Source organism: Gigantopelta aegis, chromosome 3, assembly GCF_016097555.1.
Source record: "Gigantopelta aegis isolate Gae_Host chromosome 3, Gae_host_genome, whole genome shotgun sequence".
In the NCBI taxonomy this organism is placed as follows: domain Eukaryota; kingdom Metazoa; phylum Mollusca; class Gastropoda; order Neomphalida; family Peltospiridae; genus Gigantopelta; species Gigantopelta aegis.
Window position 1 is genome coordinate 30,825,230 of NC_054701.1, and position 60,948 is coordinate 30,886,177.

At 36.9% G+C, this 60,948-nt stretch overlaps 3 protein-coding genes across 4 annotated transcripts in view; 2 read left to right on the forward strand and 1 right to left on the reverse strand.

The window, feature by feature from the left end:
• Nucleotides 1-292, forward strand: part of LOC121367875 (mevalonate kinase-like) — a 13,633-nt gene extending 13,341 nt beyond the window's left edge. For both annotated transcript variants that reach the window (XM_041492315.1, XM_041492314.1), the window contains exon 9: nt 1-292. This exon is cut by the window's left edge and continues 2,657 nt beyond it. The gene's annotated coding sequence lies outside the window, so the exon portion shown is untranslated.
• Nucleotides 293-457: 165 nt separating this feature from the next.
• On the reverse strand, nt 458-8,771 carry LOC121367876 (ribosome maturation protein SBDS-like). The gene is made up of 6 exons (XM_041492316.1): nt 8,506-8,771; nt 5,729-5,858; nt 3,687-3,887; nt 2,854-2,938; nt 2,564-2,649; nt 458-2,155 (listed from the first exon to the last, which is right to left on the reverse strand). The coding sequence occupies exons 1-6, from the start codon at nt 8,634-8,636 to the stop codon at nt 2,027-2,029; spliced, it is 762 nt and encodes a 253-aa protein (XP_041348250.1). The 5' UTR covers nt 8,637-8,771; the 3' UTR covers nt 458-2,026.
• Nucleotides 8,772-11,229: 2,458 nt separating this feature from the next.
• Nucleotides 11,230-43,071, forward strand: LOC121367877 (clathrin heavy chain-like). Its single transcript, XM_041492317.1, has 9 exons — nt 11,230-11,386; nt 33,664-33,789; nt 34,736-34,841; nt 35,921-36,073; nt 36,623-36,741; nt 38,368-38,532; nt 39,461-39,577; nt 40,102-40,275; nt 41,541-43,071. Exons 1-9 carry the CDS (start codon nt 11,336-11,338, stop codon nt 41,646-41,648), a joined length of 1,119 nt encoding a protein of 372 aa, XP_041348251.1. The 5' UTR covers nt 11,230-11,335; the 3' UTR covers nt 41,649-43,071.
• The last annotated feature ends 17,877 nt before the right edge of the window (nt 43,072-60,948 follow it).

Consider the following 60,948-nt stretch of genomic DNA (forward strand, 5'->3'; position numbering starts at 1 on the left):
TATAAATAAATATACCTGGGCTTTAAATCGTTCAAGAATAATTTCAGATTATAAAAGATTACGGACTCCTGAAGGTAGCAGAATGCTGGTTTCTAACTAGTCAATGTGTCGAACAAATTATAGTGTTCGACCCAATGTGATTCTACTGCATTTTAAAATCAGTATGCAAAGATTCAAGCTATATGCATTCCATTACTGGGCACATGCTGTTGTTAAGCATACATGATTTTTAGTTTGAAAAATAATGTTCAGTGGACATGTATGTGGTTAATAATAAAATGTGTTAAAATAACTTTTCAGTATTGTTATTTTTCATCCTTCTACTCACTGATTTCAGTAGCCTATTAGTGGATTGCTTTCTCTCTCAACTCTGAGCAAAGAGCCACAGTTACCTGTTTTTGAAAACTTTTTTTTTTTACTTGGAAAGCACTAGTGAACAAACAACACAGAAAACCAGTTTGCTGAACAAGCAGGCAAGATTTATTTATTTACACAAAATACAGCTTTATTTTAATACATTATGCTATTATGTATACAACATTTTATTAATGGGTATTGAAAAATAGATGTGTATACTTCTCTAGTGGATTGAGAGTATTCTGTACATGGCCCTAAATAATGATCAAATAATGGTGAGCAATTATTGTGGAACTAAGTATTTTTATCCAACTGTAAAGAACATGTACTGATACTAAAAAGAGCCTACTGTTTCACAGGATTGTTTATTCTTTCTTACATATCAATAATAGAAAAGATCTTTAAAAAAAAAAAAAAAAAAAAATTCTTGATCCAACATATAATGTAAGTCTAACTTGTATCTTCTAAATTTTAATTGTTTAATGCTCACTGTTGTTTATATAGCAAATGTAGAAAATTAGGGATTTTTCATGCAGCTTATCTAACAAATACATAAGAAAAAGTCTACCTTACACCTCAGTTTTAAATATTTAATATATATATATTTAAATAAAAATTAAATGATATAATACAGATACACCACAGGACAATCTATATGCAATAAAAGTTAATTTTGGGAGTAAATTTTGTTTTTGATTTTAAATTCTTAAATAATACCTTTTTCCTATTGACATTTGTCAAAATCATAACATACATCTGTTTTGGCGACAAAAGAAAATGTGCACATCACAGTACCAAAACAACCATGTAGGAAAGTAATTATCAGTAGAGTTATATACAGTCCAGTAGATATTATTTACACTAATTATGCAAATTTGTAAATATATTATACACTGAATCATATTGTCATTTTTGTCGGTCACGACTTAAATAAAGTAAATTATAAAATATTGGTGTTCTTAAAATTTAGTCAAATCCAGTTAAGTGACATAAAAGTTGCGATTGTTGTCATCAAACACACAAAAAAGAGCTCAAGTTGTAGGATCGGCTGGATTAATACTTTTGATAAATTTTGACGTTCTGCAGCTTATAGACAAATTTATAAGAAAATTTCAGCAATGTGCATGCTAACTAATTATTATTGTTTGCTATCATGTTCATTTTATCATTATAGCATGTAACCATTGCTGTGTGTTCAGTTAATCACCACCAAAACAATCTTTAAATTTAGCGACATGAAGTATCTGTCTTGTACGACTGTGCTAAATTTTTATGCTCTTTAGCACTTCCTGATTTACAGTAAACAAATTGTGAGAGAAGTAAGGGGTTTTAGGCACATTCACAAGGCCACCACCAAATAGATATCAAACAAGAAATACTTTTCACACCTTCCCCTCTCCCCTACGTTTTGGAACACACGCCCACATATCTAGATAATAGAATAGCCAAATGGTCATCACATGCCAGCAAGCAATCTTTACAACAGACACGAATGTGTGCGATGGTCATAAACCTTATGGATCTTGTAGCCAAGGTCTCAGAAACTGTTTATAATGTATTGGGATCCCATTGTGAAAATCTCAGAGTGACGGTGACGGAAGGAGATGACCAGATCAGTTAATGCTCGGTTCACTGCGTCCATGACTTGATACATCCAGCTGCATCAGTGTCATTCCAGTTTCTCATCTCCCTCCTCAACCTCCTTCAGACTGATGACCTCCAGCTGACCTTGACCTCGAGTCTCTGTCTGGATGAGCTCGTCGACCTCCCGATAACATCCGGGGTCAATCAGCAACACCTGGTAGAACAGAAAGAGATATGTGTATTTCTGGGAACCTGTCCAAGATGTGGAAATGGTTTGATTACCATGAGCATTACACTCATCAAAAAGCATCATCCGCGAAGTAGTCAAATTAGCCAGTGACTAATTTCTTATGCAGACTAGTTAAAAATGTAATCTGGTAAGTAAAACCTGAGAGACTCCTTTTTCAAATATTTGTTTTTCAAAAACAAACTGCACCAAAAACATTGCTAAAACAAAAGCCTTTCCAGGATGAATACTGCCAGACCATGGACACATTTCGCAACACTTTTAATCAACTCATTCAATATTACTAAATTTAAGAAAAATATTAAGATTTATAATTACAACATAAATTCAAGGAAAGTATGTTAAAAACAATGACAAAAATATAGCTAGTCATACCATTTCTAGAGTTTCACCAAACTCATCTTTTTCCACATTTTTAGCCAGTTTCCTGAATTTGGTTCTCATCTTTTTGCCTTCTTTGGCTGAAAGAAATATTTTTATACATTTTATTACAAACATTTATAACCAGTATGGTTTTCTTATTTACAACTACATGTATTCAGATAGCATGTAAAACTGAAAAGAGATTAATAAATATACACAGTTCAATGAAATAAAACACAATGCATACTTAACACTATTAAATAAAAATAATGTAGATTATTTGAACATTTCACTTATGTCACCTGGAATAGTAACTCGTATTCGCATGTACGCTCGCTGGATGTTGATGGTATCGGACTCCTTCATTGCTCGAATCACATCCAGTGCCTACAATCCACAAAAACATCAGGTTCGGTAATAATAATGTTGTGTCACTTTAAGCAAGATGGACATCTTCATGGCTAGCCCATGAGAACACTGGTGAAAGTTTGATAGGTAGATAATATATCAATAGTCATGAATGAGAATACTGTTATGCCATACATGTATAATATTTTATATTTAAATAATATTAATTCTCATGAACGCGAATACATGTACTCTAAAATGTTACATTTAAAGTTATGTTATACAACATGAAAATCAAAATATGAGTGTTCAACAAACTTTGAAAAAGACACTAGCCCTCACAGAAGTTAGTAATACAGTTAATTATTTCCACTAACCAAGACCAAAAATTCACTAGCTGGGACCAATGGCTAGTAGATTTGTCAAATCCTAAAAATACTATAATCTAGAAAAACATGGAATTACTTGAGCCAATCTTAATAATAATAATTGGCGATATCTGCAGCAGCATGGTTTAAAGTTAACAATCAACGTTGCATAAACATTTTGAAAAGTGATTGTTACGCAAATAAACCTTTTTACATTCAACAGTCAACTTCATATAATTGTACATTAGGTAGACATTTTAAACAATGATCAGTCAGCAAACAAACATTTGTTTGACAGTCAATAGTCAAATATGTGTTTGTGATATGTGTGTCATGTGTGATTGAACGAGTGTATGGGTTTTGTAAAATATTTATTTACATTTTACTCAAATTAATTTTTTCTACCACATTCCATGTACCTGCTGTTTGGTACTCTTGGTTGGTTTGACTGACACGTGTAGATCACGCATTGCCTTCTCGATGAGCGTCACAGTGTACGGACGATTAGTCTCCGGGTTCACACACTTGTCAGCAATAATAGTCGCAATATCACGGAACATAGACTCCAGCTGGGCATGTCTTTCCTTCTCAGAAACCTGCACCTCACCTTTACTTAATATCTGTCAAATAGAAACATGATGTAAAAAGAATGTTGGCTGTTTCTTAACTGTTATAACATAAATGATTACAAAGCATTAATTATGGTAATCTAAACAAATAAAGAGTAACTTCAAGTGAATACCAAATGTACAATGTATATATAACCACAATGTTTTGATGACTTCACCATCTGAAAATGTTTTGGTCCAAGTATACATCTATACATGTCCAGCATGCATATATATCTATCTATCTATCTATCTATCTATCTATCTATCTATCTATCTATATATAGACACACACATGTACATGTATGTAATTAAATGTATACATTGTACATATGTACCTGTAGGTTATAAGATAAATAAAATATAAGCCACACAATTACAGGTATTTCAATGCTAATAGTCATACTCAATTAGGGTTCAAACATGCTTTCTTAGACACACCTCAGTTGTGTGGGTTATCTCTAGATACAGTGAACTGTAGGTTAAATTGTCAGGGGCTGTGGAGCACAGAGCCATGCCTCCCCGTACTTGTTCTCTGTTAGTGTTACTGGACTAAGAAGGTAGGAAGTTCTGTAACTGATCAACTGAAATTCAAACTTATCTCTGGGACACATACCACTGAACAGAACCCCTAAAGTCAGAACCAAATTGTTAACAACTACAATAAATTACTCCAACCTTAAATTACAGTTACATTTCCCCTAAATTTTGTCTTGACACAAATCATAAAAAAAACATTACAGTGATACAGCTTCCACATGCAAGACTTTAACGATGTCACTGATATTGACTTCCATGAGATTGCACAGGGCAAAATACATGATTCTTTCTGTTATCTGCCATTTTGCTTGTTTATGGAATACTCTTCAAGAGGGGTGGATAGATATGACGGAATCTAACAATGACAACATCATGACATGTGCTAAGGTATAATGCACTCATGACGTCAGATTAATTATACATCACATACTTAGGAGGTTTCCACAAAAAAGCAAAATGGCAGACAACAGAAAACTGCATATATTTTGTCCTATGCAATCTCAGTGAAGTCAATATCGGTGATATCGTTAAAAGTCTTGCATGTGGAATCCGTGTCACTGTAATGGGTTTTTTTCATGACATGTCTGGACAAAATCTGGGGGATGGAAATCTAACGGTAATTAAAGGTAGGAGAGTAATTTACCTTAGTTAATAATTTGGTTCGGACTTTAGTTTTAGTCCCTTCAAGTCTTCGAATTTCCATCCCTCAGGCAATTGCACTGACAATGCCAATCCAATACTTAAGTCCATTTAAAATGACGCTCATGGGCTTAAAAACAGGAAATTTTACTAAAATTACTTCATCATCTCCAAGGCGATATTTTCCATATTTAAGCACAGGGCTTAATTCAAGCGAATCCTGGTAATTTGTGCTTAGTAAGAGAGACAAGTCAGCATTAAAAGCCTATTGAAGCCTGTTTTTCATTAGCACGGTTTATTGTGCCTGGAAATGTACTTTTCCATATCGGCATTTTCACAAGCGTATTACTCTACAAAATTTGACATCGTCTAATATACTTTGATGCCAATATAGTAAATACTTCATGTTATGACATCACTGCTCTGAAAAACTTGTGTGCGGAACAATACACTCATCAATAGATGTTTTTCCAGCATGTCAAATGCCTGTGTGTGGAATTGTGTATATAGAAAAGGTCCTATATAAATGAACTGTATTGATAAACTCGCATTTGAAGCAGGCCTTACACTTTCCAAGTTACAGGTAGCTGTACACATCTCTGGTTTGACATTAATACTGGGAATGAAACAAGCATCTACCAACCTCAAAGCTGATGAAACAAAATGCTATTTACCTGAAGACAGATTTCCGAGTGGTTGTCTGTTCCAAATATATTCTTGAGGTCCTCGGTTTTGGCCACCTCTCCTTTTGAGACATTTGTGAAGACAGTGTGAGTCTGTAATACTTCATCAATATCAGTTTCCCTGTAATGTATATATACATGTACATTTACAACCATTATTGTAACTAGTCCAATACATTTACAGATGACGGCAGATGTATCAGACTATGTTGTATTAGCATAACTATGTGCAATGGCAAGGGTGCACACATAAAATTAAAACTCTTTGTTGTCAATGCAATTTCATTACTTTTTAATGGCATTTCTCATGAACCTTTTTGTCAGGGGTTCAAGAATTTAAAAAAAATTCAAGCTTGAAATTGGAACCTTTTTTTATGTAGGTGCATTATTGTTAAATTTGAGTTATTTTAATATACAATGTACTTAAAAAAAGAATATCATACAAGTCTTGTAAATTAAAAAAGAATTGTCACTGTAATACCTTTCTAAATGCCAATATAAATTACTGTCATTAACCAATGATATTTATAAGTCAGTCTGGGAGGGAAAATAAAATACATGATCAAACTGGAACAAACAATCATTAATTATTAATATATTATTGGTAACCCAGTGTTATTATCACCCCAGTATTAAGGGGACCAGACAACTCGGACTGGGGGACAACTCGGCCCAGACATCTCGGCCATGGGGTCGAGTTATTAGACTGATAGATGGGGCATGCTGTGACACATTATATGTGTGTTAAGTATGATAGTTGGCCATGTCGTAGTGTCGAAGTATTGTACTATAGTAATAATAATGCATTATACTGATAGATACCGCTAACTATATGGTCACCATTAAGAATGACAATTGTGTATGTCGTAGGCACATATCGTAGTGTCAGATGGGTTTCTAGAAGTATTGTACTATAGAAATAATGCAAAAGACATCATATGCCAAATTCCCACATTTATTACATTAAATACATACGCACATATGTACGCAAAAACCCCAACAGAACACATATACATAAATAGTTATAATAAAGAAATAAAACACCAATCACCAAAAGAACATAGAAATAAAACGTCCAACAAAAGATAAAAGTCAGTGTTGTTACAACGATAAATAACTTTTGCATGTTTTTTCTGGGATCATCTCCAATGTTTAGGTCACCGACTGTATAACAAAAACAAATTATTCGAACAGCGGAAACTATCTTCAAAGATAAATGGATCAGCAATTTATCAATTTAACAAAAAACTAATTCTTTTATTTCTGTGAGAATACTTTAATTTAAAAAAAAAAAACACTTGTTCAACAATATTGTTCAACAACGGGCCAAGTTGTCTCGCGGTGGGCCGGGTTGTCTCAGAACTCTGGGCCGAGCTGTCTCGACGTAGGCCGAGTTGTCTGGGCCGAGTTGTCCTCCGGGCCGAGTTGTCTGGCATTCAGTATTAAGACCAATTTGAATAAGACCCACAAATGGTGGTAATTATACAACTGTGTCCGGTGTATCGGCGCGTCCGGTGATTCGGCGCACTTGGTATTTTGCTTGAGTATACTTAGGAAGTTGTCATGTTGTCGGAGTTTTTAACGAATTAAAGTTCAATTCCTTTTTCAATGGTTAATCAAGTATCAACATATTTATTGTTAAGGGTGCAATTAATTTTTTTTTATAGAATTATCAATAATTATATAATAATTTCAAAATAAATAATTCACCTGTTTTCGTGTTTATAAATGCGAAGTAGGTCATCCTTATTGATATTAAGAATGTTAAAACCAGTCTAAAAACACCTTTCCCGCATATTAAAAATTATAGTAAACAGTATAAATGTAATTATTTTTGTTCGGTTATTTTTTTATTTAAACCGAAAAAAAACACACAGGCAAATGCAAACAAAACGAAAATTTTACACCTTAATTGACAGTCATTCCAGTTCATAACTGTCACATTGTTATAAAAAATAAAAGCGAAATAAGATCCATGTGTGTGCACAATCTACCCGCGAAAAATAAAATCCATGTAGGCATCTTAGCCATGCATGACAATGAACATGTATGCATCTGCAGTACTGTGCCACTCAAGAAAACGATTCCGAAACTGATCATGAGATGGGTCATATGTGATCGTTCATTTTCATAGTAATATTTTTAACAAGACAAAACAAAAAAGTACTAAAATAATTCTGGGACAATAGTGTAGCATTTATGTGCTAAAGGTGAGGTCATGGGCGGTTTATAAATAGCGGGGTCAACGATCTACATCTACTGCGCCGAATCACCGGACATGCAAATCGTTTTGGATACAAGGGGGTGCCAATATTTATGCACCATTTTAAAATGTTTATTTACTACAGACATAAAACAGTTTGTAGTGTATTTCAGATTATGCACTTCTTCATTGGCGAGAGACTCATTTTATTAAATATTTTACAATGTTCACATAGAAAATGGTCCTTGAAAGCTTAGGTGCGCCGATACACCGGACATCACTGTAATGGTGTATCAAGGTAATATTAAATAAAACGACACACCGAAGTTCAAGTACTGGATGTCCATTTTTAATGAATCGTAACAATTATGGACAGTAAAAATACTAAAATGGGATTGGGGGCGAGTTGACCAACCTTTGCCTTTGGGGCAAGTTTGTTTTGGGGCGAGTTGACTAGCATTCACCTTAATCATTCATTAAAGAACTATGGATTATTTGCAATATCAAGTTTTAAATGAGTTGTTAAGACTGCCATATTTTCAAACGTTTTTGACCATATACTTACACTTTATTTCTCCAAGATGTAACTTTATTTGGATAGCAAGCAATCTCAAATCGTTTGCCACCTTTTTTCAGCCTGACGTTTGCGACATTTGTAAGTCGCTTCTGATTTGTCGGCTGCTTTACTCGTGACATCTCTAAAGAATGTGAATGAGGGTTTTATAAACTAGAAAATAAATAAAATCTTTAAATACGAAAACAAGAATGAAATGGTGTAACTTTTGCCAAGCGAAAAATATTACACAACTTTGAAGAAACCGGAAGTGTACATTAAAAATATCTTTAAATAACAAGAGTTCGAAATCATATATTCCCTACGTAAAGTTATAGCTTTTCTAGATAACCTCCGTTGACGTATTTTAATAACAACATTCTATGACAATATGCCTATTAAATGACCTATTATCTGAATCCGCCTGATAGGGTATTTTAATGTAATTTTATACCGCGTGAGCATTCGTTGCACTGGAAAAACGAAACGGACGTAGAAAGTGTGTGCCATCGGACATACGGCTGGTAGGTACTGCGGGTTCGCAGCTCGGTACCGGCTCCAACACAGTGCGAGTTTTAAAGACTCACTGGGTAGGTGTAAGGCCACTACATCCTCCTTTCTCTCACTAACCACTAACAACTAACCCACTGTCCTGGACAGACAGCCTCGATACCTGAAATGTGTGCCCAGGACAGCGTGCTTGAACCTTATTTGAATATAAGTACAAAAATAAGCTGAAATGAATGAATGTTGTGTTTAACTACACCACTCGAGTACATTGATTAATTAATCATCGGCTAATGGATGTAAAACATTTGGTAATTCTGACACATAGTCATCAAAAGAAACCCACTACATTTTTCCTAATGCAGCAAGGGATCTTTTATACGCACACTTTTCCACAGACAAGAAAACACACACCACCGCCTTTGATCAGTTGTGGTGCACTGGCTGGAACGAGAAAAATCCAATCAAGTGAATGGATCCACCGAGGTGGTTCGATCCTGCGACGCAACCACCTCAAGCGAGCACTCGACCGACTGAGCTAAATCCCGCTCTACCCCCCCCCCCCCCCCCCTCCCCGCACTATCTAGAAAACCCACAGATGGGTTAATTCACCAAAGGGGTGGATCTTTCGACTCATCAAGCCAAAGACCAATTGTTTTCACGTGCTCATTCAGAACAAGTTGAAGCTGTTATAACACACACCAATTTTGGGGAGGAAAAAGGAGGGAGTCGCACACACTGGCGAGTGCAATTGAGCACAGGCAAACCGAACGAGGGTCGAGAGATTTCAGAGGTTATTTGGTGGTGGTGCGGAATTTGCAATATTCACTGAGGGATTAAGCCAAAGGTAAAATTCCTGTGTATATGTGTGTGTGTGTGTGTGTGTGTGTGTGTGTGTGTGTGTCTGTGTGTGTCTGCCTGTGTGTGTGTTTGTCTGTGTTTGTAGGCCTATGTGTATGTCTGTTTGTATGTGTATGTGTCTGTCTGTGTGTGTCTGTGTGTGTGTTTGTCTCTGTGTGTCTCTCTCTGTGTGTGTATGTGTGTGTATGTCTCTCTCTCTGTGTGTCTGTGTGTATGTGTCTGTTTCTCTGTGTGTCTGTCTGTTTGTCTCTCTGTGCGTGTCTATGTGTGTCTCTGTGTGTGTCTGTCTCTGTGTGTGTGTGTGTGTGTGTGTGTGCGTGTATGTGTATGTGTATGTGTATGTGTATGTGTATGTGTATGTGTATGTGTATGTGTATGTGTATGTGTGTGTGTGTGTGTGTGATTGCGTGCGCGCGCGCGTGTGGTAAGTGAACTGTTTTTCTTTTGTCTTGTTCATGTATGGGGGATGTAAACAATTGTGTATCTAGAGTGGGTCGGTTTTCTTTTGTCCAACCCACTCATGTGTGTGTGTGTGTGTGCGTGTGTTTGTGTGTGTGTATGTGTGTGTGTGTGTGTATATAAAATTATGTGCGTATGTGTGTGTATAAAATTATGTGTGTATTTTTGCGTGCGTTTTCTTTTGTCCGACCCACTTATAGGAGTTAGTTTAAAGTACATTGTATATTCTATGTAGGGAGGAAAACATTAATTCGTCGTTGTATCTTAATCATACTTTATACATTATTTTATGGGCCATTATTGAGTTCCAGATGCATTGTTATCATTAGTCAATGTATGTGATATGTGTTGTAATTTAGTTGCTTACTATATTTGTATTTACACTGTGCTCTATTGTCTAAAGTCCCTAATAATTTAATCGTAATTCAACACAGACAAACAAAAAAGAAAAAGCGTCGCATTTCAATTATATTTACCTATCGATCTAGCTTATGTTTAAAGGACATAGATTTTTATTTCTTTTTGGTCGCTCCTCAAGAGTGCTATAGGTATAGCCATATTGTCTGGTGACGATAGCCGCAGCCCCTCCAAAAAAGCAACAAAACCCCCCAACAAAAACCCCCTAAAAAAAAAAGAATACAAAAAATAAAAAATAAATACATGCATACTCTTTGCCAAAATACTTTTGTATACATTGCATTTAACTAATTTTACTATCTATATTGATATTATTACAAGTAGAAGCAAGTTAATTTTAACACTCTTGTTATTTTTATTTTTAAAAATGCGTCCATAATCAAATAGGTAGATGCGTTTAGTAAGTATTACAAGATGCCTATCAAATTATTTCGTTTTTTTTCTTCGTTTGTACACAAAAGAGTTCCAAAAGGGAAACGGGAATAAGAAGTTTTTTAGTGGGACAGAAAAGTTGATTTTTAACTTTAAAAACTATGTCATTTGACAAAAGATGTATGTTTGTTATTTTCTGTTGTTATAAAGGAGACGTTGGAAAATAATGCAGACAGCAGAAAAACACCCACCAATTAATGTTAATGATGTTTTTCAGGTGAGACGTTTTGTAAAAATAATTTTGGAAGGACTTTCCTTTGGCACTGTCACTAACCCTAACTCTATGATAAGTATTTATAATGTTCTTTATTATAGCCTACGCTACGTGACAGTACCAAAGGAAAGTCCTACCATAATTTTTACCGGTGGCGGTAGGCACTTTTAATCAGAACATATTCATGATATTGAATATAAGGACTTTCCTTTGACACTGTCACTAACCGTAACTGTAACCCTAACTCTGTTTATGATAAGTATTTATAATGTTCTTTATACGTGACAGTGCCAAAGGAAAGTCCTACCACTGGGCTATTTCTGGCTCTAGCTAGTGCACCACTGCTGGTACACAAAAGCCTGTGGTCTGTGCTGTCTGTGGTATGGTGCATATAAAAGATTCTTTGCTACTAATGAAAAAAAATGTAGTGGGTTTCTTCTCAAAAACTATATGCCGACAGTGTTTCTGCCAGAAAGAAATATTTGGGTATGGTGCTGTGGAATTGAATGCAACCACAGTCAACAGGGAGTATGGGGGGGTGGGGGGGGCCTTCCCCAGAAAGAAAACAGATAAAATTTAGGGTTAAGGTTAAGAAAATCATACACTAATTATATGAGTAATTAATTTTGTCAAAAGGTTAACTTTAAAAAAAAAAAATCTGAAAAAACATTTGAGTTACATGGCACCATACCCATTTTATTCTCTGGCAGAAACCCTGGTCGAGGTTACCAAATGTTTGACATCCAATAGCTGATGATTAATAAATCAATCTCTCTTTCTTATTTATATTGGGATGCAGTCGATTCGTCCACTGGACAATTCGTCCACGGACGATTCGTCCACTGAAAATTTGTCCACTGAGGAACTCGAGACGATTCATCCACTACAAAAAATCAGTTCCAGACGATTCGTCCACTGGGTTTTTATTTCCCAAGTACATTTCGTCCACGGACTAAATGTGTACTACATGTACGTGGGGGCTTAATAAATTATTAGATATATTTTACCCCGTATTTTTTTTGCTGTGTCATAAATTTACAAAGGTGAAAATAAATTATATTGCATTAGATTACGCTTGGTAGATGTTTTTGTAACAATGCTCTGCAGACAATTCTTTGGCGTTTCTATTTATTCGGTTATTGTTTGTTTCTATAATGTACGCCTTTCGTAGAATGTTTTTAGTACAATATGCCCAGTAAAGATAATCTTTAGCCCTTCCCTTTCAACTTGTTTGGTTTCTGTTTGCTTTACCAATTAAGTGTACAGGTGTCCTCTATTGTGATATTGTGAAGTACTAGTAATTGGCAATGCAGTGATTTGTGCAGTTAACAACGACGAAATACCATTCATCGATTATACACTGATTTAACTGACCAAAAACATTCGCTTGTTCATTTCTACTAATGTCAGACATGTTAAATATGTTAACTTTTGAATGACATTTGTTGTTTTGTTGAATTTTTTTTTAATGTATATTTAATTAAATTGGAATTGAAGACAACGAGTATTTATTTTATTTCGAGGTTATTAAGCATATGGGGATAACATGTGACGAGGGAGGGTACAGTGGATATAATTTACGCCATTGAAGGAGAACATGACATGGGGGGGGTGGTAATAAAGTCTTCCGACGCGGAGGCTTCCCTATCCCTATTTACCACATCGTGACATGTGAGATAATGTACGAGCGAGTGGACGAATCGTCAGTGGACGAATCATCCACATAATAATGAATACAAACAGTTAATAAAAACTGGATATTAATGTTGAATTCTCACTCTATTTTACTTTTTTGGTTATAGTATACCACAAAATAATGTTAAGAAACATTTACAATGTCAAAGAAATAACTATTAATATGTTTGAAAAAAATGCAGTCACTGAGTGGACGAATTGTCCGAGGTGAGTGGACGAATTGTCTGGTGGACAAATTGTCCAGTGGACGAACCGTCTGGAAAGCTTTATATTTAAGCATTTAACTTTTAGTTGGGAATCTCAAGGATAGTTAACAGTATCCCAAACATATGTTTATTATTTAACTGTTTACATCAAAACACTCCCAGGGATTCCTGGATGCATAAGGCATGGTGAGGAGCTGGATGTAGCCTAGTGGAAAAGCGCCCACTTTGTGCATCAGTTGGCCCATTGCGCCATATCTCGTTCCAGCTAGTGCAACACAACTAATATATCAGAGGCCGTGATATGTGCCATTCTGTCTGTGGGATGGTGCATATAAAAGATCCCTTGCTACTAGTGGAAAAATACAGTGGGTTTCCTGTCTAAGACTATATGTTGAAATTACAAAATGTCTTGCACAAGTTACATCCAATAGTTGATGATTAATAAATCAATGTAGTTGTTGTGCTAAACAAAATAAACTTTAAGGCATTGTGATTGACTACACTTTAGCCCTAGGTGAACCTGCATGTACATGTACATACAGTCAACAACAGTCACTTTTCTCACCCTTGTTTTGACTTTGTGCACAATAAATATATGGTAATATTGTGATATAATATATTTGACGAATGTTACTTTTTATTTCTTTCATCATTTAAAAAAATAAACATAACAGTTTGTCTAAAATTCTGAAAAATAAAATATATCGACATGTAAACAGTATATGTATGTAATACTCCAAATTATTTTGACATGGGTCAAGGTAAGTAGACCAGTTTTTATTTTAATGTGTTGAAGCACTGTAATGATATCTAGCTAATTTGAATAACATTGACCAATCTTCAATGACGTTACACATGTATACTTTGCATTGCCTCACAATAACAATAAACTGGGTACATGAAATTTTTGTTTTACAGAATACTAGAAAATAAAACATTGCTGTTGAAATTTTTTTGTTTTAAAATTGCTAACACACCTGACTGTGTTTGAAGAAAACCTTGTAATTTTTTTTTTTTTACTATTTACAAAATAAGGATTTAAAAAATAAAATTACAATTACGGTAAGCACTAAGAAACATGTTTGTTATATTTATTGTGTACGAAGCCATACATTTACATAGTTATGGTATTACCTGAACAAGACCAAGTGTTGAAGTCAACATTACGTTGTCATATCAAGGGTGTACAGGTACAGTGTAGTTCATTAAGGGTGGACCCTAAGTACTTTGACATCAAGATGTAAGCACCTAATTCATTTAGTTGCTGCTATTTTTTTTTTTTCAATGGACTCATGCAGAGCACTCAGTTAGGCAAATGACTGACTGATGTCACAACTTGTGAAACTTGACATGTTAGAAGAATCATTATCACGTCTTTGTAGAGACCATGTCAAGACAGTGTAGCTTCAGCAAACTGTTTATGATTGGTGTTAAAATTATAACTTTTAGTAATATGAATAAAATGGCAAATGTTCTAGAAATATTTAGTGAAAACTTCACAAAAGAATATAAATAATTTTAAAATTTTGGCAGTATGTTTGACAGGTCAGGTCAGGTCAGAATGTTTAACGTGCACATTCAGAGCAAGCTGTTGTAGCACACGCCTGTCCTGGGCACAGGTTTGACAGCATGCGGTAAGGTTATATAACAAATTGAGAAAGTCAGTAACAGTAATGGGTAAGTACTTCATTCTCAATTAATCAGAATTGCACCTTCAGATACATTAAATTTTGTATTTACATATATACATGTATATGTATGTATGTAACTGATCTGTATATTTTTGCACATTAATACATAATTTGCAGAACTTTGCATGAGTTCAGTCATAGCCAGTTTCACTTATAGGTACACGTATGCCTAAACCATCATAACTTACATGTATACATGCCCAGTATATATGTTAAAACATTTTCCTTTTGTATATTTTGTGTATATTTTCACTTTTAAGCATTTGGATATGCACATGATCATCAACTTTGGGCTGTGGAAGTTTTTATAATTAACTATACCATTCCAGAGTTTCTGACAGAGTAAAATGGGTATGGTGTCATGCATACTCGAAAAGGTTTTGGCAGATTTTATTATTTTTAAGTTGATCTTTTGACAAAATTAATGACTTTTAAAGTTATCATTACTGGATGATTTGTTTAACTCTAACCCCAAACATAACCAATTTTTTTTCTGGGGGAGGGCCCCCATAACCCGGTTACATTCAACATACACATTGTAAATTTGTTTTTAATATTCAATTTCATAATGCCATACCTAAAAATGTTAGCAGGAATAATACCGTTTTTTTTATTAACTCTAAAATTATGTGTTTTTCATTTGTTAAAGTGTCAGTATGTGTTGGTGGTCCGGGTATACATCTTTCCAACACATAAGACTCATGTTTGAGTTTACTTCCCCTTTAAGCCATGAATACCTTTTCAAAAGAACAGTCGGGTACATGTACATGCAGTATTTATTTCACTGGACAGTGGATTTCATGTGATGTGTTGACCATAGCTGGTTGGAGCAGCTGCATGTATTTAGATGACTTTAAATCTATCTCCAACATACAAGGATTAGTGATTGCCCTAGAAATTAGGCAAGGCATGGTAGACCAAACACTTTTGGGGCATTTTCACAATTTTTGGGGCACTTGTTTTTCATTAAAAAAATATTTTTTAAAATTAAAATAAACATTAATGTAATTTATGTGCTTGCTTTAATAAATGAATGGCAAAAGATATAAAAGGCATATTCTATTAATTAATAATACCTTTTTGGGTGTTTTATAAAGGCAATTTTAGAATTAATTACTGAAAAAGGCTTGTTTAATCTCAGGGCAGCATGGCACTGATTGAGGCAAGATGGTGCTAGACTATTGAGGCATGGTGCTGCACCATGCTAAAACAAGCTAGGGAAACATTAAGGATAGTATACAGAACTACATTCCAGTTGTTTTTCCATGTTGTTTATTCCACAAGTTTATAGTGTGCATGAATATTATACAACATAGCGGTCGAGTGGTATAAATCTGGCATGCTATAAACGAGTGCAATAAATAACATGACTCATGACAAAACAACTTGTGTGTGGTTCCATATTTATTACCCGGTATGTATTATGATCAATAAAAGTTTAATTAAATAACTCAACTTACATTTATTTTGTATACTTTATCTTGAATGTTAGTTGAATTTTGTGGAAATGACAGAATGTTTACGCTGAGCATCCTAGCTAGTAGCCCGAGTACTCTGACTGTAAGAGAGCTAGACGGACATTTGGACATAAACACGCTCTCATTACAGTTAGAGACCAACCTATGTCTTTTTTTGGCAATTCCTGACTACCAAACGGTAGGCAACGAGTCCCGCTCTAATACCACAACAATCCTATGTTTGACGTCAAATACCTTTACATCAATCATTTTCGAGTTAAGTGATACAAAAAAATCCACATATTAATCACTAATACACTTACTACAGAAAGAAACCCGACAGCACCCACATTCAGCTACGCTTCGTGACACTCCGTCGCAACAGTTGCAAAGCTCGGCGATCTATTTCGAGACTGGGCGATTCCGCCTTGTGCAGCAGTTACAGGGGTCATCTCATAAGAGGAGGCAGTACGTAGCACATACTTTTGCCGTATCCTGTCGATAACACCCCAAATGTATCCTTCAAATTCAAAATGGAATCAATAATGTGTAATTGTTTTGGTTTAATGACGTAATGAAATCCAAATTCATCCAAAACGGCATTAGCCAACTCTTCCATGTTGTAACTTCGCTTGATATGAGACGGCCCCTGTAACTGCTGCACAAGGCGGAATCGCCCAGTTTCGAAATAGATCGCCGAGCTTTGCAATTGTAGCTCAGACAAGCAAAATGTACATCAATGGTTGTCCAGTGGACAAGTAAAAATTTTCAATGCAGTGTTATTTTGAGGAATCAAAAATATGGTCCTTATATACTTGAATAAAACAAATAATTTCTTTGGACAAGTGAAAAAGTGGTGGACAAGTAGAGTTCTAGATGTACTTATCCGATGGACTATAATGAAAGATTCTGCTTATTTCTATTGCTGGATACATGTATCTGTATTCTTATAACCGGCCTCGGTGGTGTCGTGGCAGGCCATCGGTCTACAGGCTGGTAGGTACTGGGTTCGGATCCCAGTCGAGGCATGGAATTTTTAATCCAGATACCGACTCCAAACCCTGAGTGAGTGCTCCGCAAGGCTCAATGGGTAGGTGTAAACCACTTGCACCGACCAGTGATCCATAACTGGTTCAACAAAGGCCATGGTTTGTGCTATCCTGCCTGTGGGAAGCGCAAATAAAAGATCCCTTGCTGCCTGTCATAAAAGAGTAGCCTATGTGGCGACAGCGGGTTTCCTCTAAAAAAATCTGTGTGGTCCTTAACCATATGTCTGACGCCATATAACCGTAAATAAAATGTGTTGAGTGCGTCGTTAAATAAAACATTTCTTTCTTTCTTTCTGTATTCTTATAGTGTTCATGACATTGTTACAATGTACAATGTGTTGGATTGCACTAATATGTCATTTGCATAATCCTCTTCCCCCCCAAAAAAAATTAAAATTGCAAAACCTATTTTGGTTTGCATAAGGCCAAGTTAATAAGGTGTTGTGGTTTGTGGGGTTTTTTTTTTTTTTTTTTTGCATTTAAAACAATGTAAAAGTACACTGCTAGAACTGAACATTCAGGTTTTTTTTACACAAGCAGTAAATCCTGTTGTGCCAATTGAAATGGCATAACCAGGCCGGTATATGCTTGCTCTATTTGTGAGAATGTGAAAACTATTGTTGTAAATATAATCCTGTCTGCAGTTCCATAGCTTGGAGGCGTGACAATTATGATTTTTATATGGAGTCAGAAACATAATGACGCAGGTACTGTGACCATGGTTTCTCCTGGATAGTGAAAATGGTGATATTTTAATTACGTTACCCCATCCTGCACAATTGCACTTTCTAAATTGTTATTATTGAGCAAATTTAAGAAAACAAATTCCATTCTAATGCTTGACAACTTTCAGTATGGCCTCGGTGGAGTCATGGTTAAGCTGTCATGGACATACGGCTGGTACATACAGGGTTTGAAGCCCGGTACCGAGTGAGTCTTAACTCAATGGGTAAGACCACTATACCCTCTTCTCTCTCACTAACCACTAACAACTAACCCACTGTCCTGGACAGATTGACAACCTAGATAGCTACAGTTTGTGCCCAGGACAGCGTGCTTGAAACTTCATTGGATATAAGCACAAAAACAATTAAAAAGAAAGAAAAAGTACATTTTGTAAAATATATCTTGCATATGTGCATCCAGTTTATGTACCAAACAGAATTGACCTAAATGAACATGTACATGTAGGTGTATTCTTCCATTCTCTTCTTCAGAATATACACGAAGATGACTTCAGTACATAGCATAACAAAACAGATAAACAATTAAGAATAAAGCAGTTTATTTAATCTGCAGCTATTACATGTAGATATTTAGCATATTGCCAAGAAATGAGAAGAAATGTCCTTCAGCCATACATGTACCTACCTATATACTAAGCTGTTGCTGATGAAATGCAAAGATGAATTTTAATATACAGGATTTAAAATGTCGCTTGCCAAATCACTAAATGTGAATTAAAGTTGAATTTGGGGAATATATTTCATTACTAATTAGCCACAGGGCTTCTAGATTATGGTAGCCCCACTCCCATGGCTAGTGATATTCAGTTTTGGGCTAGTAAATAATTACTATAACTAGCCCAACGGCTAGTGGAAAAAACTCTTGTCAGTTATATGCTGCATTTACATATTTTATAAATATATCTTGCCCCCTCTTTCCACCCCCAATCTAAGGATTTTTAAGCTCAATCTACATCTTTAGGTGACATATCAGATTATTACTATTAGTAAAATTGTATTTATTTGAAGTAGGTCTAATACATTTTTAATGATGGCTAGTACATTTTTTAAATCACTGATCCCATGGCTAGTACATTTTTTAAATCACTGATCCCATGGCTAGTGGATGTTTATTACATTCTAGAAGCCCTGAGCCAGAAAGCTACATAATTAAAACATTGTCTGTCGTTTATGAATGTTCTGTAATTTTGCTGATTGGCTAAATGAAACTTCAATCTGGCGATAGATTTTTATAGCAAATTCACCAATGCTATTATTTTGCATTTACCATAGTTTGACACCCAATAGCCGATGTATTTTTCATGCTGGGGTGTCATTAAACATTCATTCATTCATTCCAATGCTATTATTTCATGGGATTTGTCACTATTCATTCATACATTTACTCTACTGCATCCTTTCCCTGTTGCTTTTTGTGTCAACATGTATGTATCTATGTATGTTGGTCTTGAACTGTGTCTCTAATATGTTACATGTAACTCTATGGTTGTAGTTTTCTACGACAGAAAATCTATTATTAATATTAATATTATGGTATCATTATAATATATAGTTTAAATGTAATGTACTAATTTGATAATTAATATTCATTCTCAATTAAAAATTGTGATAGTCTCTATATAAATATATGTATACTGACGTCCAAATAAACTCTACAATTACATACATGAAATTTTTATAATTTGATAAATATTGTTGCTAATTGAAAAGGACCAATTTAGAAACCACCGTACAAATACTTTGCATGTATCACAAAGTGCATAGTGATGTTTAGCTGTTGAACTTCATGATACTTTCATATCCCACCATACCGTTTGTTGGTTTTCTACACTACAATTTTAGGCCTGGTAAAGTGTTTTTTGGACATCAGTATATTTATCGGTATGCAACAGTCTTCGCCAGGAAAGGTGATTGATCATTCCTGCTCCCCTCCAAACTGATCTGGAAAGTTTTTAAAAAGTGGCAAATTGATCACCTTGTAATAAAACGTTTAATCAGTTTGATTTGAAACTTAATATAATTGCTCGCCCAGCACTATTTTAGAATTGTGATCTTCAGCTTGCCTAAATTTTGCTCATGGCAAAAACTACAGTCCTCAAGCTCTAACTAACAAAACAACTTTATATTTTTATGGACATGGGAAGCATTCCCGTCTAATACTGTACACTAAACACTATATGTACAAGTAGGTCAGTTTGGGTGGTAGTAGATTTAGGAAATCAAAAACATAGCCTTATAAAACATTGTATGCTTAACAGAGGTGGCCACTTGAGCAGGTTTGTACATTCAGATTCATGTTCTTAGATCAGATAATTTATATAATTTCTGGAATTATTTTGCCATATTTGTTTTAACTTCAGAAGCACATGCATGTTCAGTGTCATTTGTTGTTTCTAAATGTTCCAGAATGATGTGTTCAAGCAGTCTAACAGCAACATCACCATTTCCATTCTTTATTGCCAGGCTCAGGCACTTGACATCATCATTTGAACAGCCGTTACATGTTGCTCTTTTCAATAGGAGAAAGTCCACAACATCATGACAACCATTCCAGCTAGCTGCCAACATCGGTGTCCACTGGAATTTGCCTTTGCTGTTGATGTCTGCACCATACTCCACCAGCTTTGTCACACATTTCTGTTTCCCTTTTGCACATGCCGAGATTAGAGCATTGTTTCCACTTTCATCAATCAAGTCCATGTCTGCCCCATTTACAATCAGCAGTTCTACCAAGTCAGCATTTCCTGATACACTCGCCGAGATTAAGGGAGTTGCGTCCCACTGACCTCTGCAGTTGATGTCTTGCCCAGTTTCCATCAGTTTGGCAGCAGCTTGCAGGTGTCCCCTGGAACAGGCCAGAATTAAGGCGTTGTTGTTGTCCTTGTCCCGTAGGTCAGTCTGTGCTCCACACTTGATGAGGTTCTCAATCACGTCAGCTGATCCAGTCAGACTAGCTTCAATCAGTGGAGTTTGTTCCCAGTTTCCCCGCGTGTCCACCTCATATCCACTGTCCAACAATTCCTTCATGATCTCTGGACCTCTTTCGGTACCTGCTGCTATTTCAAAACAGTTTAATCCATATTTGTCTGTTAGGTAGATGTTGGCTCCTCTAGCTATTAGGAGATGAACTAATTCAGAGGATCCAGATAAGCATGCTGCCATAAGTGGTGTTCTACTTTTCTTTCCTCTAGCATTGATATCAATTCCATAGTCCAGCAGTTTCAAGACCATCTCTTTGTTACCTGTTTCACAAGCCAAAAACAAGCAGTTTGATTCACTTTCATCTTGGAGGTGAGGATCTACTCCTCTTTTTACTAGATACTCAACTGTGTCTATGGATCCAGAAAGGACAGCTGCCATGATTGGTGTCTGTTTATTCTTGTTGCACGTGTTGATATCCAAACCGGCTTTAACAAGTTTTATTACCACTGTTGTCTGCCCGGAGATGCAGGCATGAATTAAACAGGTATTTCCATCACTGTCTCTATGGGAAATATCTGCATCGTTTTCTATGAGAAAGTCAATGAGAGGGTGACAACCAGACTGACAAGCTGCCATCAGAGGAGTAATGTCCTTGCTGCCAGTTCCATTTATATCTAGACCATACTGTAGGAGTCGCAGGGTGGTGTCCAAGTTTCCCTGGGCACAGGCCAAAATCAGACAGTTATTACCTTCTTCATCTGTCATGAAGATATCTGCTCCACGTTGAATCAGATACTCCACAAGATCAGTACTTCCTACTCCAGTATGGATGAGATAGTTGGCTGCTTCACAAGATGTTTCTCCCCTCAGTAAGAAGTGTTCTTTAAATTCAAGTGCACTGGATTGTACTGCAAACATGAGTGGTGTTTTTTTTGTGTGACACCTACTGTTAATGCTTAGACCACTGTCCAGTAGCTTGATAGCAATATCTTTGTAGCCCATTGCACAAGCAATCACTAAGGCATTGTTGTTCTCCTCATTCACCAAATGGACATCTGCTCCAAGGTTTATCAGTTCACTTACAAGTTCTGCATTACCTGAATATACAGCAGCCATCAAGGGAGTTTGTCCACCAAAACCTCTACTATTGATGTCAAGTCCTGCTTCAATAAGCTGTACAGCAACTCCTTTTTGACCCATCTCACATGCAGCCATTAGACAGTTGTTTTCATTGTGGTCAATTTCATTGGTGTTGGCTCCTCTTTCAATCAGGATTCGGATTAACTCCTTTGTCCCAGATTGACATGCTGCTGACAGTGGTGATTGTTCCCAGGAGCTCCTGCAGTTCACATTAACACCAGCGGCAACAAGAGTATCCACAGTATCAAGATGACCATTCAAGCATCCTAACACTAAGCTGTTGTTTCCATCTTCCTCTATGCTGGCTCCATTATTCAGAAGCTCTTGAACAAGCTTTGCAGATCCACTCTGGCTTGCAATTAATAATGGAGTCCATTCCCACTTATTTGGGCTGTCAATATTCACCCCATGCTTGAGAAGCCTTTGCACTACATCCACATTCTTTCCTTGACTGGCAAGCAGCATGCAGTTATTTTTGTTGCTGTCCGTGAAGTTGATATCAGCACCCATAAGGATTAGTTTGTCAACTAAATCTCCAGATCCTGAGAAACAGGCAAACAAGAGTGGTAAAAATTCTGTTCCTCCTTTGTCATTTACATCCATTCCATGTTCAATGAGAAACATTGCTATGTCTGTACAACCTTTAGCACATGCAAGCATCAGACAGTTAATTCCATTGGCATCAACATGATAAGTATTTGCCCCATTTTCTACAAGATATTCCACAAGTTCTAATGACTCTGAAAGAACTGCAGCCATTAGTGGTGTCCGTTTTGTTTTACCAGTAAAGTTGGCATCAAGTCCAGACTTCAGAAGCACTTGTACTACATCCAGATGGCCATTTTCACAAGCAATCATCAAAGAATTATCCCCATGTTCATCAGTGAGGTGAATATCAGCCCCTTGCTGAAGAAGGAAATCCACTAAGTCTGTGATCCCACAGTAACTAGCCTCCATTAGTGGTGTTCTTAGACCATGACCTCTGACATTGATGTCAATATTCTGCTCCAGCAGCTTGCTGACAATGTTTTTGTTGTTGCTGCTGAAAGCCAGATGCAGGCAAGTGTTATTATTTTTGTCAGGCAGGTTAATATTGATGCCTTCATTCAACAGGTTGATGACCACATCCTCCAGTCCTAAATGGCAGGCTTTGTGCAAGCAGTTTTGTCCATTTGTATCAACAGCTGTTATGCTGGCACCTTTTTCAATGAGCATGTTAGCAAGAGATGGGTGAGCCCATGACACCGCTGTGAGCAGTGGAGTCATATTATCAGATCCCCTTAATTCGATATATGCCTTGTCCTTTAAGAGTCTCAAGACAATGTCAGTGTGACCATATTTACAGGCTATATGGATTGGTTTGTCAGTAGTTCCACTAAACATCTGCAGGGTCTGCTTGTTCAGTAAATGTTTTCTGCTGCTGCTGTTGTCAGTTGTTGGTGGACATATAGTTGAATCCAGTAGACTGCCCCAAAGGAAAATATCAAAAGCTTCACTATTTCCATTTATACAGCAGGATATTATTCCTTCCATCTTTTCGTCTATACTGAAGTACTCCATTTCCATAGCTTCTTCAAGGAATTCTGTGGAAGGACATAGGGCAGCCCAAAATAAGAAGTGAAGTCCATTCTCTGGGTCTTGACTGTGGCTGAGATGCCTAAAGGCATTGCTTTTTTGTAGTTCCTTCTTGATACCTCTTGCTATTTCTGGACACTGCCAGGATTTGTGTTCAACAGGCCCATCAAAGTTACCTTCAGCTATTTCATGGACAAGCCTCTGTATTAGCAGAGCATGGTGTGTTTCCTGTATTTCGATGTGATATTTATCATCATTAACTGACAACTTCATTCTGTCCCCAAGAAGTATATAAGGACACTGATCTATCAAAAACTTAGGATACACTAGTCCTATGCAGTATACCAGCACATTGAATATTGATGGGCTGATCATGCTCACATGATACTCAACTTTACTTTCTGAAAGAAGAGTATCTGTTACATCCTCAGACAATGTTAATATGGACTGGACAATGTCGGTCACATCTATACCAGTGTATGATGCAATAATGTTGAGCTGGTTTGTCAGTTTACTGGATGATCTTCTGACATCGTCCATGGACAATTTCCCTTCATTTAGAGCTACTAGAAGCAGAATCACAGTCAGGTTGTCTCTGTCTTCTAGGATTGACTGGATCTTGTGGACTATGTGATCTAGTGGATGTTGCAGGAATTCTACACTGTTCTTCAGGAATACTTCAGACATGCTCAGGATTGAACATGCTAATGGAAATCCAAGTTCAGAAGATTCTGGAATGCATTCAGCATTGGCAAGCTCATCTGCCAATTCATTTTTCAGATGATTTTGCAGAATAAGCTTTTTCTCATGTTCAGTGAGAGGAAATTTTGAGGTGATGTCAACGAAAGTAGAATCTTTAAACCATGTGTATTTGAATTTTGGAAAAATTATTGTGGCATCATAGAGTTGTTTTGAATTTGTGGTGAATATAAATTTTACATCAGGATGTTTTCTGTTTCTGGTATTACCGTCATGATGGTTTCTACTGGGCATAATACTCGTAGGTTCATCCTCTGTGTCTGAATGCTTGGATTGTTTAAGAGACATCAGTTTCACTAGACAGTCTAGTAATTTGATTAAGTGCAGCGTGGAACTCACAGATGTGACACTGCTAGAGCCAAAAACATCATCAAAGACCAGCAGTAATGGCTGTGTTGGATTCAGTAATGCACTGCTTTGAAGTTTTCCCAAGTCTGGAATCAGTTTGACCGTGTATCCCTTTTCCTGGTAAGTTTGAGCTGTCTGGAAAGCCAGTGTAGTCTTTCCATTGCCAGGAATGCCACATATCGTAACCCAGCCATTGTTGTCCAGAACTCTGTTCACTGTGTCCTGGGCTTGGAGTCGGACCATGTTGACCAAGCATTCTGGAAATTTGATATCCAATGGATCTGAAATGAAAGTCAAATAATAAATAAAAATATCTTCCTTAAGTTTTCAAAATGCGTGTATGGATATTTAATAAAAATAATTGTTAATGAATTAGTGACTAGTACAAGAGTTTATAATTGGTGAAAACTTGTCTAATGCACGATCGGTATAGTATTGATCCCTGTGGGCCTATTGAGCTATTTCTCATTCCAACCAGTGCTCCACAATTGGTGTAACAAAAGCCATAGTATGTACTATACTATCTGTGGGATGGTGTATATAAAACAAATCCCTTGCTGCTAACCAAAGAGAGTAGTCATGGAGTGGTGACAGTGGGTTTCCTCTCTTATTATCAGTTTGTTCCTTAGTCTTATGTCTGGCACCACATAACCATAAATAAAAATGTGTTGAGTGCATTGCTAAATAAAACATTTCTTTCTTTCGTAATCTGAATTAAAAAAATAATATAGTGAAATCTGTCTAAACCAAATCCTGAATAAACTGGAATCCTGTCAAAACTGGCCGTGTTTCATGATCCCACATTTTCTAAATTCCAAAATGCTACCCTTTAAACCCTGGACCTTGTCTGAATATTAGTTCACTGGCATAGTCCAGTTTAGACAGGTTTCACTATACATTCAAGCTAATAGTCTAATAAACTTAATGGGCCGTATTTACAAATCTGTGTGTAACTACATACATTTGCAATGCTTAAACACCCGTGTTTACGAAAAACAGGCTTCATAAATTCAGCCCAGTATGTGTATGTTTGTAAATTGGCTGTCATTTATTAATCAGTGATGTAAATGGAAATGTAATTCACAACACGTTACTTTGATGAGACTCTGCAGATATTACTAATTATTTAATATTATTGATGTCTGGTGTAGACTGTAAAGTCATGTTATCCATGTGCACATGTAATGCTGTTTTTTTAACAGTACTCTGCATATCATAATCAGTACATTAAGAATTAGAATATGTGTACCGATGTGTACTGGTACATGTACATGTATGTTCGAAACTGGCAGATATATATTAATAATTAATCTCCTTGTAATACAGGAATACACGTATGTGCCTACCTTCCATAGTGTTAGCAGTTGTAGTTATCAGATTGTGTATCAGTTGAATCCTGCTTTTGTGACTGCAAAACAAAACAAAACAAAATTTATCTAATGGGACCGAAAGTTAAACCTGCCATTTGGTGCCATATCCTATATTATTATTTAACAAACAGAATATCAAATTTAAATAAACTTCTATATTTTCATTATCTGTGTGATACATGTACTATGGTACTATGTTATCAACTGCCATGATGCAAGTCCCACTGCCATGTTGTTGTATGCACATTGTCCTTATTGTGTACATAAAAGAGCTGAGGCAGCAGACAGTTTATTAATGGCATGTCACAAGGAAAACAGGAACTGAATGGTCTTTTCTACATGTAATGATGTATTTATCTATGCATAAATTATAAAAATGTATTATTTTAAAACATGCTTTCTGTGACTATTGTATATGCATGCAAGTCATTTGTGGGGGCATGATTTAGCTTAGTCGGTTGAGTGATTGCCTGAGGTGTTTGTGCCGCAGGATTGAACCATCTCAGTGGATCCGTTCAAATGATTGGGTTTTTCTCATTCCAACTAGTGCACCATAACTGGTCAACGGCCGTGGTATGTGCTTTCCTGTCAGTGGGGAAAATGCATATGAAAGATCCCTTGCTGCATTAGGAAAAATGTAGTAGGTTTCCTCTGAAGACTGAGTCAGAATTACCAATTGTCTGACATCCAATAGCTGTTGATTGTTCTAGTGGTGTCATTAAACAAAACAAACTTTTAAGTTATTTGTCTATATGTGCAATTTGAAAAATAATGCTCAGAGCAGTGAAAAAAAGCATGTGTACATTTATATAGATATCGGCCATTTCATATAACTATCTGCTTTTTGATCCATCTGGAACACTCAGGGTATTGTAATCATTTAAAAATGTCTGAAAATTGTAAAGATTGTATATTGTGTATATACTAAGCTAGTATATACAGGTATACAAAACTGGGCCTAGGAATAATGATTAAAATAAAGAAGTTTTAATCATTGGTTTAGTTTTAAAAGTATTAGACTTTGTAATAAACAGTGTTCTAGATGGGATATAAAGGATATCATTTAGGTATATGTACATTGTTAATGGCCCATAACATGAAAATAATAATCTTTTTATTTCTTCTTTTTTACATTTAAAAACAAAAAATGAAGCTAATAATGACCTTGACAGTAGTACTAATGATTTCAAATATTGTGTGACATCTTTTATATCAAACTTTCCCTAGATGAAAAAGATATAGTTATTTATTTATTTTATTGTTTTAAACTGATCAGTGACAATGAGTTGACATTGTTCTTTAGTTAAATGACATTGCCCCCAAGGACAGCATTTACTTCAAAATTTCCTATTGAACATTTATTTGCATATAAAACAGGAATATTACTATAGTCAAACCAATGGTGTGACATGAACATTTGACAAAATATAGTTTCTAGTGATCTTAACTGAAACTGCATCAAATTTGTTACATCAAAGTCAGCTAGCTACCTGTATATGGTACTCTATACACAAATTCTTACCTGTATGTTTAGGTAACTATATAGGTAGTAAGCAGTTAGACAGATGGACAGACAGACAGACAGACAGACAGATGAATGCTCACGTTGTTGGACACTTGACTGACTAATAGACAAACAGAAAGACAGACAGAACTAGCATACCTTTTAGCTCCAGTCTGCTCATCTTGTAAGCTAGACGGCCCCAGACTAAATGTATTGAAAGCAAAATGCCCAGTGGACCTAAAAGACCATTTTACTTTGTTTACATTAACAACCTATTTATGCTGAATGAAGGACAAGTTTCATTGCCGCTGAGAGTTAGTGTTGTATGTTTTGATTAATAATCCGTACCATTCATTGGAAAGAATATCTTTATCTGTAATAAACAGGCTGAATAGGAAACACTTTTCTTTGACTATTGTTAAAAGCTGTGGTGGATCCTGTTGCATGTAAATAGATAAATAATCATTTCTTTCATTGCATGAATAAAAGTACTAGTTACATGTTCATGGATATACAAATTGTTTGACAAAATGCAATAAAACTGTGAATAGTATTTCTGTTTGTATTTAAATGTGTACGTTTTTATACCTGTATTTACACCTTCAGTGTACCGTTATTGACAAGCAACTGGAAAGTTGTATAAAAATATGTCGTGGTGAAGCAATTAATATATTGACATGTACTTGATGACAAAGTAGGCAGATTCGATTTACATTTCTATATGTAGGCAGGTTCTTTGTAATGTACGCTCAATCACCCACCCACCCCCCAACAAAAAACCCAAAAAAAACATATATTTTAAATTGTATTAAATAAATATACACACCCATTTCATTGCTTTTCTTGTTTTAAACCAGTACTCTATAACTTGTCTTGTAAAAATGACTTAAAGGGACAGTCAACTCAAACAAGACCCTTATGTGTTGGAAAGATGCACACCCTGAACACCAACACATACTGACACTTTAACAAATGAAAAACGTGTAATTTTAGAGTTAATAAAAAACCATGATTATTCCTGCTAACTGGGGACAGCCATTTTGTTTTGTTTTTGTGACCAGGCCAAATGCCTTATTGATCTCTTCTTTTAATAGTCCAATATGTGACATTTTATAAAATCATGTGTTACAATTCCATCTTTGACACCATTGTACTGTAGAGTCATTTGTTGTTTATTTCCCAAGGCTCAGAATTAATTTTGTCAAGTGGGAGTACTCTCTGCTTTTAATTTGGAAACAAATGTTAGAAACTGAGAAGTACATAGTTCTAGAAGGAAGGAGGTGTTTTATTTAACGACGCATTCAGCACATTTTATTTACGGCTATATGGTGTCAGACATGTGGTTAACGACCACACAGATATTGAGAGAGGAAACCCGCTGTTGCTACTTCATGGGCTACTCTCTTCAATAAGCAGCAAGAGATCTTTTATATGCACCATCCCACAGACAGGATAGTACATACCATGGCCTTTGATACACCAGTTGTGGAGCACTGGCTGGATAGTTCTAGAAAGTATAATGTCATGTGGTGTGGAAATTAGACAACTTATTAGACTGTACACAATGTACAAGTAGTACTTTTTCAAAACAGCAATGTGGAAACTTGAAGCAAATGTGGATAAAAGCTAATGTTTAATATTATCACTCCAGAAAATGAGGAATTGTGGATATATCTGGAATACTGCTAGAAATACGTGGACAGCAAAACCTGCTTGGGAAACTGATTATACACCTGTATTTGTTAGGAAAAAGAAGAAGTTTGTTTTGTTTGACACCAGTAGAGCACATTGATTTTATTAATCAACGACTGTTGGATGTCAAACATTTGGTAATTTTTACATATAGTCTCAGAGAGGAAACCCGCTACATTTTTCCATTAGTAGCAAGGGATCTTTTATATGCACCATCCTACAGACAGGATATCACATACCATGGCCTTTGATGTACCAGTTGATCCCAAACCGAGCATGCACCAAGTGAGTGCTTATTAGAAAGAGGGGTGGCACATAGCCCAGTGGTAAAGCACTTGCCTGATGCGTGCTTGGTCTGGGATCAATCCCTGTCAGTGGGCTGATTGGGCTATTTCTCGTTCCAGCCAGTGCACCACGACTGGTATATCAAAGGCTGTGGTGTGTACTATCCTGTCTGTGGGATGATGCATATAAAAGATCCCTTGCTACTAATGGACAAATTAGCAGATTTCCTCTCTAAGACTATATGTCAGAATTACCAAATGTTTGACATCCAATAGCCGATTATTAATTAATCAATGTGCTTTAGTGGTGTCGTTAAACAAAACAAACTTCAGCTTTTTTTTATTAGAAGGAACACTGTACATTTTGAGCAGCTTTCACTTTCTGCTTCCTATTAGTTTGTGTCTTGGTTTTTGTTTCTTGTAACTGCAACGATCATGTTAAGTGTAACACACATACACACAATCACAGTGCCTCTTACATAACACAGACTCACATATACAGACATGCACACACTCGCACGCATGCACTCATTCACACACGCACACCCACCCACCCCCCACACACAATCACACACACACACACATGCACACACACACACACACACACACACACACACATGCACACACCCACATACCCACATACAATCACTCACACACACACACACACACACACACACATTGCTACATATATCTTTTTTTAATTCTGTTTGGTCATAATAATTAACTTTCAACAACAATATTTATTTGAGGGTATATCACAGGTTGCACATGGTTTACATGCTGTCCTACATGCACACATATCTGTGGGAAAGTACAGTGGTTATTGTGACCTGTATGGCTTCATGATTGGTATATCATTGGTATTGCAATGAACCAGACCTCATTGTGAAAACAGAAATTGAGCTAAAATTATCAATTAGTCCCTTAATTTAGATTATATATAGCCATTTAAGATATTACCACATTAATCGTGATATTTAATACATTTGTAGTACAGTAAAATATACTTATAACGATGCTTAGAACGAACATGCTTAGAACGAACTACTGCATAGAATGAACTGGTTATAAAGTCTCGTTTTATCTCTCTATAGATTAATAACTTATGTATGCAAATGTGTTTGTTATAAGAGTAGTATACTTTTAAAAAACAAATTCACAAGATAAAAATGACTCTCCTTGAACTAGTCTCGGGTGAGTGATGGGGTGCTACAGTGATACCTCCCCTTGAACTAGTCTCGGGTGAGTGATGGGGTGCTACAGTGATACCTCCCCTTGAACTAGTCTCGGGTGAGTGATGGGGTGCTACAGTGATACCTCCCCTTGAACTAGTCTCGGGTGAGTGATGGGGTGCTACAGTGATACCTCCCCTTGAACTAGTCTCGGGTGAGTGATGGGGTGCTACAGTGATACCTCCCCTTGAACTAGTCTCGGGTGAGTGATGGGGTGCTACAGTGATACCTCCCCTTGAACTAGTCTCGGGTGAGTGATGGGGTGCTAGAGTGATACCTCCCCTTGAACTAGTCTCGGGTGAGTGATGGGGTGCTAGAGTGATACCTCCCCTTGAACTAGTCTCGGGTGAGTGATGGGGTGCTAGAGTGATACCTCCCCTTGAACTAGTCTCGGGTGAGTGATGGGGTGCTAGAGTGATACCTCCCCTTGAACTAGTCTCGGGTGAGTGATGGGGTGCTAGAGTGATACCTCCCCTTGAACTAGTCTCGGGTGAGTGATGGGGTGCTAGAGTGATACCTCCCCTTGAACTAGTCTCGGGTGAGTGATGGGGTGCTAGAGTGATACCTCCCCTTGAACTAGTCTCGGGTGAGTGATGGGGTGCTAGAGTGATACCTCCCCTTGAACTAGTCTCGGGTGAGTGATGGGGTGCTAGAGTGATACCTCCCCTTGAACTAGTCTCGGGTGAGTGATGGGGTGCTAGAGTGATACCTCCCCTTGAACTAGTCTCGGGTGAGTGATGGGGTGCTACAGTGATACCTCCCCTTGAACTAGTCTCGGGTGAGTGATGGGGTGCTACAGTGATACCTCCCCTTGAACTAGTCTCGGGTGAGTGATGGGGTGCTACAGTGATACCTCCCCTTGAACTAGTCTCGGGTGAGTGATGGGGTGCTACAGTGATACCTCCCCTTGAACTAGTCTCGGGTGAGTGATGGGGTGCTACAGTGATACCTCCCCTTGAACTAGTCTCGGGTGAGTGATGGGGTGCTAGAGTGATACCTCCCCTTGAACTAGTCTCGGGTGAGTGATGGGGTGCTAGAGTGATACCTCCCCTTGAACTAGTCTCGGGTGAGTGATGGGGTGCTAGAGTGATACCTCCCTTTGAACTAGTCTCGGGTGAGTGATGGGGTGCTAGAGTGATACCTCCCCTTGAACTAGTCTCGGGTGAGTGATGGGGTGCTAGAGTGATACCTCCCCTTGAACTAGTCTCGGGTGAGTGATGGGGTGCTACAGTGATACCTCCCCTTGAACTAGTCTCGGGTGAGTGATGGGGTGCTAGAGTGATACCTCCCCTTGAACTAGTCTCGGGTGAGTGATGGGGTGCTAGAGTGATACCTCCCCTTGAACTAGTCTCGGGTGAGTGATGGGGTGCTAGAGTGATACCTCCCCTTGAACTAGTCTCGGGTGAGTGATGGGGTGCTAGAGTGATACCTCCCCTTGAACTAGTCTCAGGTGAGTGATGGGGTGCTAGAGTGATACCTCCCCTTGAACTAGTCTCAGGTGAGTGATGGGGTGCTAGAGTGATACCTCCCCTTGAACTAGTCTCGGGTGAGTGATGGGGTGCTAGAGTGATACCTCCCCTTGAACTAGTCTCGGGTGAGTGATGGGGTGCTAGAGTGATACCTCCCCTTGAACTAGTCTCAGGTGAGTGATGGGGTGCTAGAGTGATACCTCCCCTTGAACTAGTCTCAGGTGAGTGATGGGGTGCTAGAGTGATACCTCCCCTTGAACTAGTCTCAGGTGAGTGATGGGGTGCTAAAGTGATACCTCCCCTTGAACTAGTCTCAGGTGAGTGATGGGGTGCTACAGTGATACCTCCCCTTGAACTAGTCTCAGGTGAGTGATGGGGTGCTACAGTGATACCTCCCCTTGAACTAGTCTCAGGTGAGTGATGGGGTGCTACAGTGATACCTCCCCTTTAATCACAATATGTGCTCTCTTGTTTGTGAGTAGTATCTTTTTTACGCCAAACCATTACATTTTGTTGTGAATAATGTATTGTGTTACAGAGATACCACACAGTTTATAATGCATGATTATTGCATGGAATCTAAACTCCAAAAGTACAAGTAGATTATACCTTGTAATTACCATAAAAACCATCTATTGAATGATATGCTGTGGTATCATTAAAGAGACATTCTTGAGTTTGCTGATTGTAAGATACATGTACTTCTGACTAATAAAATATTTGTATGATTAAACTTGCATATTAAATATATTTTCTTGTTTAGAATATCAGTGTTTGTATATTCAATGTGTTTCTGGTCATCTTAATATTTGTAAGAAGCCCAAACTGGATTTTGTCTTCAAATAATTTCGTACGTTCGAAAAAATAATTTTCAGGAAATAAAATGAAATTTAACCTAGTACAAATATTACAATGATCAGAAACATGTTTAATATACAGCCACTAATATTTTATGCAGAAAAATATATTTGATATGTAATTACAATCGTTAAAAAGTCTTTGTTAGTCGATAACATCTTAAAAATTGCAGCAAACTCAGGAATGTCCCAACAAATATTTTCTTCATTTTCATTACTGTGATAAAATAATTCAGTGACCGATCTTTTATATAAAATAATTTATTCCTTTTTTATTTTTTCAGTTGACAAATATCGGCATTCCTAGTAATGAGGTCACATGGTCCCGGGTGTCAATGCTTTCCGACCGGTGGATTTGTGTTCGACATTCTAAAAACAACGATCCCAAAACCAAGGCTTCTACTTCTACGGTGAACCTTTATTTTCTATATGATCCATCTGTAGACTCAGGCAATTTAGTATATTTGCTTTAGCCAATATATAATTGTTACTAAAAGTTTGTTGTTATCACCGGCCTTAGTGGCGCAGTGGTTAAGCCATCAGACTACAGGCTGGTAGGTACAGGGTTAGCAGCCCAGTACCGGCTCCAACTCAGAGCGAGTTTTTAAGGGCTCAATTGGGTGTAAGGCCACTACACCCTCTTCTCTCTCACTAACTAACCAACTAACAACTAACCCACTGTCCTGGACAGACAGTCCAGATAGCTGATGTATGTGCCCAGGACAGCGTGCTTGAACCTTAATTGGATATAAGCATGAAAATAAGTTGAAATGAAATGAAATGTTGTCATCTTGTCACATAATATTATATGTATGTGACCCCTGCAATTGCACACAGCAATGTGCAATGCCATGGAGATTGCTGCAGAACATTCTTAATTCTCTGTGGAGCTGGGTTTTTTTTTACTATGGACTATATTTATGACATGACATTATATGCAATTAAATATTAGTTATTTATTTTAGTATTGTACACACACATATTCATATCCATATGTAACAGATCTGTGTATTCCTATTTCTTTCTTTCTTTTTATCTTTAAAAATACAAATGTTTGAGATATTAATAATTTTCAACGTTTTTACATGTACAAGCAGACAAAGAGTAATAATTTGTTACTCCCATCCCTTTGAAAAGTATACATGAAATATTGATTTTGCAAGGGATATATTCTTTTGACATACATTGTCTCTGTACTCGTATGTCTTTCATTTTATTGTGTAATACCGGTTTCTTCCACTAGTATACATGTATGGTTTGAATGCTCGTGAAAATGTTGATAATTGTGAATAATCTCTTGATTAACGAGATGGCACTATACATTTATTGATCATTCCTGTGTGTGTTTGTTTGTAGCTGACTGTGGTGAATCTGAAGAAGGACTGTGAGTATACGTCGTACGATGGCGGGATGACCGACTCAGTTCTTATGCATCCGTCCGAGCCAATAATAGCACTCAAAGGTTTGTATCGAGATTTGCTAGACCGGTGTTGCTAACACTGTGTTACAATCCTCAATTTCTAGAGGTACATATAGAATGTGTTTATATGTGGGGAGACATGTTCTGTGTGCAATATTTAGTTTGCTGTGGTGTTGTCGAGGGTATACATCTGAGAACTCTACATATTATCTAATATATTATATATTTATGTATCTATACATAATACAATTTAAAAAAAAATACACACCATAATGACAGCTCAAACCCTTATTTGAGAGTATCACTGTGATGTCTCTCACTGCAGTGAGATTTATGGTATACCTTGACAGTTGGTTTAAGTGTTTAATGGATGGTAGTACATATTTCAGGGGCCTAGCTTACATATACACAGGTAAGCAGCTGCGTACCAGCTGAGATTACATATATTTTTTAAATTAAAATATATGATGTAAACGCACAGCCAATAGCGTTTTATTCCATCGCCGAAAAAGGTTGCGTACCACCAGAAAATCCCAAGCTAGGCCCCTGCATTTGTATCTAGTCTATTACTTAGTAGAAGTTTATTTACTAATTACTTAGTTTTTGACATCCAATAGACAATGATTCACTAATCAATGTGCTTCAGTGGTATCGTTAAACAAAACAATAATAACAAAAAATGATTATGTAGTTGTAATGTAGATTTACTTTGTGACATTAAATTGATCAACCGGCCTCGTTGGCGTCGTGGTTAGGCCATCGGTCTACAGGCTGGTAGGTACTGGGTTCAGATCCCAGTCGAGGCATGGGATTTTTAATCCAAACCCTGAGTGAGTGCTCTGCAAGGCTCAATGGGTAGGTGTAAACCACTTGCACTGACTAGTGATCCATAACTGGTTCACCAAAGGCCATAGTTTGTGCTATCCTGTCTGTGAGAAGCGCAAATAAAAAATCCCTTGCTGCTAATCGGAAAGAGTAGCCCATGTGTGGTCCTTAACCATATGTCTGACGCCATATAACTGTAAATAAAATGTGTTGAGTGCGTCGTTAAAACATTTCTTTCTTTCTTTCTTTAAATTGATCAATAAAGTTAATAAAGAATTTGTTTTCCATGTTTGTAGCTTTCATGAAGTTTGAAGTGTTTAACTTGGACACAAAGACGTTGATCAGTAAAACGACCCATCACGAGCAGGTCCTCTTCTGGACATGGCTCAACTCGGACATCATCGGCATAGTGACCGACATGGCTGTTTATCACTGGTCACTCTGGCAAGGTTAGTATATCAACTTCAGTGACAGGGTGGTCATGTCACTTACGTTAACCTTTAGACCAACGGATTAATTTTGACAAAATCCACATGGAGGAGGTTCAAATTCATAATGTTAGCTCAAAAAGTTGATGACAGCGTAAAATAATATTGATATGGGAAAGGATGCATGTACAAGTAAGTATTGTTTCCTGCATTTTGGTCAGATGTTCAGTATTCAATTTTAATATTGTTGTACTCGATAATTTCATCTTGTGACCACTGTTTGTGTTGGAAATTAATATGAGTACAATTTATATTCCAGTATTTCTTAATATTCTTTGTTAGTAAAACAATATATATATTTTTTTTATCAAATTATCTGTCACAATCAGCTATCAGTTCTTCATTGTGATGGAAACATTCCACCATCATTGTCAATCTTAAATATTCACAGACAAAAATCATCTTTTACACTCAAAATTCCCCCATTATTTATGACAAAAAACTGAAAATGTAAGTTAGCCCTTTCACTGAAAGGATCATAATGGACTAATTCATGTTTTTGTACTTCAGAGGACTCTTCTCCGGAGAAAATATTTAACCGACACAGTCGTCTGGAATTCACTGAGATTGTGTCCTACCAAGCCGATCCTACACTCAAATGGTTGGCGCTCACTGGCATGTCACCAGAGGTAAAACCTATGTGTCATTAACTGTATTCATCTGTCTTCATCTGGGGGCGGGCCGTAGCCCAGTGTTAAAGCGTTCACTTGATGCGCAGTCAGTCTGGGATTGATCCCCATTGGTGGGCCCATTTGGCTATTTCTCGCTCCAGCCAGTGCACCACGACTGGTGTATCAAAGGCCGTGGTATGTGCTATCTTGTCTGTGGGATGGTGTATATAAAAGATCCCTTGCTGCTAATCGGAAAGAGTAGCCCATGAAGTGGCGACAGCGGGTTTTCTCTCTCAATATCTGTGTGTGGTCCTTAACCATATGTCCGACACCATATAACCGTAAATAAAATGTGTTGAGTGCGTCGTTAAATAAAACATTTCCTTCCTGTCTTCATCTGTCCAGATTTTTAAATATAATTACAAAGATAAAAAGATCTTCCAGATTTTTCCAGAATTTTGGATTTTAGCAGTACCCAAACATTTTTCATGTCCTTATTCTTTTCAAAACCCTGCAAAGTTTTCTGCTATTTTGTGTGTGTCCAAACTCATATTCATCTCTCTAATTAAAAAGATTGGAATTCAGTTGATTAGAATAGATTTACAGCTGAACATGTGTCATGTCGCCACCCACAGTGGTATGTTCAGAAGACCAAGCACTCTCAAAACGTTTGATTGGTACCATCATCTTGAATTCTATCATACTACATCCATCCACTCTAGTATATGACCCATCCACTCTAGCATATGACCCATCCACTCTAGCATGACTCATCCACTCTAGCATATGACCCATCCACTCTAGCATATGACCCATCACAGGGGTGGGAATTCTCCTCAAATCAGCTGTTTTCCTCTCATGGAACATTGCGTTTCCTTGCATTTTAATTGTCCTTTCCTCCAAAATGTCAGATGGCACAGATTTTAACCTAGGATTTCAAGAATTTCCGGGACCCCTCTAGATTTCCTCTTTTTTACAGTTCACCAATTCCCACCCCTGATTCTAGCATATGACACATCCACTTTAGCATATGACCCATCCACTCTAGCATATGACCCATCCACTCTAGCATATGACCCACGGATCCACTCTAGCATATGACCCACGGATCCACTCTAGCATATGACCCATCCACTCTAGCATATGACCCATCCACTCTAGCATATGACCCATCCACTCTAGGAGATGACCCATCCACTCTAGCATAGGACTGCAATTGCTTGCCCTCCTAAACATAACTCAGGTAAAGAAGTAATAAAAAGTTTCCTCTTAACAGGTGGCTACTTATTACAGGTCAGTGTATCCTGTTTTATACCATTTGAGAGAATAGTATGGTGGCCTCGTTAGCCAGATTTGGACTTGCATTCAACAGCCACTGATTGAACAATGCCTCAAGAAGCTGTTCAATTTTCAGTCCCTTTCTAATATGTTGCAGTGTTATTAACATATATGCCTTATTTTAGTATCTTATGTGGCAGCAGTGTATTTTTTCTCTCAGTCTTGATGAAGCAAGTGTTGCCATTACCATACATTGGACATGTAATAGCTTTGGTTTAAAAAACTGCTGGGGTATCATTAAGCAGACATTCCTTTGCTTTCCATTATTTGAGATGAAAATCTTGATACATGTCTTACATTTTTCAGGAAGACCGGATCTCAGGAATCACTCAGCTGTACAGTGTGGACGAAGAAATAACACAGTGTATCAACTCTCACGCTGTTTGCTTTGCCCTGTACAAATTCTGCGACAACCTCTACCCATCGACAACCTTCTGTGTGGGGTCCAGAGACAGTCAAGACCATGGAAAGGTCTTCATGATAGCAAATTTCTCTCTATCTTTACAACTAAGTGTCAAAATAACTATGTTAGACAATGCTGAGGTTTTGTTAAACAAATTTTTGTTTTTGTTTTTATTTTGTTGATAATGAAATACATGATAAAAAACATGCTTGGTTTTTGTCTCAGCTTTATGGAGTAAAGATGCGAGATATAGGTATTACTTTTCTGATGTTGTCAACCTTTGTGTTAAAAAAAGTTTTATGTTTAGATCAGTTTCTCACAGGCTATAAGTCCTAGGTTATTGAAACTTGGTTCATAGTTGCATTTATGGTTGTTCATCACAGTGCACAGAATTGTGTTTTTTTAGAATTGGTAAGACATTTAATTCTGTGGAATTCTAATTTTCAGTCCTATTGAAATCTGATTTTACTCTCCATATGTCCTTGTCTCTCTTGGTATAAGACAAAGGAGCAATCAACTGAGGTGCTTGGGTAGTAGGATCAAGCCCCCTCATTGGACCTATGCTCTGACTGTTTTGTTTTTTATATCACATCTGAACCAGTGCCCCACCCTTGGTATATCAAAGGCTGTCTTGCTTGTGAGAAAATACATATAAAAGATCCCAAATGTTTCACATCCAATAGGCAATGATTAATAAATCAATGTTCTTCAGTTGTGTTGTTAAACAAAACAAACTCATGGTATGTACTGTCCTGTCTATGTATAAGTGCATATAAAAAAGACCTTGCTGCTTTTCGGTACAAGTAACTAGTGTGGAAAGAGGTTAGATAAATACAAGTTTAAAAATAACCATATGTTGCATCTAATCAGCCATAATTTTAAATGTTCTACGGTGTTTTTAAACATATATTTCTTTCCTTTACCGCTGCATTGAACATTGTAGGAACAAATTCGTTATCCTTATGTTTTTCTCTAATTATTTGTCTTGATGTTTAGGTCCATGTGATAGAATTGCGTCCATACCACAAGGGGAACTTTGCTCCAAGGAGTAGTTACGATCACGTACAGTTCCGAGATGACTACGACAAATACGATTTTCCCATCTCCCTCCAGGTATTTAGATTGTTCATTGTCAGCAGGTAGAGAGTTTAATTAACCAGTCTGGATAATGCAATCTGTGCCATCAGATTGAAGACTGTTACTTATTGGGTTTATGTTCATGTATGCATAATGATGTCATCCTTGTTATTCAATAAAGTTTGGAGTGTTAAGCATATTGTAATATTTTGTAAGACACTAAGTAACACTTATGAGAGAAAAATAGGAATAACATTTTTACTCGTTATTGGGAATACAAAGTACGAAGTAAAATTGATTTAAACTTTGTAGCTCATAAACCAGATTGCAGAAATCGGCTCCTAAAAAAAAGTTTAATATGAATTTTAATAATTCCTACTTTTATTTAAGTTAAGTTTCATGTTTTTAGTCCTATTTTCTCTTCATCTTCTTAATATGTTTGCAAGACCATGAATATATATATATATTTTTTAAAGGAATAAAAATACACAAAAGCCACCAATGAAATATGCCTGCTGTTTATCAGATTTTGTTATACATTGTATGTTTGTTTATTACAGGTGTCTAGCAAATATGGCCTGTTGTTTATGATCACCAAATACAGTTATCTGTACATCTGTGACATGGAAACTGCCGTCTGCCTCTCCTGTACACGGATTATCATGGACATCATCTTTGCAGTAACCCTTAACACTAAAACACAGAGTATTTTAGGAATCACCCGAAGTGGGCAGGTACATGTTTATAATTAATATGGGGATACAGTTTTCTGTAAATGTTGTGTAACACATGTTTCTAAATATTATCATGCACAGCTTTTGGATGTCAGACTGGATGTAATTGACTAATAGACTGATGGAAATATTTCCCAATCCTACAAGTGGTCTCCTTGAAAAAGTCCAGTTTTAAGAACTGATATAAAAAGGGACCATGAAACACAACGGTTTTGGATGAAGATTTTTGTTTACAGAGATTCTGGTTATGATGGGTTTCACTGTATACTGAAATATGCAATATGTGCTGTCCTGTATATATGACAACGTCTGTATCAAAGATTACATGCTGTTATTAGGTCAATCCATTGCTCCTTCCAACAATTCCAGTCAATAAATTTCAAATGAGGAGAGCAATTTAAAACAGCTTCAAATTTAAGATTAGAAATATATTTTATAATTTAAAAAACAGACATCTGATATGCAATTGTTTTTTCTTTCCCTTGTAATGAAATAACGTCCTGAATATCAGCATAGGTTGACAACCTAAATGCTGAGTGTGGGTCCATTTAAGTAAATATCTACAATATTTATTTTCATATTTATGATTGTTTGTTGTTTAAATATCAAGAGCTTGTGATTGTTTTAAAGTGAATATAATATCTAGCAAGGATCACATTTGCATACGAAATAGCAGCGTCATGTGTTTACTGTTTTGTCTCCATATCAGTAAAAAAAAGGAGCACTTTTCCATCCAGATTATATTTAATATTATATAAATTTGTTGTATTATTATAGCATTGGGATGCCAGCGATATGCAATTTTTTATTTTTACTTATTTTCCTGCTTATATCCAATTAAGGTTCAAGCATGCTGTCCTGGGCACACATCTCAGCTATCTGGGCTGTCTGTCCAGAAAAGGGAGTAACCGATACCGGGCTGCGAACCCAGTACCTACCAGCCTTATGACCAATGGCTTAACCACGATGCCACCGAGGCCGGTGATATGCAGTCAGTCTTTTTCATTGCAGCCAGTGCTCCACCACTAATGTAACAAATGTACTATCCTGTCTGTGGGAAAGAGTAGCCCTTGGTGTGGTAGCAGCAAATTTCTCTCTCATCTGATCTTTACCGATACGTCCAACGCAACATAACTAGAGTAAAATGTGTTGTGTGTGTCATTCAATAAAAATGTCTTCCTTCTTCCTTATACTAGTATATGATAGAACCTTAATAGCAGTGTACATGTATTGTCTTTTTAACACTTCATCCTGCTGTCTTACAGGTGATCTCTGTCGATCTCAGAAAGGACAATCTCCTCTCAAACCTCCGTGATACAGCAAAGTTGTCCAGTCAAGTGACGCGCTTAGAGAAGGCAATACTGAACAGTTAGTACTGGAGAAAACAGTATCTTTATGGTGTTCGAGAATTATCAGCAAATGCATCTGGCCATGCCAGACCTAATGGCAGATGCTGCTTACTTCTTATTACTATTATATACAAGTTTACAGGGTGAATAGTTCTAGCTGCTTGGCAGAACATTGGTATATTAGCATGATGCAGCCAGTATCTTAAGGCAGTTGTGTTCTATCTAGTCAGAGAGCTGTAGGCTTTTTAAACGTTTATGACTTTTTCACTCTAAAACCATGAGTTGGTGTTTTGAAAAAGATAATTATTAGTGATTTATACGATGTATTCGAAACTGTCCTGGTGCAGGGAACGTGTTCCTAAACGTTTCAAAGAAGTGAAAACATGTTCGGGAATGTGTTCCCGTTCTCAAACCACACACTACCTCGACTGGTGGTGTTACAAGAACACGTTCTCATCCATTCGCGAAATCATGCAGTTTCAAATATACGGATTATGTTGTTGTTTTGAAAATCTAAAACAGGTGATCACGAAAGTACAGGAGATGAAATACCTATTACAAAGTAGAATTCTAACTAATAAGTCGCAAACATATGTGAATACACCTCGTTGATTACCTGCAGTAATTGCTGGTAGCCACTATAAGCAAGAACTGATTATATGTGCCAGGGATATTTGCGTATGTGTGAACATAATTATGTCACTATATAATAGAATGCAATTATTAAATTTAATGTAATTTAACACTTCAAGGCCTACACCTTCACTTTGCCTACATTTCTAAGGAAAATAAAAATGTTTTTATTTTTCAAAATGTTCTATCAAAGAAGGTAAATATTTTAATACTTTTCAATATTAGACCTAAATATTTTGATATCCTGTAAATGACAGGATAAACCGTAAAGATATTTATATCCTTTCATTACCAGGATACTGACAGTATAAACCCAATAAGTGTTGATATTATTTTCATTGACAAAATTCTTTCAAAGTAAACCTTTTAATTGATAGGATGCGGATAGGATAAACCTAATAGATGATGATATCCTCATGTTGTGAATGCTTAAGTATATCTTTGCCTTTGATTTGATAAATGCATTATTGCATGTTGATAGTTATTATTTCATGGAAGCTGCAGTTAATACATGTAGGTATTTTGTGGGTAACAATTAAAAAATATTAATCACATAATCTTTGTGCTAAAAATGCCAAATGTTAATGGGACATATGGTAATTTCTCCCATCTCTAGCCATGCAAGACAGACCTTTTCCATGATGTCAGCCAATGTGGAGTAAATCTGTCTTGGGCTATGACATCATTGAATTTAACATGGGGGAGTATTACAGCGTTGGTAATATATGACATATCAATGTGAGTTGGTTAGTTTTAGATTAATATTTTGTTATTAAAACCTTCATTATAAAACCTATCTTGTTAATTTGTAGTGTTAAATTATATTTAACACATGAAACAGATACGGCAAATATGATAGTGTAGTTTATTTAAGATAAAACGGTCAAATAAACAAGTTACTTTTTCAGCCATCTTTGTTTATTCGTGTAAAATAATGGTTTATTTATTGAATGGATGGGAGAAAAAGATGGCAAGCCTCGTCCCAGATCGAAATTTTCACCACCGAGGGTGTACTTTTTCTATCCCACATGACCACTTATGATGGAGTCTATCTTGTATCTGAGAATAACGGGTCTCTAAAAGTGACAAAATATCAGTTAAGACACACTTCTCCCTCCTCCCACTTTACTCCCTATATCCCATGGTACTTTTCTCATTCCTTCACACTCCTCTCTTACCTTCTTATTTTCTTCCTTTCTTATCCTTCACCAATTCTCTCTCTTTATCTTTCTGTCTATCCCACTTCTTTTCCCCCTTTCCCCCCCAAAAAGTGCTAATCCATCTAGGTAAAAATAAATCGTAAGGAAACTTTGTATATGCAAAATGTTAATCAGACTAAGCTGACAACAAGTATCCAAATGATTTATTTCAGTAACTGAATAAGATGTAGAATATACAAAATTTAATTTATGTAACCTGTTAACCTACATGTAACAGCTGTTACAAACATTATCATATTATACAAATAAACGAAGGAAGTGTTTGCACATTCTAACTTCTTTCAAAATGAAATATTAGGTTTTTTTACTTTGGCTTTACAAGTATACTCCCCATAAATAAAATTTTAAGCAATTTAAGTTTTTTAATTTTCATAAATAACCTTTTCAGCTGTGTGTCAGTTTATTTTAACAATATCAATAACATATCACACACACATGCCTGTGTCAAAACATCACAGACATCTATATCATTAGAATTGCAATTAAAAATATATTTGGTCCATCATAAGTTGCTTAATTTTCTAATTCTTTATTTTGGGGGAGGGGTAGGTGGGGTGGGGGTGGATTATAATTGCATTAATTAAAACAAAGGCTACCATCCTACTTTACATAAAAAAGAAAAATTATGCAGACCACCCATCCCCATGTGATAATTTCTGTAATATCCTAATATGGAAACTAACTTGTGATGCAACATGTAGAATTATTATACCGTTAGTATGTGATAATGTTTTCATTTAAATTTTCTTGTCTACCAACTTGCATCAATGAATAATTAAATGTTGGGAACATAAGTCTGACTGCTGTCTTATGTCATTTGCTTTGAAGATATGGTTATTTTGTTTTTGTTTTTTGTTGTTTTTCTTTTCTTTTCTTTCTGTAATAGAAAAGTATAATATAATAAACAAATATTATGTGACATTTTTTTTATTAAATATCAACCTTTTGTCAGTTAAAGTTACTGTAAGAAAATGTTTGTTTCTTACAGTTTTATTTCCCCATGTAAATGCCAGTTGGGGTATTGCCAGTCATTACGTAATTTTAGAGTGGGTAGTGGTCTTAACCTTACAAAATGATATATGGAGGGGGGGGGGGTGGGGGGGCTGACGTGTGCATTAAAAATGCCAAATTTTGCATTACATAATTGTTGAATGGCCCTAAATATGTATTTTGTTGCCATATTTAAATTTTGTGTTACTATCTTTAAATGAAGTGTTAGAGGGTTTTTTAACTACTTAGTTTTACTTGATTATGAAACTTGGTCTTGATTAATTGGTCACATAGGTTACGTAAGTGATTAATGCTTGACACACTTGATTAATAAGAGCATTACTATTATGGGATATACATGTACTATGTCATATTAAGAATTGCATTTGCATGTACCTGGTATAATAGTGATTTCAAATGAACATACCCTTTACTACTTAAAAGAATTTACAAAGTGGGAAACATGATTATTTTAATTTCTATAGGCCTACTATGTTGTGGTGATTTGAACATTTTTATGTTAGGTCGTGCTTTTTAATCATTATTAGTTATTTTTCCTGGTTGAATATTGGTCACAAAAATAAAATAAAATCATAACACAGGTTAAATGAATCTCTGTTTTAACATGTACAAATTTGTATACGTAACAGTTATTCTAAGGTCAACATTAAATACAAAATTATGTGCTGTAAACTAACTGACTGATAAAAAGTATCTCAAAACATTTACTTTCAGTCAAAATTGCTACCCCACCACCTTTTTTTTTTCTTGAATTGTTTTCAATATAAACAGCTGTTTTATTCATAACTGCTAGCTACCTAAATTTCCATTACTTAAAGATAATAGCTTGGACTCATTCTCTGGCAAAGTCAGAGGCCTTGCCAGTGACCATGGTGGACATGCCCTAACCTTAAATGGTAAATGTGATTGGCTTTGTTTATTGCCAACTCGACCCTAATTTTTCTTGTAAATTTATAATTTAAATTTTCTTCTACTGAGAGTGTACTATCGATTTTTATACCTTTCCTTGTATAGTTCTTCCATTTTATAATGAAAAGGTTGTATAATACTCTTTTTTTTTTCAAATAACAAAAATAAAATGTTGACTGAACAAAATATACTGCTATAATCATGGAATGTAGGTTTTATAAAACCAACATTTTAGCAGGCCCATAGCCTGCAGGTAGTACTAAATCAAATAACTTCTGGCTGGGTAAATTTTCGAGGTACCGCTAATTTTTAATAGAGCAGTTAATACTTCTAGTCCTGTGATTGGTGATAAATGTAAGTGTGTTGGTTGTAAAAAAAACCTGGGTGAAAAATGTATGCAATTTTATTTCATCTAGTACCACTGTATCAATTAGCCTTATGCTTGAAACATATATGGGGTATCTAAAAAAAGTACTCAAATGTTTTGTGGAACTAGGGTAGTCATAGATGCTACCCGTTATCTTTGAAATGAGCACCTTGACCCCATTTTTTCTAATTCACTTAAATGGTAAGGAGTGGTATATCTGGTGTTTATGTTGATTGATATGCTGCAGGTAGGAGTTCTATTAGCCACATATATTATTATTGTTGTCTATGGGATTTGATTTGATGCAGGTAGGAGTTCTATTAGCCACATATATTATTATTGTTGTCTATGGGATTTGATTTGATGGTATACACCCTGTAGAATGGGAAGGTGCATATTCACACCACATGCAACTTTAAACACTTTGTTAGGTCCACTTTTAGCAAAACAAAACAAAGATTTCATTTGAAAAATGTTTTATTGTAGATCAACTTTATAAAATATGTGATGCCCTCCCCATCTCAAAATCCTACATATGTGCCTGTTTAAGACATCCTAAGCACCTGTTATTTAAAATGTGTACTATATTTGGTGTATAAGTCAAAGTGATGAGATTAAAAATATATATACAGTGAAACCTGTCTAAACTGGATCACCCCGGGGACTTAATATCTATCTGATTTAGACAGGATCCGGACTGATGTTTAGAGGGGTCATGTTTTAGAATTTAAATAATTCGGAATCACTTCAGGGTCTGGTTTAGACACGTTTTACTGTATAATGCATTATTATGTTTTGATTTGCTGGTGATATTATTATTATTACAATAGTGTTGTCATAGTACTAGTATATCATGTGTAGATTTAGTGTTGTGTGTAATTTTTTCAACACATTAATAATAAAACATCCTGCTTACATGTATTTATGATTTTGCTGTATAAATATTTAATATGATTTCTCTCCATTGATGTTTATATGAAGATGTTTATAGTTACCACAGATCTCAGTGTTGATTAGTACCGGGTATCAGTTAAGCTTCAGGGCCCGGTAACATAAAGCACTCGTAACACTTACGTCGGACATACGGCACACATTATGTATGGTGTACGTCTGATGTAAGTGTTAAGAGTGCTTTATGTTACCGGGCCCAGATGTAGAAAAAGGAAACCACAAAGGAAACCTCATAACTGGCTGTTTGTGAACTAATTACCAATATGGCATTCTAACACACTCCTACATTATAATATTATTAGGAATGACTTTGCCTTTCCAGCATGTACATTGTATCTGTACTAATTAATAAATTTGTTTGCTTTATGTTTGCCATTGTAACTGAAGCAGTGTTAGAATTAACAAATACACATGTACTAACATCACTCATTCATCAGTGTTTTGGGCAGGTTTGGTGTTTGTTTGTTTTTGTTTGAGTGTTTTTCTGTGAATTTGTTTTTTCAAATATTTGAATGATTTGTCATTTAATTTCATTTACAAAGCCATTTTCCTTTTTATTCATTTTCTAGGAAAATATACATTTTTTGTTTACATAGTCTGACTTCAACTGACCGGTAGGGTTGGCTAATCATGAACATCCGATGGACATTTTCTTTCTCTTCCCATTAAAGGGACTATCCAGCACACATAGCCATTTTAACATTAATTGCATATGTATTTTCTTGTTTAGAATATAAAGTTCTGTCTATTCAAGGCATTTCAGTTTGAAATTTTGCCTTTTTTGCCTTCACTAAACAGTTTAGGTGACAATGTTTTCTTCAATGTTTTTTTCCAACTGCAAAATTAATTTATTAATATAATGCTTTATATTTCAAACATTTTGATAGATCTTGTTACCCAGAATGTAACATTACATGTGAGTATACCAGACAATAAAAGAGAACAAATATTTTAACATAGAGTTGAATCCCATTAGCTCGAACCCCGTCGGTGCTTGAGAAAGTATTCGACCCACTGGATAGTTCAACCTAACCATTCGTGTCAACAACATGTAAGTGTAACCGGGACGTCACCAAACAATAAAAGATACACAAATATTTTAACATACAGTTGAATCCCGTTAGCTCGAACCCCGTCGGTGCTCGAGAAAGTATTTAACCCATCGGGTAGTTCAACCTAACCATTCGTGTCAACAATGTGTAAGTGTAACCGAAACTTCAGTTTGTATTCGAGTGTCGCAGTGTAATCAACCCTTCCAATTTCGACACAATGGGATTCTACTGTATACATTTTTCAAGATAAAATTAATTTGTTAAATAGACGGTCAAGATGGGCCTAAGATGATCACAAGACATTGATAACTTTAATAGACTAAAAAACCCTGATGAGATTCAGACTGTATAATTTCAAATAAATTAAAGAAAACTATATGAATATTCACGCTTTATTTTTGGTTAAGTATAGATTAATCAACTGTCTATTTCAATGGCTTTAAGCTCTAAAATATTGTGTCTTTAACTCCAGTGGGAAAGAAATATTTGAATAAAATCCCATGTGAAACGATGATGATGATGATGATGATTGTGGTGACAGTGATATTGGTGATGATGATGATTGTGGTGACATTGATGATGGTGATGATGATGATGATATGATATAATATGCATGTTTCATTTGCACTGCTCGAAATCCTCAATATCCCGGAATTTTAAGAATTTTTACACCAGATCTGGGATGTCTATAAAAAAAAAAATCAACAGTTGAAGTAAACTTTCTTTTATCCCCAATGTACATACATAATTATAGATACACATGTATGTATAAACGTGTTTCATAGCTTAGAGTATTCTTTGTTTCTGTTCATACTTTATACATGTGAGTGTATAATTGTGTCTTATAGAGTATATTATAGATTTCTAATATTTATTTTATTTACATGTGTTTATTTCTGTCATTGTATGGTCACTGTGTGGTTTCCACTCTTTTGAGTGTACAAGTCAATCAAAACTATGCTTCCGGCAAGTGCTGTATTATATATACATATATATTATGTTATTAAATGTGCTTGTTAAATGTTATTTATTTTAGGGAAGAAACGTTTGTTAATAACTTAAATAGTTATAGTTGTTTTTGTAATAAACTAACAGAACAAATGTCTCTTTGATTTCTTTTGTGTGCACTGGAAAGAATTAAAAGGAGTACTTATAGTCACCTCAGCACACTTTAAACTTTGACCATTTGGTGTCTGGAAAATGTGATTAATTCAAACACATGGTTAGAGTTAAAGTTAAAGTTTGTTCTTCCTTAACGACACCACTAAAACACATTGATTAATTAATCACCGCCTATTGGATGTCAAACATTTGGTAATTCTGACACATAGTCATCAGAGGAAACCTGCTACATTTTTTCAGTAGCAGCAAGGGATCTTTTATATGCACTTTCCCACACACATACCATGGCCTTTGACCAGATGTGGTGCACTGGTTGGAATGAAAAAACCCCAATCTGTTAAATGGATCCACCGAGTTTGTTCTATCCTGCAATGCAAGCACCTCAGGCGAGCACTCGGCCAACTGAGCTAAATGCCTTCCCCCCCCCCCCCCCCCCCCCCCCCCCCCTGGTTTGAGAGTGACAGGAATCTGCAGCCATCACCAAGCTGCTGGTGAATACAAGTGATATTTTTTATATCCAGGACAGCACATACCATGATAACTAGTTGGGGGTGTTTTGATTCTTTGACTCGTTGCAGTGTAACATTGTTTTACCACTGAACTACAGGTAAAGTTACAATTAAAGTGGTTGTTTTGTTAATGACACCACTAGAGGACATTGATTAATTAATCATCAGCTATTGGATGTCGGGCATTGGGCAATTCTTACACATAGTTTTCAGAAGAAAAAAAACGGTTACTTTTTTCATTAGTAGAAATATATCTTTTATATGCCTTTCCCATAGACCGACATTACATACATGTACCACAGCCTTTGACATATACCAGTTACGGAGCATTGGATGGGAGGGGGAAATCCCAATGGGTCCATGGAGAATGATGTTATGTCTAGCTCATTAGTGGGTACTGTACCACAGCTAAACCCCTCCCAAAAACTAGTACCGGTACTGCTTGCCTGCTGTCATTCATTCATTTCAACTTATTTCCGTGCTTATATCGAATTAAGGTTCAAACACGCTGTCCAGGGCACACACTTCGGCTATCTAGGCTGTCTGTCCAGGATAGTGAGTTGGTTGTTAGTGGTTAATGAGAAAGAAGTGGGTGTAGTGGTCTTACACCTATCCACTGAGTTGTTACAACGCCCTCTCGGTGGGAGCCGGTACCTACCAGCCTTATGTCCGATGGCTTAACCACGACACCACCGAGGCCGTTCTGCCGCTGTCACAGTATGCCTAGTAAAGCTTAAAGCACAAAAGACAAGAAAGACTGAGTGTTTGTGTATACATTTATATCCGTTCATGAACTGAAAAGGGTGGGTGTGGGGGATTTCCACCCTCAATGTTTTCTGGCTTGAGTCGGTATGCTTGGCAGCAGCTTGCTTTGCTATTTACCAACAAACGTATTTGTTTTGTTTAGCAACACCCTCAGAGCGCATTGATTAATTAACCATTGGCTATACACAGCCTTTAATATACCAGTCGTGGGGACACTGGTTGGAACAAGAAAAATCAAATTAGAGCCACTTGTGTTAAATGTGTGTCTGTTTAAATATATATCGATACAATGTAATGACCTGGGATTATTATTTTTATTTTTTTTTAAATTAAAAATAAATAAATTGTAATTATCTACAATGCCTTGCCTCCATCCTCAACGCTTTTAACTAAATACATGAGTTGACAAGCTCGACAACAGCTTGCTTTAATAGCTCTGCAAATTCACCTCACTGAAGGGAATCGATCCTACGACCCATGGTGCATGAGATGTAATATGAGTGTTTTGCCACTGAGATGCACATCACCCGATGGCCGCGAATCACGTTGGTGGATCCATTGAGCTGATTGGATTTTTTTCCGTTCCAACTCGGGGCCATACCCTGATCAAAATCGGGGGGGGGGGGGGGCACTACTTTTTATAAACAAATGAAACACTATACAAATTAAACAGATGTGTATGCTATTTTCTTGAGTAACAAAAAGAAAAAAAGAGTGAGATTCTCGGGGGGTAACTGAACACCCCCCTATGCCCCCGGAGGATACGGCCCTGCAACTAGTGCACCACAATTGGACAAATGCCGTGATATGTGCTTTCCTGTCTGTGGAAAAGTGCATATAAAAGAGTCCTTGCTGCATTAGGAAAAATGTAGCAGGTTTCCTCTGATGACTACAAGTCAGAATTATCAAATGTTAACATCCAATAGCCAATGATTAATTAATCTATGTGCTCCAGCGGTATTGTTAAATAAAACAAACTTTAATTAATCAATGTGCTCCAGTGGTGTCGTTAAACAAAACAAACTTTAACTATTAATATGCTAAAAATGTAATAATATGCTGTTTTGTTTTTAGTTATAAATATGAAATTTATAAAACCATGTTATTGCAAATATGCATACAGTTATTTCATGCACAATCAAATGTTATAAAAGGAACAACTCAACAGCACCCCTACAGTACAGGTCATGTCACATCATATCACAACTCTGCCCCTCCTATATTTGGCATGCACTATTATTGGCAAGTTCTGCGGTTTTATTGACAGGGCATAGGCTACGAGATTGTACGCCCCTCCCCTCGCCCCCCTCGCCCCCCCGCCCCCCCCCCCAAAAAAAAAAACCCACAAAAAAAAAAAAAACCCCACCACGAACCCCTCAAAAACCAACAAACAAAACAACAACAGGGGCGTTGGAAGCGGTACGACCGGTTTTGGGCCAGGAACGTGTTTTTTTCTCTTCTATGTCACTCGCATAGTATAGATCTCATCATAAACATTACTTTCATGGCCGTACCAACGTTTAATTGTTTCCGACGCTCCTGAAAACCACATATCTAATGCGGTATTCGTATATCTTCATAACTGCTGCGGGTTTTCATGGTGTTACATATGCCTAGTTTGCTGTTTGATCCATTTTGAATTTTCATCCTTTATGTCATTTTGTTTAATTTTCACCCACTAAGCATTTGTGACCATGTGACTGCAATATACTGACGCATAAGACTGAATTGACTGCAGTACACTGGTAGCAAATAAAGTTAGTTTTTCGACTGTTGCATTCGTTTAATAATATTACACTTTGATGTTTTTAAAGTTTGTTTGGCCTCGTAGTCTATGTAACCAATACTTTAGCATATACATGTACTAGTGAGTCATTATTTGAGAATACAAGAGACAGTTACAAGGAAAATATATTTCTTCGTCGGTGGGCCCATCCAGTGCACGGATATCAGTTAATCAAAGGCAGTGGTATGTGTTATCCTGTCTGTGGGATGGTGCATACAAAACACCCCTTGCTCCTAATGAAACAATATGTAGCGGGTTTCCTCTCTAAAACTATATGCCAAAGTTACAAAATGTTTGTCACCCTACAGCCGATTATTAATAAATAAATGTGCTCTACATTTAAATAGTATGCACAATGTTTACAATACATAGCCTTTCTTATATGGTTTCTATGGTGGAAAAAAAACCCCGTTTAAAAAGATTTCCTATATAGGTATATGATTTACCTGTCCATTACGTAGATCTTCCAGTACAACGTACACAGAGCACATTGTTAGTGGAGGTTTTAATGTGATCTAATGAAAAGTGCCTAGCGACAGTGTAACAAAGTCAAAACACCAATTGTTGTGCATATGAATCTGTGTGCTCTGGTAGCCTACATACATTATGAAATCTATGTCAATATTTGCACATCGGTCTCATTAATGGTAAAGTGGATAAGTCATCAGGTTTAATGGGTGTACAGGACAAGACTAATGGTGGGCGACTGAAGGATTTTGCTATGAATTTCTTTAAATGCCTGCTGCCATGTCTGTCTAGCTACCTCTATCTGCCTGCCTGTCTGTCTGTCTGTCTGCCTGCCTGCCTGTCTGTTTCCCTCCTTCACTAACTATAAAACTATGTCCTGCAAAGGTACTTCACATCGCTGAATTCTGTACCAAGGATAGCGTATTTGAAAAGTATTTGGATATAATCACGAACATTAAGTAAAAGGAAATCGATCAAAGCAGAAAATTAGATAACCAGATACAACTGTACCACAGTTTTAAAAGCAACGTTAATGTTGTCCTCTGTATTTCAACTGGATGGTTGACCGCTGGTATGGGAACATCGAATGTTATGTCTCAAAGATTAAAATCAAAATTGTTCAATGCATACATACCAAAGACTTGAATGAGATGTAAGATCTACAAATATATGCATAACCACCATAAACGTACCATAAGGGCGGGTGGTGGGGGTGGGGGTGTGGGGGAGGGGGGGGGGGTGTAGGAGGCAACTGCAACCTCACCAATGCTGGAGTAAATCTTTAAATTCGGGTAAAGACGATAGAGAGCTTGCCTGAAACCTTTTCACTGTGTATATCCACCATTCTACCCACAAATGTAGTTGTAATCCATATGAAAATGCGCAGTGATTCGGTTACAAGCCTATATAGCTGTTTGACAGTAATGCTAGTATGAATAAATGTTTTGATCCAGCTTCGGACAGTTGTTTAATTCGGGCAAAAGCCAGCCTCCCCCCACAAACACACACATACCAAAATGGGAGTTCGTACGCCTATAATATTAACCACCCCCACCCCGTTCCCATAAGACATATTAACTATGCCTATTATATAAGTTTTATAAGTACTTATCTAATGCGGTTATCGATTTGCTTAGCATTTTAACAAAGGTATAATTAATGTATAGGCCTACTACGAGTATACAAAGGATATGTTTTATTTAAAGACGCAGTCAACACATTTTATTTACGGTTATATGGCGTCGGACATATGGTCGGACCACACATATACTGAGAAGAAATCCTCTGTCACCAAATCATGTGCTACTCTTTTCGATTAGCAGCAAGGGATCTTTTATATGCACCATCCTACAGACAGTGTAGTACATACCACGGCCTTTGTTACACCAGTTGTGGGGCACTGGCTGGAACGAGAAATAGCCCAATGAGCTCACCGACGGGAATCGATCCTAGATCGATTGCGCATCGGGCGAGCGCTGTACCACTGAGCTACGTCCCGCCCCACTAGGAGTATAGAAACCAAGACGATCTTCTCTGTTTATATCCACTAACAGATGTCACTCGAACACATTCAGTTAGTATAGAAACCAAGACGATCTTCTCTGTTTATATCCACTAACAGATGTCACTCGAACACATTCAGTTAGTATAGAAACCAAGACGATCTTCTCTGTCTATATCCACTAACAGATGTCACTCGAACACATTCAGTTAGTATAGAAACCAAAACGATCTTCTCTGTCTATATCCACTAACAGATGTCACTCGAACACATTCAGTTAGTATAGAAACCAAGACGATCTTCTCTGTCTATATCCACTAACAGATGTCACTCGAACACATTCAGTTAGTATAGAAACCAAGACGATCTTCTCTGTCTATATCCACTAACAGATGTCACTCGAACACATTCAGTTAACTTGAAAACCGCACAGATTTAGAAATTACAACACTAGCCCAGTGACGCATCCAAGACCCAACGCGATCGACCTAGGATCGATTCCCGTCGATGGGCCCATTGGGCTATTTCTCGTTCCAGCCAGTGCTACACAGCTGGTGTAGCAAAGGCCGTGGCATGTACTGTCCTTTCTGTGGAATGGAACATATAAAAGAACCTTTGCTGATAATCTAACTTCTGTCTTGGACGACAGAGCTTGCTCCGCAAGCACTTGCGCCCACGACAGGCGTGCGCTACAACAGCTTGCTCTGAATGTGCACGTTAAACCCTATGACATGACACATGACATGATAATCTAACAGAGTAGCGCATGAAGTGGCGACAGTGGGTTTCCTCTCTTAATATATGTGTGGTCGAAAACCATATTATGTCTGACGTCATATAACCGTAAATAAAATGTGTTGAGTGTGTGTCGTTAAATAAAACATTTCCTTCCTTCCTTCCTTCCAAGGCCCAATCTTTAAAACACCGTGGTATGTGTTGTCCCATCTGTGGGAGAGTGTCGTTCACTGAACAAAAATATAGCGAGTTTTGTCTGAAGACTACGTGTCACAGTTACCGTATGTTTGATAATATTCTCTAGTGGTGTTGTTAAACAAAACAAACAAACAAGGAATTTTGAGGAGGGGAGTTGAAGTTGTGTTATCTATAAATATCTGTTTGTTTGCTTTGTTTGTTTGTTTTTGGGTTTTTTTAATTTATTTAAAAAAACAAAACAATTTGGTTCTTTTGGGGTTTTTGTCTTTTTAATTGGTGTATGCGGAGTTCTCTTAAACTTAGTAGTAGGATCAGTTATATGCTAATATATTTTCAATAGTTTACAAATACACAACGTTCTCAAGCAAGTTTCCTAAATACCTTTAATTTGATTTACATACATACATACATACATACATACATACATACACAAACATAACTCCAATAAGACTTTGTTTCCATCGCAACAGCCACCCCACCCCTAACCCCAGTGTACGATCATTTCTGAAACAGTCCTTATATTACCGTACAAGTATTTTTTTTTTTTATTGATTTGATATAAACTCTGTCAGTTGAATTGGTTCCAATATATTGACCGGGTTCACAATAATGTCATCATAGCGACCGTGTATATTGGATTCTTGTCAATAAACATTCCAGTATATAGAAACCATTGTGTGTATCGCGAGGGAAGCCGAGTACACAAAGGTGCTTTGGGTTCATTGAAACGGTGTCGGCCCGGGACGTAGAAAATCCTATTTTGTGTAGTACCGGTTTGCCGAATTATGAATTCAGTGTAAGCCGTGTTTTCTTTACCAACGAAATGAGAAGCGTTTATATTCTACATAGCATTCCTGTTCAGAGTAGCAATTGAGCAGGCGATTGTAGGTGTTTTCTTTTCTTTTATTGTTATTTCTTCTTTTTCTCCTCAGTTTTCTTTTATTTTGCTCCTATTGGTCTCTACTGTTTTAAAGGATTACTGTCCTGGGTAGTATTTTATATATGCTCACAACTACGGAAAATGTTTTGCGTTCAAAATGAATCGTGGAACTGAATTATGGAAACAATTAATGTGTTACTGAAGTTTGAATAAAAATGTTATGCTACTTTTAAATTGGATAGTTTGTTGTATTAACATATACAAATTAACAAACAGAAAGACATAGATACAGAGAGACAGACACACAGACTGACTACGGAGTTGACCTTTCATTCGACCAATCAAAACCTTACTTGCAAAATCATGCCAGTGATTTGAAAACAATTTGAAAACAATCGGGGTTATGCCGAGGGTATACGAAATGATTCAGTTGAATTATTACGAAGTATGCCAGAAACTAATTTCAAAGACGAAAACCTCCCAAAAAACTATGATGGTATAGCCATAAAATCTAATTATACTAGTATACAATCCAAAGTTTATTACTGCACTTTTCCCCCTGTTCTTTCAATGTTGAAATAGACCAACAAGTTCGCCTATTGCATAAATAATCTCGCCCGATATTTTTAGAATTTGTATGATCCCAAATAACGCTATAAAAGGCGAAATGTAATGGATCGATATTTAAATTGTTATTTATAGATGAAATGGGAGTCCACGCAATGATGTTAGATCTACTGGTAGACCAGTAGAGCTAATTTTAATCAGATTGAACATAACCAGTGACTAAAGCGCTCACTTGATGCGCGGTCGGTTTAGGATCGATCCCCGTCGGTGGCCCTATTGGGCTATTTCTCGTTCCAGCCAGTGCTCCACAACTAGTGTAACAAAGGCCGTGGTATGTACTATCCTGTCTGTGGGAGGGTGCATATAAAAGATCCCTTGCTGCTAATCGAAAAGAGTAGCTTATGAAGTGGCGACAGCGGGTTTCTTCTCTCTATCTGTATGGTCCTTAACCATATGTCTGACGCCATATAACCGTAAATAAAATGTGCTGAGTGCGTCGCTGAATAAAACATTTCCTTCCATAACCAGCGACATGAATTCTTAGTGCTAATAACTGCGCTGTGGTCCAGAATTAGTTCGTTGTTACCTGTCACGGGGATTCTATAATTCCCGTAACCGAATAAAACACGATTATCAAAATCTCTCTCCTAACTGTATATCTATTAGATCTCTCTGTAACAGGCTGTTAAACCTAGTATGGCTCGTCTCTAGGTATGATCAGAGATACGATCTTATATAAGTATATATAATATAGCACGTTAGTTCTCTAGAAAACACAACAAAAACACAATACACTTTGGAATCTGTATTAATCTACGCTGACAAATGTACAGCCGTAGTAGTAAATTAATAACAACAATAATAACAACCCAGAACTGATCACTTAATTAGTTAATCTCTGGGTGTCTAGTTACACAATATGCGAATCACTTCACCGTTACACCACACCCGCACGTGTGATAATTGAGAAACGCTTACAGGAGAAGTTAATTAATAAAGGAATTACAACACCATTCCTAACTGGTTAATTTATAATTAACCCTTACTACTCGTTCAGTAACGTGTGATAATTTAGGAACGCTTCTTGGGGAACTTAATTAATAAAGGAATTACAGCTCTATTCCTAACGGGTTAATTTTTAATTAACCCTAACTACTCTTCAGTAATCTTGTAACACAGAATTAATACTTATCACAATAAAGACAATAACCTACAGTGTACCTAGGGTCTTCTAGGATGACTGGCTAAGCTTTATATTACCAAATACTCATATAATGTTAGAACAATAAGTCTACGATTTACTTCGTCAGATGACCGAAGACACTGTCTAAAGAATATTGGTATAATACAGTATTAAAATATTTAAGTCACATCAATCACATCAAGGTTATACACAGAGCAGAAATGATATTTACCAAAGTCCAAACGGACTAACGTTCCTCCGGAGCCTTCCTAATCGTTCTCCTAGATCTCTCTAAATTCTAGCTATTTATTCCAAAATCAGAATTGGCCTGAGGGAACAAAGCGGCACCTCACGTATCATCTCATAGTCTACCTCGGTATTTTCTCTCTGATCGTCAGACTATTGACGCCATCGTCGCCAAAACGCGGTTGTAAAACCCGCACTCGCAGAGGTATTACGTAACTACTCGCCACATGGCCTCCACAGCGGGACTAAGTGCATATTGGAATTACGTAACAAGTTGTCCACCTGGGCTACGGGCAATAAATTGCACACGGCACCCTAACACAATTAAAATCGCCACAGGCGAAAACAAATTAAGAGCATGTACCGTGACACACCCCCACCTCAAAAAGGATATTTCCTCTACTCTAGGAATAGGGAAATATACTACATTAAAACAAAGGGGTGCGTTAACCGACGCATACGGGCATTTATAACACATGTAATAATAAGGTGACTACCAGTAATCACACTGAGTCTCTGAGTCCCTGGTATACAAAAATATATATAAACAAAACAGAAATAAAGAATGTCAACACATTATCATAACGTTCAACTTCGGGACAGGGCCTCAGCGATTACATTGGATGTGCCCTTGATATGTTCAATGGTAATTGGGTATTCTTGCAGAAGAAGACTCCATCTCAAAACTCTCTGGTTGGAGGCTTTCATTAGGATGGTCCAGTCCGTCTTCGTCTTCCTGGAACAGCACAGCTCCAGCACCCACGTCACTGGCACCCATAGCTAGCTTGAAAGGCACTCGGTAGTCTGGTGCTGCCATCACGGGAGACGAGTAGCGCCTCTGCTTGAGCCGGTTGAATGACTTCTCGCATTCACCTGACCAATGGAAATTCGTGTTCTTCCTTTTCAGCGTCGCACGTTTTCCAGGTTTTCTCCGATAGGCATGCTGTCGAATCTGTGTAGTGTTGGGTTCCCAGCGCACATCTTGGCTTAAGGTATTGGTAACCGTTGGAAGGTCCCGACAAATGGAAACATTGTCTTGTATCAATGTAGTCAGCTTTGCTCGCTGGGGGTTCAAGTCTGCTAGAATCTGGCCGTTGGCCAACTTGACCTCTGCAGTCTTGACGTCATCACCGGAAATTGAGTGTCTCTCAATTTGGACCGGTCCCTCTGGAACTATCGGCAGTCTGTCAAAATAACCTTTTAGCAAATTGATGTGACAATACCTACTTTTCCTAACCCTATCAGGAGTGTTTATCATATACCCTGTCTCATTAACTCGTTTGTGCACAACATAGGGCCCGAAATACCTGTTCTGCACAGAACCCCGTTTAATGGGAAGGTACAGCAGCACCTTATCCCCTGGTTTAAATTCCCGACTCTTAGCCTTCCTATCAAACACTGATTTTATTTTGCTCTGAGCATGGCTCAGTTGCTTCCTAGCCTTCCTATCAAACTCTGATTTTATTTTGTTCTGTGCATGGCTCAGTTGCGTCCTAGCTAGTTCGGTCGCCGGCAACCTCCGATCTCTAACTCTCTTATTTATTAATACTCCCTTGTCCACAGTTAACAAGGTAGTGCGAACTGCCAACAAAATTGGATCAGCCCCCTGCTCTAGTACTAGCTAATTTATAATTAACCCTTACTACTCGTTCAGTAACGTGTGATAATTTAGGAACGCTTCTTGGGGAACTTAATTAATAAAGGAATTACAGCTCTATTCCTAACGGGTTAATTTTTAATTAACCCTAACTACTCTTCAGTAATCTTGTAACACAGAATTAATACTTATCACAATAAAGACAATAACCTACAGTGTACCTAGGGTCTTCTAGGATGACTGGCTAAGCTTTATATTACCAAATACTCATATAATGTTAGAACAATAAGTCTACGATTTACTTCGTCAGATGACCGAAGACACTGTCTAAAGAATATTGGTATAATACAGTATTAAAATATTTAAGTCACATCAATCACATCAAGGTTATACACAGAGCAGAAATGATATTTACCAAAGTCCAAACGGACTAACGTTCCTCCGGAGCCTTCCTAATCGTTCTCCTAGATCTCTCTAAATTCTAGCTATTTATTCCAAAATCAGAATTGGCCTGAGGGAACAAAGCGGCACCTCACGTATCATCTCATAGTCTACCTCGGTATTTTCTCTCTGATCGTCAGACTATTGACGCCATCGTCGCCAAAACGCGGTTGTAAAACCCGCACTCGCAGAGGTATTACGTAACTACTCGCCACATGGCCTCCACAGCGGGACTAAGTGCATATTGGAATTACGTAACAAGTTGTCCACCTGGGCTACAGGCAATAAATTGCACACGGCACCCTAACACAATTAAAATCGCCACAGGCGAAAACAAATTAAGAGCATGTACCGTGACATTACCTTTTGACTGCACACACCGTCAACCAGGTAAAAGGGCAATTAAGGAGTACCGGGACGTAGATCGATCCTAATTGGTGCACATCAACAAGTCCCGCGCCGTAGAATTCATTTTAGTAATCTGTACTCACACAAAAACGGAAGTGTTGAGGATGACTAGAACCATATCCTATTATTCCCACAAAATCACAATATCAGCTATTTGAAAAGCATATTAAACCTCTCTCTCTCTTTAAACTCTAGGCCTACTATATATATACTACTCAAAAGAATTTAAGGGTCAGACGATATTTTCGACATTATTTTCTGAATGTCAATTATATTAGCTAGACCATAATGTCACACATGGTATTGTTCCATTTTGACGAAAGTGGGTCTAAGCAACCCATAAATGAATTAAAATCCACTGTCATTGACACTGTCGACTAGTTCTAATGGCGAAAACATGCTTACATTTGCACGTAAATTAGGGCGAAAGCGAAAGGTCTGCTAAGTGCCCATAACTTGCTTTTTAACAAAGCGCTTCATTTGCACGCTTTGCATGTGTATTCCATGTTCCCAATGCTGAATTTCCGTATAATTGGAGCTTGCGTTCGTGTACGGTGCACACTCCAAATTCGACAATGGTACGACGTCAACTGACTATCGAAGATTGAGGAAGGGCTATTGCTTGGCTTCAGGATGGCAATACGCAAAGAAATGTTGCTCTGAGACTTGGTGTCAGTCAGAGTGTCGTTGGCCGACTGTGGCAACGGTACCAAGCAACGAATTCTGTTCGAAATCGTCCACGTTCGGGAAGACCCCGAAGCACTACAAATAGAGA

What these genes read in the sequence shown, in the direction of transcription:
- LOC121367876 (XM_041492316.1), bottom strand. Translation starts at nt 8,636, where the DNA reads ATGTCACGAGTAAAGCAGCCGACAAATCAGAAGCGACTTACAAATGTC. An exon ending in ACATCTTGGAGAAATAAAGT is followed by an intron (nt 5,859 to 8,505) that starts GTAAGTATATGG and finishes TATACATTACAG; the next exon opens with GGAAACTGATATTGATGAAG. An exon ending in CCAAGAGTACCAAACAGCAG is followed by an intron (nt 2,939 to 3,686) that starts GTACATGGAATG and finishes TGTGGATTGTAG; the next exon opens with GCACTGGATGTGATTCGAGC.
- LOC121367877 (XM_041492317.1), top strand. Translation starts at nt 11,336, where the DNA reads ATGCAGACAGCAGAAAAACACCCACCAATTAATGTTAATGATGTTTTT. An exon ending in ACAGTCAAGACCATGGAAAG is followed by an intron (nt 38,533 to 39,460) that starts GTCTTCATGATA and finishes CTTGATGTTTAG; the next exon opens with GTCCATGTGATAGAATTGCG. An exon ending in ATTTTCCCATCTCCCTCCAG is followed by an intron (nt 39,578 to 40,101) that starts GTATTTAGATTG and finishes TGTTTATTACAG; the next exon opens with GTGTCTAGCAAATATGGCCT.